Here is a 55,414-nt window from a genome sequence, read left to right as displayed (position 1 = left end):
GTGCAGAAACCACTGATTTGTACAAAACAAGATTGGTGCAGAAACCACTGATCTGTATAAAACGAGATCGGTGTAGAAACCACTGATTTGTACAAAACAAGATCGGTGCAGAAACCACTGATCTGTACAAAACAAGATCAGTGCAGAAACCACTGATCTGTTCAAAACAAGATCGGTGCAGAAACCACTGATCTGTACAAAACAAGATCGGTGCAGAAACCACTGATCTGTACCAAACAGACCGGTGCAGAAACCACTGATCTGTACAAAACAAGATCGGAGTAGAAACCACTGATCTGTACAAAACAGATCGGTGCAGAAACCACTGATCTGTACAAAACAAGATCAGTGCAGAAACCACTGATCTGTACAAAACAAGATCGGTGCAGAAACCACTGATCTCTACAAAACGGATTGGTGCAGAAACCACTGATTTGTAAAAAAAACAGATCGGTGCAGAAACCACTGATCTGTACAAAACAAGATCGGTGCAGAAACCATTCATCTGTACAAAACAAGATCGGTGCAGAAACCACTGATTTGTACAAAACAGACCGGTGCAGAAACAACTGATCTGTACAAAACACATCTGTGCAGAAACCACTGATTTGTACAAAACGGATCGGTGCAGAAACCACTGATCTGTACAAAACAAGATCAGTGGAGAAACCACTGATTTGTACAAAACAGACCGATGCAGAAACCACTGATCTGTTCAAAACAAGATCGGTGCAGAAACCACTGATCTGTACAAAACAAGATCAGTGCAGAAACCACTGATCTATTTAAAACAAGATCAGTGCAGAAACCACTGATCTGTACAAAACAAGACCGATGCAGAAACCACCGATCTGTACAAAACAAGATCGGAGCAGAAACCACTGATCTGTACAAAACAAGATTGGTGCAGAAACCACTGATCTGTACAAAACAGGATCGGTGCAGAAACTACTGATCTGTACAAACAAGATCGGTGCAGAAACCACTGATTTGTACAAAACAAGATTGGTGCAGAAACCACTGATCTGTACAAAACAAGATCGGAGTAGAAACCACTGATCTGTACAAAACAGATCGGTGCAGAAACCACTGATCTGTGCAAAACAAGATCAGTGCAGAAACCACTGATCTGTACAAAACAAGATCAGTGCAGAAACCACTGATCTGTACAAAACAAGATCGGAGCAGAAACCACTGATCTGTACAAAACAAGATCGGTGCAGAAACCACTGATCTCTACAAAACGGATTGGTGCAGAAACCACTGATTTGTAAAAAAAACAGATCGGTGCAGAAACCACTGATCTGTACAAAACAAGATCGGTGCAGAAACCATTCATCTGTACAAAACAAGATCGGTGCAGAAACCACTGATTTGTACAAAACAGACCGGTGCAGAAACAACTGATCTGTACAAAACACATCTATGCAGAAACCACTGATTTGTACAAAACGGATAGGTGCAGAAACCACTGATCTGTACAAAACAAGATCAGTGGAGAAACCACTGATTTGTACAAAACAGACCGATGCAGAAACCACTGATCTGTTCAAAACAAGATCGGTGCAGAAACCACTGATCTGTACAAAACAAGATCAGTGCAGAAACCACTGATCTATTTAAAACAAGATCAGTGCAGAAACCACTGATCTGTACAAAACAAGACCGATGCAGAAACCACCGATCTGTACAAAACAAGATCGGAGCAGAAACCACTGATCTGTACAAAACAAGATTGGTGCAGAAACCACTGATCTGTACAAAACAGGATCGGTGCAGAAACTACTGATCTGTACAAACAAGATCGGTGCAGAAACCACTGATTTGTACAAAACAAGATTGGTGCAGAAACCACTGATCTGTACAAAACAGGATCGGTGCAGAAACTACTGATCTGTACAAACAAGATCGGTGTAGAAACCACTGATTTGTACAGAACAAGATCGGTGCAGAAACCACTGATCTGTATAAAATGAGATCGGTGTAGAAACCACTGATTTGTACAAAACAAGATCGGTGCAGAAACCACTGATCTGTACAAAACAAGATCAGTGCAGAAACCACTGATCTGTTCAAAACAAGATCGGTGCAGAAACCACTGATCTGTACAAAACAAGATCGGTGCAGAAACCACTGATCTGTACAAAACAGACCGTGCAGAAACCACTGATCTGTACAAAACAAGATCGGAGTAGAAACCACTGATCTGTACAAAACAGATCGGTGCAGAAACCACTGATCTGTACAAAACAAGATCAGTGCAGAAACCACTGATCTGTACAAAACAAGATTGGAGCAGAAACCACTGATCTGTACAAAACAACATCGGTGCAGAAACCACTGATCTCTACAAAACGGATTGGTGCAGAAACCACTGATTTGTAAAAAAAAACAGATCGGTGCAGAAACCACTGATCTGTACAAAACAAGATCGGTGCAGAAACCATTCATCTGTACAAAACAAGATCGGTGCAGAAACCACTGATTTGTACAAAACAGACCGGTGCAGAAACCACTGATCTGTACAAAACACATCTGTGCAGAAACCAATGATTTGTACAAAACGGATCGGTGCAGTAACCACTGATCTGTACAAAACAAGATCAGTGGAGAAACCACTGATTTGTACAAAACAGACCGATGCAGAAACCACTGATCTGTTCAAAACAAAATCGGTGCAGAAACCACTGATCTGTACAAAACAAGATCAGTGCAGAAACCACTGATCTATTTAAAACAAGATCAGTGCAGAAACCACTGATCTGTACAAAACAAGACCGATGCAGAACCACTGATCTGTACAAAACAAGATCGGAGCAGAAACCACTGATCTGTACAAAACAAGATTGGTGCAGAAACCAGATTTGTACAAAACAGATCGGGAAAACCTGGTCTTGTTAGGAGAGACGGCATCCATCCCACTTTGGATGGAGCAGCTCTCATTTCTAGAAATCTGGCCAATTTTCTTAAATCCTCCAAACCGTGACTATCCAGGGTTGGGACCAGGAAGCAGAGTTGTAGTCTTACACACCTCTCTGCAGCTTCTCTCCCCCTGCCATCCCCTCATTACCCCATCCCCGTAGAGACGGTGCCTGCTCCCAGACCACCAATAATCAGCAAAAATCTATTTAAGCATAAAAATTCAAAAAGAAAAAATAATATAGCACCTTCAACTGCACCACAGACTAAAACAGTTAAATGTGGTCTATTAAACATTAGGTCTCTCTCTTCTAAGTCCCTGTTAGTAAATGATATAATAATTGATCAACATATTGATTTATTCTGCCTTACAGAAACCTGGTTACAGCAGGATGAATATGTTAGTTTAAATGAGTCAACACCCCCGAGTCACACTAACTGCCAGAATGCTCGTAGCATGGGCCAAGGTGGAGGATTAGCAGCAATCTTCCATTCCAGCTTATTAATTAATCAAAAACCCAGACAGAGCTTTAATTCATTTGAAAGCTTGACTTTTAGTCTTGTCCATCCAAATTGGAAGTCCCAAAAACCAGTTTTATTTGTTATTATCTATCGTCCACCTGGTCGTTACTGTGAGTTTCTCTGTGAATTTTCGGACCTTTTGTCTGACTTAGTGCTTAGCTCAGATAAGATAATTATAGTGGGCGATTTTAACATCCACACAGATGCTGAGAATGACAGCCTCAACACTGCATTTAATCTATTATTAGACTCAATTGGCTTTACTCAAAATGTAAATGAGTCCACCCACCACTTTAATCATATCTTAGATCTTGTTTTGACGTATGGTATGGAAATTGAAGACTTAACAGTATTCCCTGAAAACTCCCTTCTGTCTGATCATTTCTTAATAACATTTACATTTACTCTGATGGACTACCCAGCAGTGGGGAATAAGTTTCATTACACTAGAAGTCTTTCAGAAAACGCTGTAACTAGGTTTAAGGATATGATTCCTTCTTTATGTTCTCTAATGCCATATACCAACACAGTGCAGAGTAGCTACCTAAACTCTGTAAGTGAGATCTCGTCAATAGTTTTACATCCTCATTGAAGACAACTTTGGATGCTGTAGCTCCTCTGAAAAAGAGAGCTTTAAATCAGAAGTGCCTGACTCTGTGGAATAACTCACAAACTCGCAGCTTAAAGCAGATAACCCGTAAGTTGGAGAGGAAATGGCGTCTCACTAATTTAGAAGATCTTCACTTAGCCTGGAAAAAGAGTCTGTTGCTCTATAAAAAAGCCCTCTGTAAAGCTAGGACATCTTACTACTCATCACTAATTGAAGAAAATAAGAACAACCCCAGGTTTCTTTTCAGCACTGTAGCCAGGCTGACAAAGAGTCAGAGCTCTATTGAGCCGAGTATTCCTTTAACTTTAACTAGTAATGACTTCATGACTTTCTTTGCTAATAAAATTTTAACTATTAGAGAAAAAATTACTCATAACCATCCCAAAGACGTATCGTTATCTTTGGCTGCTTTCAGTGATGCCGGTATTTGGTTAGACTCTTTCTCTCCGATTGTTCTGTCTGAGTTATTTTCATTAGTTACTTCCTCCAAACCATCAACATGTCTATTAGACCCTATTCCTACCAGGCTGCTCAAGGAAGCCCTACCATTATTTAATGCTTCGATCTTAAATATGATCAATCTATCTTTATTAGTTGGCTATGTACCACAGGCTTTTAAGGTGGCAGTAATTAAACCATTAGTAAAAAGCCACCACTTGACCCAGCTATCTTAGCTAATTATAGGCCAATCTCCAACCTTCCTTTTCTCTCAAAAATTCTTGAAAGGGTAGTTGTAAAACAGCTAACTGATCATCTGCAGATTAATTATAAGGTTAATTATGGAGTTCTACAAGGTTCTGTGCTAGGACCGAATTTATTCACTTTATACATGCTTCCCTTAGGCAGTATTATTAGACAGCATTGCTTAAATTTTCATTGTTACGCAGATGATACCCAGCTTTATCTATCCATGAAGCCAGAGGACACTCACCAATTAGTTAAACTGGAGGAATGTCTTACAGACGTAAAGACATGGATGACCTCTAATTTCCTGCTTTTAAACTCAGATAAAACTGAAGTTATTGTACTTGGCCCCACAAATCTTAGAAACATGGTGTCTAACCAGATCGTTACTCTGGATGGCATTACCCTGACCTCTAGTAATACTGTGAGAAATCTTGGAGTCATTTTTGATCAGGATATGTCATTCAAAGCGCATATTAAACAAATATGTAGGACTGCTTTTTTGCATTTACGCAATATCTCTAAAATTAGAAAGGTCTTATCTCAGAGTGATGCTGAAAAACTAATTCATGCATTTATTTCCTCTAGGCTGGACTATTGTAATTCATTATTATCAGGTTGTCCTAAAAGTTCCCTGAAAAGCCTTCAGTTAATTCAAAATGCTGCAGCTAGAGTACTAACGGGGACTAGAAGGAGAGAGCATATCTCACCCATATTGGCCTCTCTTCATTGGCTTCCTGTTAATTCTAGAACAGAATTTAAAATTCTTCTTCTTACTTATAAGGTTTTGAATAATCAGGTCCCATCTTATCTTAGGGACCTCATAGTACCATATCACCCCAATAGAGCGCTTCGCTCTCAGACTGCAGGCTTACTTGTAGTTCCTAGGGTTTGTAAGAGTAGAATGGGAGGCAGAGCCTTCAGCTTTCAGGCGCCTCTCCTGTGGAACCAGCTCCCAACTCAGATCAGGGAGACAGACACCCTCTCTACTTTTAAGATTAGGCTTAAAACTTTCCTTTTTGCTAAAGCTTATAGTTAGGGCTGGATCAGGTGACCCTGAACCATCCCTTAGTTATGCTGCTATAGACTTAGACTGCTGGGGGGTTCCCATGATGCACTGTGTGTTTCTTTCTCTTTTTGCTCTGTATGCACCACTCTGCATTTAATCATTAGTGATTGAGCTCTGCTCCCCTCCACAGCATGTCTTTTTCCTGGTTCTCTCCCTCAGCCCCAACCAGTCCCAGCAGAAGACTGCCCCTCCCTGAGCCTGGTTCTGCTGGAGGTTTCTTCCTGTTAAAAGGGAGTTTTTCCTTCCCACTGTCGCCAAGTGCTTGCTCACAGGGGGTCGTTTTGACCGTTGGGGCTTTTACATAATTATTGTATGGCCTTGCCTTACAATATAAAGCGCCTTGGGGCAACTGTTTGTTGTGATTTGGTGCTATATAAGTAAAATTGATTGATTGATTGATTGATCTCTACAAAACGGATTGGTGCAGAAACCACTGATCTGTACAAAACAAGATCGGTGCAGAAACCACTCATCTGTACAAAACAAGATCCGTGCAGAAACCACTGATCTGTACAAAACAGATCGGTGCAGAAACCACTGATCTGTACAAAACGGATCGGTGCAGAAACCACTGATCTGTACAAAACAAGATTGGTGCAGAAACCACTTATCAGTAAAAAACAGATCGGTGCAGAAACCACTGATCTGTACAAAACAGACCAGTGCAGAAACCACTGATCTGTACAAAACTAGATCGGAGCAGAAACCACTGATCTGTACAAAACAGACCGGTGCAGAAACCACTGATTTGTACAAAACGGAAACGTGTCACAGGACTGCTCATTTATAGAGCAGTTTTCTGAAGAAAAATCCTTGGAAATGTTTTTTTGTTGTTGTTGTTTGTTACCTCAAAATTTCTGATACTGTTAAAAAAAACTTTAGAACACTTGTAATTAAAATAGCTAAATAAGTCAATAAATGGTTCTTTAGAAACCTTTCATCTGTAAATTAAAACCACCTGTTATTTCAGATTAGATAATTTCTTGTTTAACATAAGGAACCTCTGACATTTATTTTTAGACAAAATAACATGGAAACTTGTACATTTTTTTAAGTCTGGTAGATTATTCATATCTCATTTCAACCAGAAAAACAGACACTGTAAATAAATACAAATGTTTATTATAAATGCAACAGGAAATAATTTAACAATGACTGCAGTGTGATTGTAAAGTAGGATTTCTGTGACATAAACCTCATGATGATTTTTTTATAGTCATTTTAACATGTAATTACGTCAAACTATGTAATTGCCTTTAATGTTGTTATCAGGACAGGGTCATTTCTAAAATATAATATATTAATAATATATTATTATAATAAGTGGAGAGCTTCTACTTGTGCAAATTTCTTTTGACTTTGATTTGTGGACATTTTTAATCATCCATTCATTTATTGTTAAAATATAAAATGAAACAGCTTTTTTAAAAATAATAAAATAGTAAAATAATATAAGTAAATATAGTATAATAAGTAAAATAATAAAATAGTTGCTGTTGAAAGAGCCTTTTATTTAGATGCAGGTGATGTTCTGCTGGATTCTCTGGACCAGATGAAGGTCTCTTCTGCAGCTTTGACCTCTGGTAGTGTTGCTGAAGAGCAGTGATGTTTTCTTTCAACTGGACTTCGTGGTGTTCAGCTCATCATTGGAAGTTTGGTTGTCTGTACAGAAAATGTTCCTGAGTGGGACAAATAAAAATATTTCTTTAAATATAAAGAAACACTAAACACATTATATATAAAAAAGGAAAAAAAAAAAAAAAAAAACGCCTGAAAAAAAAAAGTTATTTAAAGTTGAGCTTTTGTGGTGTCTGAAAAAAAGCTGTAGGTTTATTTGGTAAAAATAAAAAAGACTGAACCATTTAGAAATTAAAGCATTCACCCAGATCAACTGTGCTAGAAGAAGCTGAGCAGAGAAGAAGGCAGATCCCTGAAAAACAACAAAAAAACAAAACAAAACAAAACAAAAAACAACAACTCATGTTAACAGGGACAACCATGGATATATAGACTGGAATGGACGTGCGCGCCTCAATCTATTAGTGTCGCTCAGGACAGGAACGCCCCATTACTAAGGGTGATGTGCAGATCATCAATAATAAACTGCTTTTTTTGCACTAGCGTCGCTATTCCTTAATGGATTTTAATAAATGTAGGCGTGTTTTAAAGCCCCTTGAAAGCTCTTTCCAATGAACATATGCATGCGTGGGTTAAAAAAAAAAAACTTTTATGTAAAATGTAGAAATTTGGGGAAATTATGACAAACTGTGCTGCTTTTCTCTCTCTATTGTCGCTATTGGTTAACAGATTTGAATAAAAGTAGGCTTGTTTTAAAGCCCTTTAATTGCTCTTTCTAATGAACCCATACATGTGTGGGTAGAAAAAAAAATGTTTTATGTAAAGTGAGGAAATTTGGGGAAAATATGCCATTCTGTTCATTTACTGTGATGTTTTTTTTCCTATCATAATTCTCAAAGGATTTTTATAAATGAGGCCTTGTAAGTTGTATTCAAGCTGATTAAAAGCTCTAACAGACCCATACATGCCTGGATAAACAATCCTTATGTATTAAAATATAAATCTGAAGTATGCCTTGCCATTGTGCTCATTTACCTTGCTTCTTTTTCCACTGTGATATTATTGCTAGTCTTTTAATGACAACAACATATATATGATTTTTGCTAACATTTTATTCCACAAACAGCAGGAGAAGAAGAAAACTAGAAGGGTGGAAATGAGAGTAGGGACTTTGAATGTTGGTAGTATGACTGGTAAAGGGAGAGAGCTGGCTGATATGATGGAGAGGAGAAAGGTAGACATATTGTGTGTGCAAGAGACCAAGTGGAAGGGAAGTAAGAGCAGGAGCATCGGCGGTGGGTACAAGTTGTTGTACCATGGTGAGGACAGGAAGAGAAATGGTGTTGGGGTCATTTTAAAGGAAGAGTATGTTAAAAGTGTGTTATAGGTTAAGCGAGTGTCTGACAGGGTGATGAGTGTGAAGTTGGAAATTGAAGGGGTGATGATGAATATCATCAGTGCATATGCCCCACAAGTAGGTTGTGAGATGAAGGAGAAAGAATATTTCTGGAGTGTGTTAGATGAGGTGGTGGAGAGTGTGCCCAAGCATGAAAGAGTGGTGATAGGAGCAGATTTCAATGGGCATGTTGGTGAAGGGAACAGAGGTGATGAGAAAGTAATGGGTAGATATGGTATCAAGGATAGGAATGGGGAAGGACAGATGGTAGTTGATTTTACAAAAAGGATGGAAATGGCTGTGGTGAATACCTACTTTAAGAAAAGGGAGGAGCACAGGGTAACATATAAGAGTGGAGGAAGGTGCACACAGGTGGACTACATTCTTTATAGGAGATGCAAGCTAAAAGAAATCACAGACTGTAAGGTGGTAGCAGGAGAGAGTGTCACTAGACAGCACAGGATGGTTGTCTGTAGGATGACTTTAGAGGTAAAGAAGAAGAAGAGAGTGAGAGCTCAACAAAGGATCAGATGGTGGAAGCTGAAGGAGGAAGACTGTTGTGTGAAATTTAGCGAGCAGGTGAGAGAAGCACTGTTTGGAGGGGAAGCAATTTTTGACAACTGGAAAAGTACTGCAGATGTGGTGAGGGAGACAGCTAGGGCAGTACTGGGTATGACATCTGGACAGTGGAAGGAAGACAAGGAGACTTGGTGGTGGAATGAAGAGGTCCAGGAAAGCATAAGGAGAAAGAGGTTGGCGAAAAAGTTTTGGGATAGTCGGAGAGATGAAGAAAGTAGACAAGGAGATGTGGCATAAGGCGAAAAGAGAAGTGGCAAAAGTGAAGGAAAAGGCATATTGTGAGCTGTACAAGAAGTTGAATAGTAAGGAAGGAGAAAAGGACTTGTACTGATTGGCTAGACAAAGGGACAGAGCTGGAAAGGATGTGCAGCAGGTTAGGGTCGTAAAAGATGCACATGGTCATGTGCTGACAAGTGAGGAGTGTGTGCTGAGAAGGTGGAGGGAATATTTTGAAGAGCTGATGAATAAAGAAAATGAGCAAGAGAAAAGGCTGGATGATGTGGTGAGAGTAAATCAGGAAGTACAAGAGATTAGTAAGGAAGAAGTGAGGGCAGCGATGAAAAGGATGAAGAGTGGAAAGGCAGTTGGTCCAGATGACATTCCAGTGGAGGCATGGAAATGTCTAGGAGAGATGGCAGTAGAGTTTCTAACCAGATTGTTTAATAAAATCTTGGAAAGTGAGAGAATGCCTGAGAAGTGGAGACGAAGTGTGCTGGTTCCTATTTTCAAGAACAAGGGTGATGTGCAGAGCTGCAGTAACTACAGAGGCATAAAGCTGATCAGCCGCAGCATGAAGTTATGGGAAAGAGTAGTAGAAGCTAGGCTTAGAAAACAGGTGAAGATCTGTGAGCAGCAATATGGTTTCATGCTGAGGAGGAGCACTACAGATGCAATGTTTGCTCTGAGAATACTGTTGGAGAAGTACAGAGAAGGACAGAAAGAGTTACATTGTGTGTTTGTGGACTTAGAAAAAGCTTATGACAGGGTGTCAAGAGAAGAGTTGTGGCATTGTATGAGGAAGTCTGGAGTGGCAGAGAAGTATGTTAGGGTAGTGCAGGACATGTACAAGAATAGTCTGACAGCAGTGAGATGCACAGTCGGAATGACAGACTCATTCAAGATGGAGGTGGGATTACACCAAGGATCAGCTCTGAGTCCTTTCTTGTTTGCAGTGGTGATGGACAGGTTGATAGATGAGATCAGACAGGAGTCCCCATGGACTATGATGTTTGCAAATGACATTGTGATCTGTAGTGAGAGTAGAGAGCAAGTTGAGTCTAGTCTGGAGAAGTGGAGATATGCTTTGGAGAGAAGGGGAATGAAAGTCAGTAGAAGCAAGACTGAGTACATGTGTGTGAATGAGAGGGAGCCCAGTGGAATAGTGCAGTTACAAGGAGTAGAAGTGGTGAAAGTAGATGAGTTTAAATATTTGGGGTCAACTGTTCAAAGTAATGGAGAGTGTGGTAGAGAGGTGAAGAAGAGAGTGCAGGCAGGGTGGAGTGGGTGGAGAAAGGTGGCAGGAGTGATTTGTGACCGAAGAATATCAGCAAGAGTGAAGGAGAAAGTTTACAAAACAGTAGTGAGACCAGCTATGTTGGACGGCTTAGAGACGGTGGCACTAACAAAAAGACAGGAGGCAGAACTGAAGATGTTGAGATTCTCTTTGGGAGTAACAAGAATGGACAAGATTAGGAATGAACATATCAGAAGGACAGCTCAGGTGGGACGGTTTGGAGACAAAGTCAGAGAGGCGAGATTGAGATAGTTTGGACATGTGCAGAGGAGGGACCCAGGGTATATAGGGAGAAGGATGCTGAGGATGGAGCCACCAGGCAGGAGGAGAAGAGGGAGGACAAAGAGGAGGTTTATGGATGTGCTGAGGGAGGACATGCAGGTGGTTGGTGAGACAGAGGAAGATACAGAGGACAGGGTGAGATGGAAACGATTGATCTGCTGTGGCGACCACTAACGGGAACAGCCAAAAGACAAAGAAGAGATATAAAGCCATTCAGAATTTATGACTGTTGACCCTCAGTCAGGGTAAAAAGTACCTCCTCCCTCCCCTCCAATCACACTGTTAAAATTTAAATGCTGCCTGTGACCACATGTACATATCATATTAAACAACTGCAAGTATATAGACATAAATATATTTAAACATTTTTGTTTCCATATCTGTATGCATGTGAACGCAGCTTAATGAAAAGAACTTATGGCATTGAGTTACAGTCTCAGTATATCGATATTAAATTATGACTTTAAAATAGACATTTGTTTTCCATAATTACATTAAGACTCTTGTACAGTTCATTTTAGTATTGGAGAATTTGTTTATGTATTTGTTGCAGTTGATGCTGAAGCACTGGCTGCCTTTTTTCTCCTCATTTCTCTTCTGTTTAACTGGCTCAAGGTCTCTCTCCACCCTTAGTAACGGCTGCCCTGCGGCACGCTGCTAGTCACGTGACGCCCATTCAGTCTCTATTTCCATGGGGACAACCACAAAGAATTAGCATTAGCATCAGTTAGCATGCCTGCATAAGCTAAAACATGGACACAGATATCTTTAATACAATCCATTAGTCGTTAAACGCACCACGTCATTCTGTACACAGAAACATAGTTCCACATTTGGATGTATAAAGTTACACTTTAAATGTTCTTCTGAGCATCATTATGATGAGTATCTTAAAAAAAAACCTATTCACCTGTTAAACACATATCTAGAGGAAGATCATTAACCTTCACTAAGTCACTCAGGCATGAGGCTTCTCTGCAGATCTGACAGCAACACTTTTTGTTTTAGTCATTCAGTTCAAACATGTTCTGTCATCAGCAAAGTTGACCACATTTACAATATTTACATCTTCACATTGCCATGTTTGACAAGGAGTTGGCAGAAAGAAGCATAAAAAAAAAAAAATATATATAAAAAAAAATTGATTGATTGATTGATTGATTGATAAACTATTTCTACAATACATTAAAACACGTTTTCTATAACACAGTTCTATCTTCTTCATAATGGAAAATTTACTCCCCCCCACACACACAATAAAATAAAAACACAAGTTAAAAAAGAAAGTCACAAAAAAGTTGAAACACTATTTTTGAACCACAATATTTCTGGCTTTTTACTCTCCATCACATCATTTCCACCCTGGATTCACCTGTTGTTCTTTAAACTTATATTCATTTAACATTTGCATTTTTTGTACCTTTTTTTTTAACTAGTTGATGTTTTTGCTCTCCTTTAAGTGATCTCTTAAGCTGTTCCATAATTTTACCCCGATATTGAAACAGATACTTTTTAAAATTGTTCTGACATTCTGCATTTTTAAGTTGAGTTTCCCTCGTGAATCATACCGTTCTGAAAACAAATCCATTCATACTATTTGGAAATACATTTTTTTTTCTTGCTCTGAATATTATTTGTGCTGCTTTAAACTGGATCAAATCAGGAAATTTTAGAGTTTGTGTTTTTAAGAAGAGTTCATTTGTGTGATCCTTTTCTGCATTGTATGTATAACTTGTATATGACTTTTGTATGTATTTCCCCACACCTCTACACAGTAACACAAGTATGGTAAAATTAATGCACAACACAAAGAGCTTTCACATTTAGTTTGTGCCTTGTTTTCCCCAGGACAGCAACCCCCCATTCCAACGTGCCCTGCACATACTTAATGCGTGGTTTCCAATAGTTTTTCTTGTCCAAGACCACACAGAGGAATTTAATTTAATTTACTCTTTCTATATTTACATTATCAATAATTAATTTTACTTCCACATTACTCCTATGACTCCCAAGCAACATAAAACTAGTTCTGTTCAAACTGAAAGACAATTTATTTATATCAAACCACTTTTTCAATTAATTTATTTACTCTGTGATCACCTCCAAAGGTGCTGCAATTCCACACCTGAGCAGAAAATACTTATCATCTGTAAATTACACAAACTGCAATGTATTTGATACATTGCAAATGTCATTGATATACATTATAAACATTTTATGATCTAAAACCGATCCCTGAGGTTCTCCACATGTAACATTCTTCAGTCTAGACATATGCTGAGTTATTTGTACAAATTGTTGCCTGTTAAGTAAAGAGCTCTTTAACCAGTTCAGAACAATACCTTGAAAGCCAGAGTTTCCTTTTTTTTTATCAATATATCATGATTGACTGTGTCAAATGCTTTCTTCAGATCAAAAAATATTCCAACTGCAGTTTTTTTTGTTGTTGTTTTTTTTTGTATCAGTACTGTCAGTTATTTTTTCTACCAGATCAATCCACACCAAGGATGACAAGCTGTTGTTTCTAAATCCAAACTGATTTTTGGTCAGCAACTGATATTTCTTGATAAAATTGTCAAATTGATTTTACAGAACTGTCCAAAATTTTAGAGAATGGGGAAAGTACTGAAATGGGCCTGTCATAGTGTAATAGTGGAGCAGATATGCGCAGTGTTTGAGGTGAATCATGACTTTGACGTTGGAAGCATGAAATTTGGCACACAGTTAGAGCATACCAAACAGAAATGTTTGGCTATAGGGCATCGCAGAGGTGACCATTTTCTAAGGTGGCTGACACGGGTTGTTGTTTGATCTGTTTCTCAGGCTGTAGACCATCAAACCCCCCCACCAGTTGTTATATACACATATATGTACACTCATAACAACAAATACCAAAAAAGACAGGAAAGACAAGCAGAGACAATATAGATTAATCAGTAAACTAAAATATCTGAACACAACAGAACAAACAGCAGTATAACACACTGATAAAACAGAAGAACAGAAACAAAGTCAGTTAACCTAATTTATTGTACTATAGTGAGTAATTATTTTGTTTTTATGAAGTCTTTTCAAGACTGCCAAAGTACCAGATAATTTAATACTATCAGAACAGTTATTCCAAATTTTAACACCTTTTATGGAGATGCAGTGACTTTTTACAGTAGTTTGAATCTTTAAGCTGTCAAATACTAATGTTCCTCTCAGGTGATAACAAATATGGAGCTAAATCCAGGCCAAAAGTTTTGTAATCTAAAAAAAAAAAAAAGACTGAAAAAATAAATGAAAAGTTTTGGGGTTTTTTCAGATTACAAAACTTTTGGCCTGGATTTAGCTCCATGATAACAGGACTCCCTCATTTTAAACAGTTCCTGGACATGTTGAGGCAAGAGTTTATTGTTAACGTTATACATGGTCTGTATTGTAATATAATCAACCAAGTCTCAAAATTTCAAAATGTGTAAATCAATCAATCAATCAATTTTTTTATATAGCGCCAAATCACAACAAACAGTTGCCCCAAGGCGCTTTATATTGTAAGACAAGGCCATACAATAATTATGTAAAACCCCAACGGTCAAAACGACCCCCTGTGAGCAAGCACTTGGCTACAATGGGAAGGAAAAGCTCCCTTTTAACAGGAAGAAACCTCCAGCAGAACCAGGCTCAGGGAGGGGCAGTCTTCTGCTGGGACTGGTTGGGGCTGAGGGAGAGAACCAGGAAAAAGACATGCTGTGGAGGGGAGCAGAGATCAATCACTAATGATTAAATGCAGAGTGGTGCATACAGAGCAAAAAGAGAAAGAAACAGTGCATCATGGGAACCCCCCAGCAGTCTAAGTCTATAGCAGCATAACTAAGGGATGGTTCAGGGTCACCTGATCCAGCCCTAACTATAAGCTTTAGCAAAAAGGAAAGTTTTAAGCCTAATCTTAAAAGTAGAGAGGGTGTCTGTCTCCCTGATCTGAATTGGGAGCTGGTTCCACAGGAGAGGAGCCTGAAAGCTGAAGGCTCTGCCTCCCATTCTACTCTTACAAACCCTAGGAACTACAAGTAAGCCTGCAGTCTGAGAGCGAAGCGCTCTATTGGGGTGATATGGTACTACGAGGTCCCTAAGATAAGATGGGACCTGATTATTCAAAACCTTATAAGTAAGAAGAAGAATTTTAAATTCTATTCTAGAATTAACAGGAAGCCAGTGAAGAGAGGCCAATATGGGTGAGATATGCTCTCTCCTTCTAGTCCCCGTCAGTACTCTAGCTGCAGCATTTTGAATTAACTGAAGGCTTTTTAGGGAACTTTTAGGACAACCTGATAATAATGAATTACAATAGTCCAGCCTAGAGGAAATAAATGCATGAATTAGTTTTTCAGCATCACTCTGAGACAAGACCTTTCTAATTTTAGAGATATTGCGTAAATGCAAAAAAGCAGTCCTACATATTTGTTTAATATGCGCTTTGAATGACATATCCTGATCAAAAATGACTCCAAGATTTCTCACAGTATTACTAGATGTCAGGGTAATGCCATCCACAGTAAGGATCTGGTTAGACACCATGTTTCTAAGATTTGTGGGGCCAAGTACAATAACTTCAGTTTTATCTGAGTTTAAAAGCAGGAAATTAGAGGTCATCCATGTCTTTATGTCTGTAAGACAATCCTGCAGTTTAGCTAATTGGTGTGTGTCCTCTGGCTTCATGGATAGATAAAGCTGGGTATCATCTGCGTAACAATGAAAATTTAAGCAATACCGTCTAATAATACTGCCTAAGGGAAGCATGTATAAAGTGAATAAAATTGGTCCTAGCACAGAACCTTGTGGAACTCCATAATTAACTTTAGTCTGTGAAGAAGATTCCCCATTTACATGAACAAATTGTAATCTATTAGACAAATATGATTCAAACCACCGCAGCGCAGTGCCTTTAATACCTATGGCATGCTCTAATCTCTGTAATAAAATTTTATGGTCAACAGTATCAAAAGCAGCACTGAGGTCTAACAGAACAAGCACAGAGACGAGTCCACTGTCCGAGGCCATAAGAAGATCATTTGTAACCTTCACTAATGCTGTTTCTGTACTATGATGAATTCTAAAACCTGACTGAAACTCTTCAAATAGACCATTCCTCTGCAGATGATCAGTTAGCTGTTTTACAACTACCCTTTCAAGAATTTTTGAGAGAAAAGGAAGGTTGGAGATTGGCCTATAATTGGCTAAGATAGCTGGGTCAAGTGATGGCTTTTTAAGTAATGGTTTAATTACTGCCACCTTAAAAGCCTGTGGTACATAGCCAACTAACAAAGATAGATTGATCATATTTAAGATCGAAGCATTAAATAATGGTAGGGCTTCCTTGAGCAGCCTGGTAGGAATGGGGTCTAATAAACATGTTGATGGTTTGGATGAAGTAACTAATGAAAATAACTCAGACAGAACAATCGGAGAGAAAGAGTCTAACCAAATACCGGCATCACTGAAAGCAGCCAAAGATAATGATACGTCTTTGGGATGGTTATGAGTAATTTTTTCTCTAATAGTTAAAATTTTGTTAGCAAAGAAAGTCATGAAGTCATTACTAGTTAAAGTTAATGGAATACTCAGCTCAATAGAGCTCTGACTCTTTGTCAGCCTGGCTACAGTGCTGAAAAGAAACCTGGGGTTGTTCTTATTTTCTTCAATTAGTGATGAGTAGAAAGATGTCCTAGCTTTATGGAGGGCTTTTTTATAGAGCAACAGACTCTTTTTCCAGGCTAAGTGAAGATCTTCTAAATTAGTGAGATGCCATTTCCTCTCCAACTTACGGGTTATCTGCTTTAAGCTGCGAGTTTGTGAGTTATACCACGGAGTCAGGCACTTCTGATTTAAAGCTCTCTTTTTCAGAGGAGCTACAGCATCCAAAGTTGTCTTCAATGAGGATGTAAAACTATTGACGAGATACTCTATCTCCCTTACAGAGTTTAGGTAGCTACTCTGCACTGTGTTGGTATATGGCATTAGAGAACATAAAGAAGGAATCATATCCTTAAACCTAGTTACAGCGCTTTCTGAAAGACTTCTAGTGTAATGAAACTTATTCCCCACTGCTGGGTAGTCCATCAGAGTAAATGTAAATGTTATTAAGAAATGATCAGACAGAAGGGAGTTTTCAGGGAATACTGTTAAGTCTTCTATTTCCATACCATAAGTCAGAACAAGATCTAAGATATGATTAAAGTGGTGGGTGGACTCATTTACTTTTTGAGCAAAGCCAATAGAGTCTAATAATAGATTAAATGCAGTGTTGAGGCTGTCATTCTCAGCATCTGTGTGGATGTTAAAATCGCCCACTATAATTATCTTATCTGAGCTAAGCACTAAGTCAGACAAAAGGTCTGAAAATTCACAGAGAAACTCACAGTAACGACCAGGTGGACGATAGATAATAACAAATAAAACTGGTTTTTGGGACTTCCAATTTGGATGGACAAGACTAAGAGACAAGCTTTCAAATGAATTAAAGCTCTGTCTGGGTTTTTGATTAATTAATAAGCTGGAATGGAAGATTGCTGCTAATCCTCCTCCTCGGCCCGTGCTACGAGCATTGTGACAGTTAGTGTGACTCGGGGGTGTTGACTCATTTAAACTAACATATTCATCCTGCTGTAACCAGGTTTCTGTTAGGCAGAATAAATCAATATGTTGATCAATTATTATATCATTTACCAACAGGGACTTAGAAGAGAGAGACCTAATGTTTAATAGACCACATTTAACTGTTTTAGTCTGTGGTGCAGTTGAAGGTGCTATATTATTTTTTCTTTTTGAATTTTTATGCTTAAATAGATTTTTGCTGGTTGTTGGTGGTCTGGGAGCAGGCACCGTCTCTACGGGGATGGGGTAATGAGGGGATGGCAGGGGGAGAGAAGCTGCAGAGAGGTGTGTAAGACTACAACTCTGCTTCCTGGTCCCAACCCTGGATAGTCACGGTTTGGAGGATTTAAGAAAATTGGCCAGATTTCTAGAAATGAGAGCTGCTCCATCCAAAGTGGGATGGATGCCGTCTCTCCTAACAAGACCAGGTTTTCCCCAGAAGCTTTGCCAATTATCTATGAAGCCCACCTCATTTTTTGGACACCACTCAGACAGCCAGCAATTCAAGGAGAACAGGCGGCTAAACATGTCACTCCCGGTCCGATTGGGGAGGGGCCCAGAGAAAAATACAGAGTCCGACATTGTTTTTGCAAAGTTACACACCGATTTAATGTTAATTTTAGTGACCTCCGATTGGCGTAACCGGGTGTCATTACTGCCGACGTGAATTACAATCTTACCAAATTTACGCTTAGCCTTAGCCAGCAGTTTCAAATTTCCTTCAATGTCGCCTGCTCTGGCACCCGGAAGACAATTGACTATGGTTGCTGGTGTCGCTAACTTCACATTTCTCAAAATAGAGTCGCCAATAACCAGAGTTTGATCCTCGGCGGGTGTGTCGTCGAGTGGGGAAAAACGGTTAGAAATGTGAACGGGTTGGCGGTGTACACGGGGCTTCTGTTTAGAACTACGCTTCCTCCTCACAGTCACCCAGTCAGCCTGCTTGGGATCTGCCAGAGGGGAACTAACGGCGGCTAAGCTACCTTGGTCCGCACCGACTACAGGGGCCTGGCTAGCTGTAGAATTTTCCACGGTGCGGAGCCGAGTCTCCAATTCGCCCAGCCTGGCCTCCAAAGCTACGAATAAGCTACACTTATTACAAGTACCATTACTGCTAAAGGAGGCCGAGGAATAACTAAACATTTCACACCCAGAGCAGAAAAGTGCGGGAGAGACAGGAGAAGCCGCCATGCTAAATCGGCTAAGAGCTAGTAGCTACGCTAACCTAGCGGATTCCTAAAAACACGCAAAGTGAATAATTTAGAGGTGATTCAGCAGGAGTGCTTTAGTTAAGGCACGTAAAGATTACACTGGGAAACAAATCGTAATCTAGATAACTAGCTCAATCTAACTGCGCAGATTAAACAGCTAACAGATACAGAAAAACACCGCTGTGCTCCGGAACAGGAAGTGATACAATACCGCAGTGTGAGCCAACCACCAGTAGAGGCAAACAAGCAAACAGTGGGTTTGTTGGCTCATGATATGTTTTTTTTTTACTTATAACTCTTAGACCTTTCTTTTGTAAGAGAAATATTGGGTTTGTATTTGTATTTGATTTATATGTGTTTCCCCAAACCTCAATCCAGTAGGTCATGTATGGGACAAGCAATGAATGATACAGCGTAACCAATGAATGCTGGGAGAGGAAGTATTGTGCTTTGTACAGAATTGTGATAACTTTTGAGATTTTGGATTTAGCATAATTTATATGAGTTTTCCAACTTAATTTATCATTAATAAAAACTCTAAGAAACTTAGTTTCTGTTACTATTTCAATTTCAGTATCATTCAATAAGATAATACTTAAATTCCTGGGCTTACAGTAGTGTTCAGAATAATAGTAGTGCTATGTGACTAAAAAGATTAATCCAGGTTTTGAGTATATTTCTTATTGTTACATGGGAAACAAGGTACCAGTAGATTCAGTAGATTCTCACAAATCCAACAAGACCAAGCATTCATGATATGCACACTCTTAAGGCTATGAAATTGGGCTATTAGTAAAAAAAAAAGTAGAAAAGGGGTGTTCACAATAATAGTAGCATCTGCTGTTGACGCTACAAACTCAAAACTATTATGTTCAAACTGCTTTTTTATCAATCCTGTGAATCACTAAACTAGGATTTAGTTGTATAACCACAGTTTTTCATGATTTCTTCACATCTGCGAGGCATGGAGTCAACCAACTTGTGGCACCTTTCAGCTGTTATTCCACTCCAAGATTCTTTAACAACATTCCACAATTCATTCACATTTCTTGGTTGTGCTTCAGAAACAGCTTTTTTGATGTCACCTCACAAGTTCTCAATTGGATTTACACTCAACAAAAATATAAACGCAACACTTTTGGTTTTGCTCCCATTTTGTATGAGATGAACTCAAAGATCTAAAACTTTTTCCACATACACAATATCACCATTTCCCTCAAATATTGTTCACAAACCAGTCTAAATCTGTGATAGTGAGCACTTCTCCTTTGCTGAGATAATCCATCCCACCTCACAGGTGTGCCATATCAAGATGCTGATTAGACACCATGATTAGTGCACAGGTGTGCCTTAGACTGCCCACAATAAAAGGCCACTCTGAAAGGTGCAGTTTGTTTTATTGGGGGGGGATACCAGTCAGTATCTGGTGTGACCACCATTTGCCTCATGCAGTGCAACACATCTCCTTCGCATAGAGTTGATCAGGTTGTCAATTGTGGCCTGTGGAATGTTGGTCCACTCCTCTTCAATGGCTGTGCGAAGTTGCTGGATATTTGCAGGAACTGGTACACGCTGTCGTATACGCCGGTCCAGAGCATCCCAAACATGCTCAATGGGTGACATGTCCAGTGAGTATGAAGGCCATGCAAGAACTGGGACATTTTCAGCTTCCAAGAATTGTGTACAGATCCTTGCAACATGGGGCCGTGCATTATCCTGCTGCAACATGAGGTGATGTTCTTGGATGTATGGCACAACAATGGGCCTCAGGATCTCGTCACGGTATCTCTGTGCATTCAAAATGCCATCAATAAAATGCACCTGTGTTCTTCGTCCATAACAGACGCCTGCCCATACCATAACCCCACCGCCACCATGGGCCACTCGATGTTCATCATCTCACTCCATAAAACCCGGACGTCATCTCCACCTCATCGCCGAGATATCGTCAAACTGTTCAGGTAGTATTCTTAGCTTTGAAAGTGAACTGTGTATCAGTCTGAACTCTTTTTTGCAGCCGTTTTCCTGTGCTGTTCCATGTCTGTGAGACCGGCGTTCGGTGTGTCCAGCAACGGCTCCGCTGCACACCTCTAACAGATAAGTGGGTAGACAGGAGCTGCACGAGTGCGTGTTAGAGGTGGAGGTGGCATTCCCACTGTTGTTGCTACTGGGTGTGCACACACCCATATCTTATTGTCTCTGCTCCCTGCCAGCAGTACCAGATCCGACCTTCGAAGACGGTGGCCACCTGGGTACTCTGGACTTGGCGGCTCCAGTATTCTCCGGGTTCGGTGGCGGAGGAAATCGTGTGGTTCCGGTTCATCTCAGGACAGATGTCTTCTATCCTCGAGCCTGCCCACACGTCACCCTTGTGATTGACTGTCTGTTAAATTTCACATTCCTCTGTGTTATGCTCATTCACAACAGTAAAGTGTTCATATTTGACTCTTTCATTGTCCGTTCATTTGCACCCCCTGTTGTGGGTCCGTGTCACTACACTTTCCCCAACAGGATATCTCGGCCATCGTCATGGATCCCGAGGGGCGTCACCCATCTGTTGGACAGCCAATGGAAGAGCAGGGTGCACAGGCAACTGCAGGAGGCGTGCTCGGTGAGTTGCAGCAAATCCTCACTGCCTTTACCGCTCAGCTGGATTTGATGACCTAGCAAAACGTGATCCTTAATCGCAGGATGGAGGCTCTCACCGCACAGGTGGAAGCGCACGATCAGAGCGCTGCTGCTGCTCCTCCTTCTGCCGACCCTGTGCCCGATATTAACGTTCCACTGGTCGTTCAACAAACCCCCCCACCATCCCCTGAAGCATACATAAGTCCCCCAGAGCCGTACGGGGGTTGTGTGGAGATGTGCGCGGACTTTCTGATGCAGTGTTCGCTCGTCTTTGTACAACGACCCGTGATGTACGCGTCTGACGCCAGCAAGGTGGCTTATGTTATTAACTTGCTTCGTGGTGAGGCACGCGCTTGGGCTACAGCGCTTTGGGAGCACAACTCACGGCTCCTTACCTCTTATACTGGGTTTGTGAGGGAGTTCAGAACAGTGTTTGATCACCCTAACAGAGGAGAGACCGCTTCAACAGTGCTGCTGTCAATGCGACAGGGGCGCCGGCGCGCAGCCGAATATGCAGTCGACTTCCGCATCGCGGCTGCGAGGTCCAGCTGGAATAACGTTGCGCTCCACGCCGCCTTCATAAACGGACTGTCGTCGGTCCTGAAGGAGCACCTGGTAGCTAAGGAAGAACCGCGGGATTTAGATGGGCTTATTGATCTCGTTATACGGTTAGACAATTGGTTGGAGGAACGCCGTCGGGAGCGAGACGAAGGACGTGGCCGGGCACGCGCCGTCCCTCTCCCTTCTGGGTTCGAAAAGGTTCCGCCCTCCCCACGCTCCACAGCCACAGCGCTCCGTGGGGCAACAGCTCCCCCTGCTGACGTTGCTAGGGAAACGCACAGGGCCAAAATGAGAACAGCTGACAGAATGAGGAGGCTGGGCCGCGGGGAGTGTTTGCTCTGCAGCTCAAAAGAGCACATACAGAAAAACTGCCCCAAACGGCCAAAACGACAACACCCGCCCTTAGAGACTGGGCTAAGGGGGGCTCATAACATTCACGTGGGACACACACATATTGCCACACGACTCCCAGTTACAATCCTGAGCAGGGATTTAACCCTTCAAGCCCCAGCACTGGTGGACACGGGGTCAGAAGGGAATCTGCTAGACAGCAGATGGGCAAGGGAGGTAGGGCTCCCTCTGGTGGCGCTTCCTTCGCCATTGCAGGTGCGGGCACTAGATGGCACCCTTCTCCCTTTAATCACGCACAAGACACAACCTGTAACTCTGGTGGTGTCTGGGAATCATCGGGAGGAGATCGAGTTTTTTGTGACTCCTTCTACCTCCCGCGTGGTTTTGGGTTTCCCGTGGATGTTGAAACACAATCCCCGGATTGATTGGCCGTCTGGGGTGGTAGTTCAGTGGAGCGAAACCTGCCATCGGGTGTGTTTAGGATCCTCGGTTCCTCCCGGTTTACATGCTAAGGAGGAGGTCAAAGTCCATCCCAATCTGACGGCGGTGCCGGTTAAGTACCACGATCTTGCTGATGTCTTCAGCAAGGATCTGGCACTCGCCCTTCCCCCGCACCGTCCGTACGATTGTGCCATTGATCTGATTCCAGGCGTTGAGTTCCCGTCCAGCAGGCTGTACAACCTCTCACGACCTGAGCGCGAATCAATGGAGACCTACATCTGGGACTCATTAGCTGCCGGGCTGATCCGGAACTCCACCTCCCCGATGAGTGCAGGTTTCTTTTTTGTGGGCAAGAAGGATGGCGGACTCCGTCCATGCATTGATTACAGGGGGCTGAATGAGATTACGGTTCGCAACCGATACCCATTGCCGTTGTTGGATTCCGTGTTCACCCCCCTGCATGGAGCCAAAATCTTTACTAAGCTGGATCTTAGGAATGCGTATCACCTGGTTCGGATCCGGAAGGGAGACGAATGGAAGACGGCATTTAACACCCCATTAGGTCACTTTGAGTACCTGGTCATGCCGTTCGGCCTCACCAATGCCCCCGCGACGTTCCAAGCCTTGGTTAACGACGTCTTGCGGGACTTCCTGCACCGATTCGTCTTCGTATATCTGGACGATATTCTCATCTTTTCTACGGATCCTGAGACCCATGTCCAGCATGTACGTCAGGTCCTGCAGCAGTTGTTAGAGAACCGACTGTTTGTGAAGGGCGAGAAGTGCGAGTTTCACCGCACTTCTTTGTCCTTCCTGGGGTTTATCATCTCCTCTAACTCCGTCGCCCCTGATCTGGCCAAGGTTGCGGCGGTGAGAGATTGGCCCCAACCAACAAGCCGTAGGAAGCTGCAACAGTTCCTCGGCTTCGCTAATTTCTATAGGAGGTTCATTAAGGGCTACAGTCAGGTAGTTAGCCCCCTGACAGCCCTGACCTCTCAAAAAGTCCCCTTCACCTGGTCGGATCGGTGCGAAGCCGCGTTCAAGGAGTTGAAACGACGGTTCTCTACTGCGCCAGTTTTGGTGCAGCCCGGCCCTAGCCGCCAGTTTGTGGTTGAAGTGGACGCCTCTGACTCAGGGATAGGAGCCATGCTATCCCAGAGCGGAGAGACTGATAAGGTTCTTCACCCGTGTGCCTACTTTTCTTGCAGGTTGACCCCGGCTGAACGGAACTATGACGTTGGCAGTCGAGAACTCCTTGCGGTGAAAGAGGCTCTTGAGGAGTGGAGACACCTGTTGGAGGGAGCGTCTGTGCCATTCACGGTTTTCACTGACCATCGGAACCCGGAGTATATCAGGACCGCCAAGCGGCTGAACCCCAGGCAAGCCCGCTGGTCACTGTTCTTTGGGCGTTTTGACTTCCGGATCACCTATCGCCCCGGGACCAAGAACCACAGATCAGATGCTTTGTCCCGGGTACACGAAGAGGAGGTCAAAACTGCGCTGTCAGATCCACCGGAGCCCATCCTGCCTGAGTCCACTATCGTGGCCACCCTCACCTGGGACGTGGAGAAGATCGTCCGGGAGGCCCTGGCACGAAGCCCGGACCCGGGAACTGGACCAAAAGACAAACTATACATCCCACCAGAGGCCAGGGCTGTGGTCCTAGACTTCTGTCACGGTTCCAAGCTCTCCTGTCATCCGGGGGGTGCGAAGGACCGTGGCAGTTGTCCGGCAGCGCTTCTGGTGGGCGTCTATGGAGGCCGACGTCCGGGAGTACATCCAGGCCTGCACCACCTGCGCCAGGGGCAAGGCTGACCACAGGAAGTCCCAAGGACTGCTCCAACCGCTTCCTGTGCCTCATCGCCCCTGGTCCCACATCGGCCTGGATTTTGTCACGGGCCTCCCACCATCCCAGGGCAACACCACCATCCTCATGATAGTGGACCGATTCTCCAAGGCGGCCCACTTCATGGCCCTCCCGAAGCTCCCTACGGCCCAGGAGACAGTGGACCTCCTGGTCCACCACGTCGTCCGTCTGCATGGGATCCCTACTGACGTAGTCTCGGATCGTGGTCCCCAGTTTTCCTCTCACGTCTGGAGGAGTTTCTGCAGGGAACTGGGGGCCACCGTGAGCCTCTCGTCCGGGTACCATCCACAGATGAACGGACAGGCAGAACGGGCCAACCAGGAGTTGGAACAGACCCTCCGCTGTGTGACATCCGCGCACCCGACGGCCTGGAGCAACCACCTGGCCTGGATCGAGTATGCGCATAACAGCCAGGTGTCTTCTGCCAGCGGCCTCTCCCCGTTTGAGGTGTGTTTGGGGTACCAGCCCCCATTGTTTCCTGTGGTTGAGGGAGAGGTCGGTGTGCCCTCGGTCCGGGCCCACCTTCGGAGGTGCCGTCGGGTGTGGCGCACCGCCCGTTCTGCCTTGTTGAAGGCCCGGACGAGGGCCAAGACCCATGCAGACCGCCGGCGGTCCCCGGCCCCTGCATACCAGCCCGGGCAGGAGGTGTGGTTGTCGACAAAGGACATCCCGCTTCAGGTACAGTCACCGAAACTAATGGACAGGTTCATCGGACCCTTCTGCATCCTCAAGGTCCTTAGCCCTGCCGCAGTGAAGCTCCAGCTCACTGCAGATCCACCCGGTGTTCCACATCTCCAGGATCAAACTGCACGGGGAGCCGGCTTGGACAGTGTGCCGGCTCCTGGACGTCCGTCGAATGGGCCGGGGGTTCCAATATCTGGTGGACTGGGAGGGGTATGGACCCGAAGAACACTCCTGGGTGAAGAGGAGCTTCATCCTGGATCCGGCCCTCCTGGCCGATTTCTACCGTCGACACCCCGATAAGCCTGGGGGGGGGGGGTCCTGTTGTGTGGGCCGCCAGAAGAGGAGGTACTGCTGGCCCACCACCAGAGGGCGCTCTGCCTGAAGTGCGGGCTTCAGGCACGAGAGGGCGCTGCCGCCACGGACACAGCCGGGGGTGACAGCTGTCACTCATTATCTCCTGACAGCTGTCACTCATTCATGCTTCATCATCTTACTCCATAAAACCCGGACGTCATCTCCACCTCATCGCCGAGATATCGTCAAACCGTTCAGGTAGTATTCTCAGCTTTGAAAGTGAACTGTGTATCAGTCTGAACTCTTTTTTGCAGCCGTTTTCTTGTGGTGTTCCGTGTCTGTGAGACCGGCATTCGGTGTGTCCAGCAACGGCTCCGCTGCACACCTCTACCAGATAAGTGGGTAGACAGGAGCTGCACGAGTGTGTGTTAGAGGTGGAGGTGGCATTCCCACCGTTGCTGCTACTGGGTGTGCACACACCCATATCTTATTGTCTCTGCTCCCTGCCAGCAGTACCAGATCCGACCTTCGAAGACGGTGGCCACCTGGGGACTCGGGACTTGGCGGCTCCAGTATTCTCCGGGTTTGGTGGCGGAGGAAATCGTGTGGTTCTGGTTCATCTCAGGACAGACGTCTTCTATCCTCGAGCCTGCTCACACGTCACCCTTGTGATTGACTGTCTGTTAAATTTCACATTTCTCTGTGTTGTGCTCATTCACAACGGTAAAGTGTTCATATTTGACTCTTTCATTGTCCGTTCATTTGCGCCCCCTGTTGTGGGTCCGTGTCACTACACTTTCCCCAACACTCGATCCACAACATTGACATCAGAAAACCGCTCACCCACACGACGCCACACACGCTGTCTGCCATCTGCCCTGGACAGTGTGAACCGGGATTCATCCGTGAAGAGAACACCTCTCCAACGTGCCAAACGCCAGTGAATGTGAGTATTTGCCCACTCAAGTCGGTTACGACGACGAACTGGAGTCAGGTTTCTGACAGTTTGGGCAGAAATTCTTTGGTTATGCAAACCGATTGTTTCAGCAGCTGTCCGAGTGGCTGGTCTCAGATGATCTTGGAGGTGAACATGCTGGAAGTGGAGGTTCTGGACTGGTGTGGTTACACGTGGTCTGCGGTTGTAAGGCTGGTTGGATGTACTGCCAAATTCTCTGAAACGCCTTTGGAGACGGCTTATGGTAGAGAAATGAACATTCAATACACGAGCAACAGCTCTGGTTGACATTCCTGCTGTCAGCATGCCAATTGCACGCTCCCTCAAATCTTGCGACATCTGTGGCATTGTGCTGTGTGATAAAACTGCACCTTTCAGAGTGGCCTTTTCTGCACCTGTCTTTTATTTAACAGAGGGACTTTGCGGGGGATTCTTGCAAATAAATTAGCTTCACACAGGCGTCTTCTAACTTTCACAGCACTTACAGGTAACTCCAGATTGTCTTTGATCATCCTGGAGCTGATCAATGGGTGAGCCTTTGCCATTCTGGTTATTTTTCTATCCATTTTGATGGTTGTTTTCTGTTTTCTTCCACGCGTCTTTTTTTTTTTTTTGTCCATTTTAAAGTATTGGAGATCATTGTAGATGAACAGCCTGTAATTTTTTGCACCTGTGTATATGTTTTCCCCTCTTCAATCAACTTTTTAATCAAACTACGCTGTTCTTCTGAACAATGTCTTGAACGTCCCATTTTCCTCAGGCTTTCAAAGAGAAAAGCATGTTCAACAGGTGCTGGCTTCATCCTGAAATAGGGGACACCTGTTATGTGTTTGGACGTGGGTTAGAGGAACCGAACCAGTGTCTGACAAGACGCAGCGTTAAAAGAACAGAGAGAGGTTCCAGAAAACAGATTTATTATCCCCAGTGCAATAAAACAACATAATTTTAGCGGTCTGGCGAGGCGGAGGATGGCGCACTCTCAACAGCGCCAAACAGACCGGAGCCCCGGCAGTTCTGGACTCAGGAACCCCTCCGACACCCCCCAGGTGGTCGTGACAACGACCGAGCCTGTGAAGGACGAGAAGGTGAGGTAAGTCCACACTATTTTACACAAAATGCTACTCAAAGGTGCACACCATCAGCAAACACATTCAGGCTTAATTTCAGGCTTAAATTAAAGGGGCAGCTCCTCACAGCAGGTGAAGGACCAACAATTCACATGCCACGGCGGTGAGGAGCTAATCAAATAATTGTTACAACAGTTCAAATAGAGCTGCGTGGGAAAACGCCAAATTACTGTTGTTAATTACTAAAAGTCATTCAAAGCCACAGTTACCTCTGAAGTGTGCTGATGGATCATGACCCTCACCCATCCTCCTTAACAGACACGGTGTGTCAAACCTGGAGCGGTCCTCAGTGTCATAATGATAAACATACGGTCGTCACAAGGTCGAGTCTCGGGCAATTCTGCCCTGAGCATTCATGGCTTAAATGCAGAGTTTCATCAGAATATTCACTTCAGCTGAGAGTCCTGTGGATCTGCACATGAGCGTAATCATCAGGATATTCACTTCAGCTGGAAGTCATTTGCAGGAAGTTGGCTTGATGAGGGTGAGGGATGCTTCAGCTCAACACATTATACTCAGAGTAGAGCCACTAACCACCTGGGGAGCAAACAAAAAGAAAAGGCAGTACCAAAAATCCAGCCAAACCCCCAACACACAACACCTGATACACACCTGTTTGTTCCACAAAATTGGTGAACTCACTGACTGAATGCCACACTACTATTATTGTGAACACCCCCTTTTCTACTTTTTTTTTTTACTAATAACCCAATTTCATAGCCTTAAGAGTGTTCATGTCATGAATGCTTGGTCTTGTTGGATTTGTGAGAATCTGCTGAATCTACTGGTACCTTGTTTCCCATGTAACAATAAGAAATATACTCAAAACCTGGATTAATCTTTTTAGTCACATAGCACTACTATTATTCTGAACACTACTGTATATCCAAATATAATACATTTTGTTTTACCCAAATGAAGCGATAATTTATTTGAATCAAACCAGTATTTAATTTTTTGTAGTTGCCTCTCCATCATGTCTAGGAGCTGTCCCAAATGACCCCCACCACCAAACACAGTTGTATCATCGGCAAACAAAATATATCTCACAGACTTGGAAACCAAACCTATATCATTAATATACAACAGAACAATAACAGCCCAAGGACTGAACGTTGGGGCACCCCACATGTAATCCTCAAAAATTCAGAATTTATCCCCCCAAAATGGACACACTGATATCTGTTGTGTAAATAGTTAGCTATCCCATCAAGGGCCAGTCCTCTAATACTTCAGTAATTTGTCCAATAGTAAAGTGTGATCTATGGTATCAAATGCTTTCTGCAAATCAAAGAAAACTCCTACAGTGTATTTCTTCTTCTCTATTGCATTTGTAACTTGTTCAACAAAATCACTTAGTCAGTGAAGTAGTACAATTCTTTCTAAAACCATACTGCTGTTCACTGAGTATGTGATGTTTAGTTATGAAATTGTTCAACCTCCTCACAAATAACTTTTCCAGAATTTTTGAAAATTGTGGTAACAATGAGACTGGCATGTAGTTTGAAAAGACATGTTTGTCTCCAGATTTGAACAGTGGTATCACCTTAGCTATTTTCATTTTAGAAGGAAATTTCCCAGTAATCAATGACAAATTACAAATATAAGTCAAGGGTTTAACAGTACAATCAATAATATATATATTTTTTATCAAAAACATATCAAGGTTGTCACTGTCAGTTGATTATTCCTCCTTTTAGCTTATGAACTATGTTAATAATTTAATTTTCATCTGTTTCTTTAATATACAGTTGTGCTCAAAGGTTTACATACCCTGGCAGAAGTTTAGTTGTTTTTTTGGGGGTTTTTTTGGCCATTTTTCAGAGAATATGAATGATAGCCCAAAAACCTTTTTGTCACTCATGGTTAGTGGTTGGGTGAAGCTATTTTGTTGTGTGGGCCGCCCGAAGAAGAGGTACTGCTGGCCAATGCCAGAGGGCGCCCTGCCTGTTGTCGGGTTTCAGGCACCAGAGGGCGGAGTTGCCATCCAGGAGCCAGGACTGACAGCTGTCAGCAATTATCATCTGCAGCACCATAAAAGCCTGGAGGAGACACCACATCTCTGCCGAGATATCAGCCTACCTCTCAGCCATTTTTGTGCCGTTCGCACATTATTTACTACTGAGTTTGCAGTCGTAACCTTTGTATGCTCTCAGCTTGGAGCTGGGTTTTGTGGAGGTTGGAGGGAGTTGGCGTTTCCTGCTTCTCACTTTCCTGAACCTTAAGTGTACTATTGGTACTGCACGTTCTCAGCGTTCCTGTTTCTGGGAGTGGTGGATCTTTCCCTCAGGAAGAAACCGTGACTGTTTGCTGACTGTTTACTGGGTGTCCACACACCCACCATTAACCTGTTTTTGTTCCTGCCAGCAGTGCCGGATCTGACAGCTGGAAGCAGAGGCCACCTGGGGACTCAGGACTTGGCGGCTTCGGCATACTGCAGGTCTCCATTGGCGGTGGAACCTTGTGGGCCTCGGCTCTTTTCTGGATAAGCGTCTCCTACCCTCGGGCCTGCCCACACATCACCTGTTGTATCTTGTGATTGACTGTCTAAAAGCAGTATTCGACCTGTTGTGCACATTTGCCGCAATAAATTGTATTTATTGGTTTATCTATTGACCGTTCATTTACGCCCCCTGTTGTGGGTCCGTGCATTACACTTTCCTCAACATATTTATTGTCAAACAACAGTGTTTACTCTTTTCAAATCATAATGACAACACAAACTACCCAAATGACCCTGATCAAAAGTTTACATACCCCTGTTCTTTGTGTTGCCCCCTTTAACGTCAATGACAGCTTGGAGTCTTTTGTGGTGGTTGTGAACGAGGCTCTCTGATGGTAAAACTGCCACTGAATATGTTTCGGACTTTATTTACATTAATTACAAAGAAATACAAACAGTTTGGCACTCTATGGTAAATCTGCATGGAGTAGACAGTTCTCAAAAACTGACTGTGCAAGAAGGAGAAGAATGAGGAAAGCCACCAAGACACCCAGACAACCCAGAAGAAGTTACAGCCTTATGTGGCTGTGATTGGAGAAATTGTGCACAGTGCAAGCTTTGCATTTTGTATCACCAGTTATCCAGCTTCATGATTAAGTGGTATAGAGGAGGATTTTCTTAAAAAGAAGACCTGAAAGTTGAGCTACAAATTGCCAGAAGGTACATCTGAGATGTAAGCCTGGATTTGATCTGTTCTGGTGAAAGAAAATCCTTCTCTGCTTTACTCCACTATGAAGCTAAGAGTAGTGATACTAAATGCAAAGCTTGAGCTGTGCACAATTTCTCCAATCACAGCCACGTAAGCCCATAACTTCTTCTGGGTTGTCTGGGTGTCTTGGTGGCTTTCCTCACTCTTCTCTTTCTTGCACAGTCACTCAGTTTTTGAGAACTGTCTACTCCATGCAGATTTACCATAAAGTGTCATACTGTTTGTATTTCTTTGTAATTAATGTAAATAAAGTCCGAAACATATTCAGTGGCAGCTTTACCTTCAGAGAGCCTCGTCCACAACCACCACAAAGGAACAGTGAATTGTTAAAAGCCGCAGAGAACTGGGCAGCAGTGGTTGAATTAATTACATGAGAGTGGCGCGGTTTGACAGTGTTGCATAAATAAGGTACATCAAAAAGAATCGGTGCATGGTCAGAAAACACAGCATCACAGACTTCTGAATTACACACGGAAATGCCATAAGTTAAAACAAGGTCCAGTGTATGTCCGTGTACTTGTGTGGGTCCAGAAACACACTGCACAAAGTTAAAAGGGTCAATAAGCTCCAAAAAGTCTTTGATCATAGGTTTATCAGCACAACATACATGAACATTAAAATCACCCACAATCAATATACGGTTAAACTGAGGCATGATTTCGGCCAAGAAGTTAGTTGTATTTAGGTGGCCTGTAAACAACAGCGCACAACACGGTTAGGGTTAGCAGTCAAAACAAGTGTGTTTAGCTCAAAGCTTGATGCTGTAAATGTTGAAGCAAACTGTTTACACTTAAAACGCTCTCTGTAAACAGTTACGACACCCCCTCCGCAACCCAAAGCTCTTGGCGTAGAAAGATAAGTAAAGCCAACAGACCAAAGTTCAGAAAAAGCGCTTAACTTACCAACACCAACCCAGGTCTCGGTTACGCAGAGGAAATCCAGTCCATGAGACAGGATCAAGTCCTTAATAACAAAGGTTCTATTTGCCAGCGAGCTGGCGTTTACCAGTGCTATACTTGCTGGGGCCTCAGTGCTAGCCTTAACACTAGCATTACCAGTTTCCCATGCCAGTGGCCGCAGATTTTGAAAATTCACTCTGCACGTGCTCTGCACACAGGTGGAGCCAACACAAGACAGAGGTAATCTGGCACTCCTGAAAGGAAAAGTGGGCATGAATTGCCATATCCTCCATAATCAAAATTTGCCAAATATCGTGAAGAAGGTCGAAGATCCAGTAGCGCTTGGTGATCATAGACCAGTGTAGCGCCATGGCCTCAATTCGCCCTAATTTAATAAAATACATTAATCCTGTCTCAACAAAAAACTGAGTTTTCAACTAGAGACAGAGAGTGTGTTTCCACCCCCAGTTGAGAAATTTCTAAGTCATCTGGAGATCTTCAGATAAATCTGGAGACATCCCCCGATGGTCCAACACTGCTTCTCAGAGGAAAAACAAAGCTGTAATTCAAAGTTCTTCAAAGGGAAGCCCTTGCCTTTTATTGGTTAAATTTCGGTCATTATGAATTACATGACATTATAATAGCTTCACATCAGAATCTGAGCTTCTCCAGGCTTGAAGAACCCACTTTATGGTCTCAAGACTGCAAGATGATATCCCTTCCCTCACAATAACACGTGGTCATAAACTTTGTCCTGACAATCGGCTTTTATCTTGAGGTTTAAAGCAAAGGAAAAGACCTTTGGTTTGAAATAAAAATTTAGATCAGTATTTCTTTCATTTATATCTAAAGACTTATAATGTTTGTTTGCAATAATTATTCAAACAAAATGCTTTGCATATAGTCATTCGATTTATTGATATGTGTTCTTGCCACTGATATGTGTGTAAGTGTGACCTTTCTGCATTATCAAAATTGATGAAATATTCTGTTTTAACCCAGAGGATGTGTTTAAGTGATGCTGAATAATGTGCATCCATTCGAGTGTCTTACCACGCTAATTAATGTGTTTAAATAATTGAATCATATCTGTTTGCCCTCTGAAGACATGACGTTTTCTGTGAGATTACACACCCTAAATGGGCGGAGTTTGGTGATGTCAGTCCCCCTTTAAGAAGCTAGGACAGAGCCTCGCTCGACTCTTCTCGCTTCTCCACGCGCTCTCTGCTGCTTTTCTCTTTTTCTTCTTTGTAAATGCTTCATTTTTATTTTTGGGCCAAGGCCCCATTGCTAAGCTAAACTAAGCTACCACGTGGCATTCATTCATTCTTTACAATTCAAGGATTCAAGGATTCAAAAGAATTTTATTGTCCTATGCACAAAGGAACATGTTCCCTGCACAATGAAATGTGTTTACTGCATTTAACCCATCCTAATTGCCAGTTAGGAGCAGAAGTCGCCTTTAGGCGCCCAGGGACCATCTCCAGATGTATGTCCTGCCTTAGGTCAACAGCAGGGCTGAGCAAACCATGACCGGCCTCATGACGACAGACGACACACACAAACAACACACATAAGCCGACCCGGTACATGAACACATATAAAAAGCACACACAAGGTAAAACTTGGGAAAGAAAAACCTTCATTGCTCCTGCATTGAATCATGCAGCAGTAATGCAGGAAAAAACCCATCAGCACAATGAACAATGATCACACACAACAACACGAGAGACGACGACCGAGATTTGTAAGAGTCCAGTTATCAGACAGAACACATGGAGGCCGCCTTTAGGCGCCATCAACGGCCTTGTTCGTCCGTTCTGGAGGGAGGAAGGGCCCAGCCCTGAACTGTCCACTGTCCACAGTCAGTGTCAGAGCTGGAGAAGCTGAGGGCGGGGGAAGACCAGGGGGAGTGAGGCATGAGCGTTGTTCTTCTCCAGGAGGTTTTTATCACAGCGGCCTTGAAGTGCAGCTGTGTTTTGGGAAGCCGAATGAAAATCCAGATTAGCAGATGCCTGAAAGATTCCACAGTCTGAGACAGAGTGGCTTCCAATACATCTGAATTAGGAGAGGAGATATGGTCATTACTGACGATCAATGCAGTTTTCCAGTGCAGCCATCCTACCAGAGATGGTTTCCAACGTGCGGTTAACACCCGCCGACTGAGCTGACACTGCCCTTCCAATCGAATCAATCATGTGGGGCAGCCTGGATGGGCCAATTATTGCTGCTTCCACTTTCTTAATTTTCTGGTAAACCAGCGCTATGCCCGCTCCACACAGCAGGAACCCGGTCACCACCATGCCAAATATATACACATCTTCGACGTCCTCCACAGACAGCGTGTAAAGGCACATGACCTGCCATTTCCTCCAACTGTCCATCACATAACCCATCACATGTGTCCCGGCAGGACAGGTTGGGTCCTCCGCTTCCGAGTGTCTTGTAGAAAAAATAGTGTCAATTGCGTTCAGAGACCACTTTAACAGATCCATTTTTGCTGTTTCCAGAAGAGCAAAGCTGGCAGCCTCACAGACAACACGCCACAGAAGCAGGAAAGATAAGGAGGGAGGGAGAAGAAAAAAATGCGACCGTCTCGGCCGAGAGCAAGGAGGCAAAAAAACAAAACAAAACAAGTTTTGACAAACTTAAAGTTTTAACCTGACGCTTTAAGGTGCGTCAAGTCTTTTGAAATTTTAAGAGAACTTCCGAGCTGAGCTTTTCAAATTAAGAGTGAATTTACAGAAAAGCGACTTTTCCTTTTCATTAAAATTTTCAACGCTGTTAAAGTTTTACTTTTTTCTAAATTCACGAAGACTTTTAATTTTGCTCCAACAACTTTTTTAAAGCTACCAGACACCATTTTTAACAAAACACCTTCTACCTCTGGGTTCCTGCAAGCTGACAACGGAGCTGATTTCAAACCAGCAGCTAACCTGTCGGTAACACCAGCCGGCACAAGCCCTGGGATCACTCGGGGACACCTCTGAGTTAACCCCTCCGACCCAGGTAAGCTCACGCTGCCCAGAGCATGAATATCCACGACAGACGAAACAACTCTTCAACAGCAGCTAAGTGATCCAGGAAAAGGGTTTGTTGTCTATGGATACAAAGTGGCTAATTTTAATCCTTTGGCTCCTTTTTTAAACATATTCATACCTGTTTAATATTTTTCCTAATAATTGGCTTCAAAATTCATCACTAAATTCCAATCAGATTTATTTACTTAAAGTTTTAAGCTTTATCTTCCTTTCTTCCAACGGCTCATGAGTGAGTAAGAAAATTGTTTCCATGAATGAACTTATTTTTAATCACTGTCCATAAAATGCCAATAAAATGTTCATTTCTTGTATAAATTTTAAATAAATTGTAAATATTTTTGCTGTGGTCATTTTGTGTTCAGAAGGAAACTCTTGGTCAACCATATCGTGAGAATTCAGACTTCAGATCAGAGATTGATTAAATTAAATTGAGCTAGATTAATTCATTCGAGACTGATAAATTAATGTTTAAATTATAGTACCTATTCTATAAAAAAAATAATAGGTGGTGCCCCGAGTAATATTAAATAAGTATTAAACCCTAAATTAATTATTTTGGTGACCCTTTATATTGGGCCTAGCCCAATCTAATTCAATTTGGGAGTTTAATTACTTATTCACTATAGATTGCTACATATTAATGGTTTCCCATGTGGAGGCTTTATTATTAAAACTGTTACACATCTGTTGATGCTCCCGCATGGAGGCATAAAGATTTAAACAAAAACATTACATATATTGGTTCCCCGGTGTGAGCCAATCGCGTTAAATAAAGATTATTCCATAAATAAACATTACATATATTGGTTCCCCGTTGCGAAGCCTGAATATCTGTAAATTTATTAAATGTTACACCAGTAAAGGGCTGACTTTTACTGTAAAAACTGATATAATTGTCAAAAACAAAATGTTCGCAGACAGATGACAAGCCAAACACCCTGGCACCATCATGCCACTGTCATCACATACCTGACTGACAGGTAGGTGATTGTCAGTCAGGTGACTGTCTGGTGACTGTTTTATATAGCCCCAAATCACAACAGTGTTGCCTCAAGGTGCTTCACACAAGTAAGGTCTAACCTTACTAACCCCCAGAGCAAGAGTGGTAAGGTAACACTCCCTTTGAGGAAGAAACCTCAAGCAGACCAGACTCAAAGGGGTGACCCTCTGCTTGGGCCATGATACACACATAAATTATAGAACAATTCTCAAAATGAACATACAGGAAATGTTGCCAGTGCACAGGATGGTTTCCAGAATAGATACCACACCCATCTCTGGATGAAGCCGCACCTCAAACAGAGAGAGAGAGAGAAAAAAAACAGAATCAAGCATCAGAAAGACAACAAATACAGTGTAATTTGTCAGCTTTAAGCAACAAGATAAACAGAAGAAATACTTAGGGCTAGTGATCGTCGGCCACTAGCCCTAAGCTTCACTAAAAGAACCAGAATTTAGATAAAGTTGACGCCGCAGCACGCTCCGTTTACTAATAAAATTAATTTAAAAGAGTAAAAAGCATTGTAACATACTCAGTATGCTAGCCATATGAAAGGGAAAATAAGTCCGTCTTAAGTCTGGACTTGAAAATCTCCACAGAATCTGACTGTTTTATTGATGCAGGGAGATCATTCCACAGAACAGGGGCACGATAAGAGAAAGCTCTGTGACCTGCAGACTTCTTATTCACCCTAGGGACATAAAGTAGCCCTGCACCCTGAGAACGCAAAGCCCGGGCTGGTACGTAGGGTTTAATTAGGTCAGCTAGGTAGGGAGGTGCCAGTCCATGAACAATTTTATAGGTTAGTAGCAGAACCTTAAAATCTGATCTCACTGGGACAGGAAGCCATTGAAGAGACGCCAAAATGGGTGTAATGTGGTCGAACTTTCTGCTTCATGCCAAAAGTCTGGCAGCAGCATTTTGAACCAATTGGAGAGCCCTAATGCTGGACTGTGGTAAACCAGAAAATAGAACATTGCAGTAGTCCAATCTAGAAGAGACAAACACATGAATCAGGGTCTCAGCATCAGTCATAGACAGGATGGGCAGGACAGGACAGGCTAAGCGTTAACTGGTCAAATTGATGCCGATGTCTACTTGGCTGACTTTTATGCCACATTACCAAGTTCAGGTGAACACCCATTTGAGTACTGGCTAAGACTAAACAGGTCTATGGAGATGACTGAAGACTGTCTTAGGAGACAGAATAAGGCATTTGATTATCTGTCTGGAGACTTGACTGCCATGCCACTCCACTCACCACTCTGCATTTAATCATTAGTGATTGATCTCTGCTCCCCTCCACAGCATGTCTTTTTCCTGGTTCTCTCCCTCAGCCCCAACCAGTCCCAGCAGAAGACTGCCCCTCCCTGAGCCTGGTTCTGCTGGAGGTTTCTTCCTGTTAAAAGGGAGTTTTTCCTTCCCACTGTCGCCAAGTGCTTGCTCACAGGGGGTCGTTTTGACCGTTGGGGTTTTTCTGTAATTATTGTATGGCTTTTGCCTTACAATATAAAGCGCCTTGGGGCAACTGTTTGTTGTGATTAGGCACTATACATAAAATTGATTTGATTTTGATTTGATGTTTATTCGCCATTGTCCTGACCCTGTGTTAGCTCTCATTTTCAAGTGTAAGCTCATACAAAAGTGGACTGCAGCGGAAATTCATGAGAGACTGGTTGAACTTAGCAGATACAAGAAGCTTAGTTTGAAGTAAGCGACTATCAGTAACCAACAGGTAACGAACACCCACACTGCTTCAGCTCAGAAGCCTGTTACAGTACCATCTTGTGGACCGCAGACAGAGGATTCCCCCGGATCATCTTGATCGCCTTGTTGCCATGCTGGAACAGGTTCTTCAACAACAGCCACAACAGCCTAGGTACGAAGTTGGGGCCCAACAGAATTCCAAATTCATAGGCAGACCATCTTTGCCATGCGACATTTGTGGAGACCAGAACACACCACACACTACCACTGCAGAACCCATCAGCTATGCTATATCTGTTTCGCCTCCGACCACATATGCGCTAACTGTCCCAGGGTTGTAGCCAGGAAGAATCGTGCTGCAGACTCCACAGTCAGGCAGGAGGGAAACTACTTGGCCTACATAGGAAGGGGACAAGTGTTGGGCCTGAGAGTGATTCCCCAGTAACTGATGATGTTGAAGATTCAGAATCTCTATCAAAATGTAGATGAGGTGAGAGAAATGGGATGCAGACTGATTTTCCAAAACATGCAGAGACTAGGACCACATGATGAACTGTTTTATGAAAATGTTACCTTGGGTGGGAAGGTGACAGTAAGTAAGTAAGTAAATAAGTAAGCTTTATTTATAAAGCGGCTTTCACAGACCAGGGTCACAAAGCGCTGCACATGGCATACAAAAATAATCTAAAAATATACGAAAACAATAAAATGCAATATTAGGCTAAAAAGCTAACTTAAAGAAATGCGTCTTTAGTTGCCTTCAAAAAGTATCTATACAATCCAGAGAATGAAGGGCACAGGGAAGCTCATTCCAGAGGCTAGGCGCCACCGCTTTAAAAGATCTGTCCCCGCGAGTTTTAAAACGGGTCCGAGGAACCATCAACAGGTTCTGATTGGACGACCTGAGGCTCCTGGAGGAAGCATAAGACTGGATCAGGTCCCTGATGTACTCCGGTGCCTGTCCATGCAGAGCTCTAAAAGTCAATACCAGGATTTTGTAATGAATCCTGTAGGAGACAGGCAGCCAATGCAAAGTGTTAAGAATAGGAGTAATATGGTCCCTCCTGCGGGTGCGGGTAAGCAGGCGCGCAGCAGAATTTTGCACAACCTGCAGACGGGCCAACTCCTTCTTATTCAGATAGGTGAAGAGACTGTTACAATAATCCAAACACGATGAGATGAACGCATGAACAATCATCTCAAGCTCTTTTAAAGTCACCATCTTACGGAGCTTAGAGATGTTCCGAATTTGGAAAAAACAGTTCTTAACCAGGTAATTTGTGTGCTGCTCCAAAGACATTCCTCCATCCAAAATGACACCCAGGTTATGCAGGCTGCTTTTGACCGTGCAGCTTAGGCTACCGAGATGCTGCTTAATTCCAGGTACAGCACTATCTGGTGCTACAATCAGAGTCTCAGTCTTATTGGAATTTAACTGCAGACTGTTCTCAGTGAGCCATTCCTTAATTTTGGCCAAACAATTTGTGAGATAGCAGAGTTTCTGTGGCTCAGTTGTCTTAAAAGAGCAGTACAGCTGCAGATCATCGGCATACAAATGATAGGACACATCACTGAACTGCTGGATCAGCTTGCTGAGAGGAAGGAGATACAATGAGAACAAAACAGGTCCCAAGACCGATCCCTGTGGCACACCCCACAGAAGATCTGCAGATTCCGACACTGCATTGCCCACCGTCACACTAAAAGTTCTACCAGTCAGGTAAGAGGTAAACCATAGCTCAGTGAGAGCTATGCTCGACAGTGGTTCTATGGCTTGCAGTATAAGCTCTGCGCTGATACCTCAGCTATTACAGCAAGACGTACTGAAGGCCCCCACTCTTGAGCCCACTGATGTTGTTCTGATTGGATGTGGTGGCTCAAAAACATTTCCATCAGGTGTGTTGGACCTGGAGGTCGAGCTTTATGGCTGTAAAGTTCTCGTACCAACTTTAGTGGTTTCTGGGCAGCATGACAGCCTTATCATTGGTAGCAATCTACCTAGCTCATCACTTAAAGATGGAAACAAGCCATTTGGGTTCATGCGCCAACTCAGCTGGTTCTGATGGGCCTTCAGATAAACACCTGTCAGGGTTGATGGCTCAAGTGGAAAGACAGGAGACAGTTGGTGTGCCTGACAAGATTGTCATTGTTAAGTTGAAGAAGGCGGTTATGCTGGAGCCCATGACCAAACACAGGGACCAAGCGAGCTCCCTGCTGGTAGCACCGTTATCTTGGAGCAAATAACCTCGAGAGCGAGACCACGATCGGTGATCGTAGGGTGAACCGTAGCACTGCCTTGAGACGACAACTTAAGGTGATTAATCCTTCTGAAAAGCCTGTCACCTTAAGAAGTAATAATAAAATGGCTGACATGTACTCCTGTGTGGCAGTGTAGCATTTTGTCTGACCACACAAGTTTCCAGCTTGCCCAATCAGCCTCCACCAAGAAAACCAGGTTGTCAAACTTATCCTTGGCATTTGGTTTTGGACAGCCTGGGGTTGTCTGATCTGAACATTGACTCATGTGAGGTGTTGCCTACCTGCAAGGAAAGGCTAATCAATCTCACTGCAGAATATCAGTCCATTTTCTCCAGAGCCAAGTTGGACTGTGGTAAGGCTATGGGCTGTGTACATTGGATCAGAGGTGTCGATGAAAGCCTTTCCGACTTCCCTGCTGACGTGTACCACCTACGCAGTATGAGAAACTCAGGCAAGCACTGGATGAGCTGGAGGAGAGAGAGATAATTCGGAGATCCAGAAGTGAGTTTGCCTGACTGTTGGTACTTGTTTGGAAAACGTCAGGTGAGATTAGGATATGTAATGACTTTTGTTGGCTTAAGGCCCAAACAATCAAAGACACTCACCCTCTCCCTCACCCATCTGATGCCAGGCAGCCCTAGTGGGCAATGCATTCTTTTCCACAATGGACCTTACCTCAGGGTACAATGTGGGGGTCCATGAGGATGACAAAAAGTATACAGCCTGTACATCGCCATTTGGATTGTATGAATACAATCGAATGCCCCAGGGGCTATGTAATAGCCCCACGACCTTCATGAGAATGATGCTGAGAATTTTCGGAGACAAAAATTTTCTCACTGTGCTCTGCTACCTGGATGATGTGTTGGTGTTTTCCCCTACAGAGGAGCTGGCATTGGAGCATTTAGAGATGCTCTTTGGGCGCCTCAAGGCTCACAATCTCAAACTGGCTCCAAAGAAATGCCACTTCTTGCAGAGATCTGTAAGATTATGGGGGCATATCATCAGTGCTGATGCTATAGGATCCAACCCTGACAAAGTGGCTGCCATCATGTCACTGACTGAATCCGATCTCATGGAGCAGGGTATCAACATTCCATCTCAGAGAAAGAGTCGGTCCTTTCTTGTCATGGTAGTGTTCTACCAGCAGTTTATTGAAGGTTGCTTGTCCATTGTAAAGCCATTATTTGGACTCACAACGGGTGCTCAGAGCCCTCATGGAGCGGGGCGTAAGCGCAAGCAGTTGCAAAGAAAGCTTACTGAAGCTGACTGGACTCATGAGTGCAGCCAAGCTTTTGACAAACTGAAAAAGGCGTTGTTGGAGCAGGACCCTTTGGTTCACCCTGATTTCAGTAGACCATTCCTCCTTTCTGTGGATGCTTCTTGCAATGGTCTAGGCATTGTTTTATCACAGACTGCAGATGGAGGGTCAACCGTGAGGCCAATTGCCTTTGCAAGTAAGTAACTCACGCATGCACAGTCCAAGTATCCAGCCCATAGGTTGGAATTTTTTGCTTTGAAATGTGCTTTGTGTGACAAATTCCATCATTGGTTGAGGGGTCAGCAGTTCACAGTTTGGACAGATAATAACCCTCTGACTTACATACTCTCCAAAGCAAGGATGGATGCATGTGAACAGGCCCTAAGAACACAGTTGCAGATACCTTGAGCAGAGAGCCTTTTGTGACTGTGCACATCTTGTAAAGCTATTAGACTGCCATATAATGACTTGCTAGCTGAAGCAGAGGCTGTCTGTGCACATGGTGTGGAGGACGCTTTTTGCCAGTCCATGCAGCCATCTGACAGATTCACAGCCGGATGCCAACCACTTACTTCACAGTCAGTATTGGTTGCTCAGTCTGGGTCCTTGTCATCAGGAGAGGTGGCAGCTGTTTTTCAGGCTCACCACCAGCCCAAATCGAAAGTGTGTCCATATGCTTACCTGTTGCCTCAGTTCCCTCAGACTGTGCTGACTCCAGAGCATGTTGATTCTGAGGTGATCCCTCTCAATATTCTAGCAGAGAGACAGCGTGATGACAGTGTCCTGAGCAGAGTGTTGTTCTATTTGGAGAGGGGTCGTAGACTATCCAGGAGGGAGCGCAGCAAGGAAGCTACCAGAGTTGTCAGGTTTTTGAAGTGTTGGGACAGGCCTACCTTGAGGAACGGTATTTTGTATCATGTGGCAAGGAATACAATCATGAAACAAAGGACCTATATGTACGTCAACACATCTTCCTTGCATGCAAAGGTTTTGCAGGGTGTCCATGAAAATTCAGTAAGGTATATCTTATATATTATATTCCAATTCTAAGGTGGAACTATGCCAGTATACAAAGGTATATCTAAATATCTAAAAAGGAAGAGTAAAATAGGAGAGTAGAAAAGAGTAGAGTAGAGCCACTTAGGTGCCTGGTCTTGAGAACCAGGGATGGTAGGTTAAAAAGCTTTTTTATCCCATGGGAACTCTCCCTACCCACCCATGATGAGGCTGGCCACCAAGGGCAGCAGCGGACATTGTACCTTGCACGACAGAGGTTCTTTTGGCTTGGTCTGCATAAAGACGTGACTGAGTATGTCAGGAATTGCAGACGGTGTCTAGTAAGTAAATCACCAGAACCAGAAGCTCAGCACCCCTGAAGAACATTAGAGCATCAGAGCCCCTAGAACTGGTGTGCATTGATTTCTGGACAGCCGAGGATCATGCTAACAAGTCGTTGGATGTACTCATTGTCATGGATCATTTCACAAAAATGGCTCATGCCTTTCTGTGCCCGAATCAATCTGCAAAAGCAGTTCCACATCAGTAATGCATAACTATTTTTGTATCTATGGGTTCCCGCTTTGATCACTGAGTTGCTCAGTGTTGCTGGGGTCCAGAAGTCTCACACGACTCTGTACCATCCTATGGGCAATGGGTCCTGTGAGAGGATGAATCGAACTTTGGGCAACATGATTCGAGCACTTCCTCCAAGAGCCAAGCAGAGGTGGCCAGATTTACGTAAGTCTCTCACGTTTGCATACAACTACACAATCCATGAGACGACTGGCTTTGCACCCTTCTTGCTCATGTTTGGCAGAGTGCCAAGGCTTCCCGTTGACACTATCTTCAGTTCAGTTCTGGACAACAAAGAATTTGCCGACTATGACCCCTATGTGCACACCTTGCAGAAAGACCTAAAAGAGGCCATGGAAATAGCCCAAACCTCCGCTTCAAAGCAGTTGCGCCGTCATACTGAGCTTTACAATAAAAAAGTGCGAGGGGCCACTGTCGAGGTTGGGGACCGCGTGTTACTCTCCAACAAGGGGCAGCAAGGCAAAAAGAAACTTCCAGACCATTGGGAGAGTGCAGTTTATGTTGTCATAGGGAAAAATGCAGAAAGCCACACTTTCAAGACCCAACACCACATCACAGGCCAGGAGAAAATTGTCCATCGAAACCTGATAATGCCAGTTAATTGCCTCCATTTGGCTGAAGTTTCTGACCAAAGTGAGTTTGATGTGTCATCAGTGCCTAGTGCTGAAGACCTACCTGAAAGGCAAGAGGCAATTTCAGATGAGTCTGAGGAATCGGCAAAGTACAAAACAAAATTCTGGGTGTCTGAAGTCTTATCTTCTATATCTTCTGGTGGGTTGGATTTGGAAGAAGCTGATGTTGACCTTCACTCCGAACTCACATCCACTTTTTCGGTGTCCCTGACTGAACCAGAGACTCACGACGAACCAGAGACTAACGTGCCTCTCACATCTGTATAGATGTCCCCTGTTGAGGTGCCTGTAAGGCCAAGTGTTATTGTTGTTGGAAAAGACAACACTGATGACTGATGACCGACGTGATAACCGCTTGTGTAGAGTTCATGAGAGTTCCATTGTGCCTGTTGGAGACACGGGTGGTGATGGTCACGTTAGAACGAGAGCAGGGAGGCTATTGAGACCTGTTTCCAGGCTTATCGAAACAATGCATCAACAAACACAGTTAGTTTCATAAGGGGGTCATTTTATGTGTTGAGTAGTCGGTCTATTTTTTTTTTCTCTTTTTCTTTTTCTCTCCCCCATTTTGTGTTTTCTCTTTCTGGGGGTGATTTCGTTATTTCTTTCTTGGAGAGTTGTCAATAAAGCGGTGAGAAATCTTCAGATCTCTTCTGTTTCATACTCCGTTGGTTAAACAAATTCTGTTGTATTATTGTAAAGTATGTAACAGGCATATTTTCGATCCCCATGTGTGTTAGTGAGGTCTGGCCAACCTCATGTCATACTGGCTTTGATGGACGGATGTTATTCCTGGGTTTTGTGACTGTGATTTTCAGGTCGTTACCTCAACAGTAAAGAAAAGAAGGTGTGTTTTTGTCAGATGAATGCCTTTTTTTTCTCTTTCCTCTTTCTTATGTACGAGGTCTGTTAGAAAAGTAACGGACCTTTTTATTTTTTGCAAAAACTATATGGATTTGAATCGTGTGCGCTTGCATCAGCCAAGCTTGAACCTTCGTGCGCATTCGTGAGTTTTTTCACGCCTATCGGTTGCGTCATTTGCCTGTGGGCAGGCTTTGAGTGAGCACTGGTCCACCCACCTTGTCGGATTTTCATTGTCAGGAAAATGTCTGAAAGATTGGAGCAGCGCTGCATCAAATTTTTTCAGAAACTGTGAGAGACAGCCAGGTGGAAACCATTCAGAAAATTCAGATGGCTTTTAGTGAAGATTCTATGGGCATCACAAGGATTAAGGAGCATTGCACCTGGATTAAAGACGGCCCACAGCGGCTGAGGGCCCGCCGCGCTCCGAGCGGCCATCGACAGGCTGAAATGACCAGATCATTTCCAAAGTGAAGGCTGTGTTGATCCAGGACGTCGTGTGACCCAGAGAAATTGCGGAAGAGGTGGGCATAGCCATTTTTAGGCACATTCCACTGTTAAAGGAGAATTTCTAATGAAAGGCATGCGGCAGAATTCGCGCATCGGGACGAAGCTGCAATGGCGGAGAACAAAAGCAAGTCCGTGTTGGAAGTCTCACAGGACATGTTGACATGCCCAGCTCTCCACAATTTCTCGGATACTCACTCGACTAAAAAGCCACTGAAAGCCGTCTGAATCTTCTGAATAGTGGAAGACATGTCCCGTGAGACTTCCAACACGGACTTGCTTTTGTTCTCCGCCATTGCAGTTCGTCACGACGTGCGAATTCCGGCAAATCACAACAGAGTTGCCTCGAGGCGCTTCACACAAGTAAGGTCTAACCAGAGTAACAGTGGTAAGGAAAAACTCCCTCTGAGGAATTATATATATATATATATATATAGATAGATAGATAGATAGATAGATAGATAGATAGATAGATAGATAGATAGATAGATAGATAGATAGATAGATAGATAGATAGATAGATAGATAGATAGATAGATAGATAGATAGATAGATAGATAGATATTTTTTTAAATAAACAGGTTGTGCTTTTTGTTGATGTTGCAAGTTTCATCAGCATGCCTAGTGAGATACTATCAAATTCTTTAAATCAAGGTAATACCTCAGTAGCAGGGTGTAGTGGCTGGGTTAAGGCATGCTGGGATATGTTTAACCTAATGTCTTCTATTTTCTTCTCAAAGTAAGCCAGGAAATCTTGTACTGTAAAAGGAGAGTGCACTACAGGCAGCTGTCCATGAATAAGTGTTGCCACCGTGTTGAACAAGAACTTTGAGTTATGCTTGTTTTTGTTGCTCAAATCAGAGTAGTAAGTCCGCTTTGTAGCCAATAATGCATGCTTATAGTCTAAGATAGCATCACAGCACGCAAGGTGGAATACTTCTAATTTTGAACTACGCCATTTCCATTCTAGACCTCTTGCCTTATGCTTGAGGTCACGCAGGTAATCATTGAACCAAGGTGACTGTGATTTGGGTCAGCACGGTTTTAACACAGGTGGCACAATCATGCCTTCTGATGACGTAGGGGCGGTGCAGACAGATGATGAAGGTAAAGATGAGACGATCGTGGGGAACGCAGCGACGACGTCAGCTGACGCCGCCGGGGTGTCCACCACTGTGTGCGAGGAGGTGGGGCTGACTGTTGCCGTCGAGAAAATGGCTGGGCCGGCCGGCTGGTCAGCGGCGTGTGTGTCATGCCTGCGGGTGCCAATGCTGGAAGAGAAGAAGCTCTTTCAACAGCTGCTGCAGGTTGATCCGTGGCGGAGCTGGTCTCGAATGCAGGTGGCGAACAGGCAGGAGCTTCATGTGACATCATCAGTGAGGTGGCCGCAATGCATGTGGAAGCAGTGTCTGCACAGGCTGCTGACCCATGTGGCGCTGCACCGAATACCACCACCAAAGGTGAGGAGTGCACCGTGGCGATTACTGCTTCAAGAGGCAGGGTGCGCGCCGCATCCACAACTGGACCCACAGGAGACGTGGGTGGCTTGACATGGTCAGGGGACATGGTCGCCTCTGGGTTCCTGGGAGACGTGATCTCGGTAGCTGGAGCTCCTGATTCTCATGTAGCAGTCCTGATAATCAAAAAATAAGTCCTGTATCTTGAATAGGGATGTTGCCATGTCCTGTAGAGCTACCTGGTCGGACTCACAATCTTCATCTTCGTCCACATCCGTCCAGTCAGATTCGTCGTCCTCTGATGGCAGGTAGGCCTCCGGATGCTTCATCCAATCTGGATGCTTCTGTTCACAAAAAACATCGTCCAGGCTCAGAAGCTCTGGAAAATAGATTTGAATTCACAAGATCATGATAAGATCACAAGATCAAGATAATCAAATTTGTCTCCTGGAGTGTAACAGTCATGAAAACAGACAAAAAACAAACAAACAAACAAAAAAAATCCTCTTTATCACCTCAATTTCTGGGAGTACAGCAGCAGTGTCCATGCCAGGAATGGAGTCTGCGTAGTCCATATTCTGGCCAGATTGTACTGTCAGGACGAGTGGCTGCTCGGCTACCAAGGTGGCTGGACCCGCAATACAGACTCCCAGACTAGGCTTAGGTGTGGAGGTAATCATGGTCTTTATTCCAGCATCAGGTTTGGTACACATGTAATCAGTCCGCGTGGCAGAGGTACAAGCAGGGTCAGACTGAGACGCAGTCATAAACAAGCAGGGTTCAGAGGCACGAGCAAACACCGACATCTGGGATGAGGCAAGAAGCATGGACAAAGACAACAGAGCAGGATTCATAACACGGCAAGACAAAATCAGGACAATGAAGGGCGCTGGAAAGTGTACAAGAGAACAATCTGGCAGTGAGCTGTGAGACTGTGATGGTTTAAATAAGGAGCAAACAAATTAGGGTGATGTGAAGCAGGTGTGTGGAAGTCTCTGAAAGGGGGCGTGACCGGGGGAGACAAAGGTTGTGCCGAGAACAAGATAGTGAAGGAAGGGAAGCACAGAGTGGAGTGAAGTAACAGACAAAGACACGTGAGCTGGAGCAAGAGTGGGAGTGAACGAAAACACAAAGCAGACATAAACAAGGTGGGAGACAAAGACATGGGGCAGGTGCAGTGATGTGAAGTGAACATAAATAACTGGGCGTGAGACGAGGAACAAAGACATGATGGGAGGTGCGGAGTGGAAACAAATGGCAAAAACAGAACAGCACTAAAATGGACATCAGGGGCAGAATATAATACAATAGCAAACCAGACATGAACATGAGAACTGAAAGAAAACACCAAGACAAAACTGAACTGGACTGACTAAGAAAACAGAGTCGTAAAACAAACCAAAAATAAAACAGACTGTAATAAAACCTGACCCCAAAGCACAACGGGTAATGTAACAAATGAGAAGAACAAAATAAACAAATGGTAAACAATGGAAACATAAACTGGCTGAACAAAACAAGAACAGAACCGGACAATGGCTAAAGTATAAAAGTAGCAAAGAGACAAAGTAGCAAAGCAAAATAGAACACAATAAACCCATGATAAACAGCTACTAAAACAGCTGGGGCAGACGGTGGGTAAAAGAAGGAGGAAAAATTAGGATTGAAGCCCAGAGCCGGCCAAAATCATGACAGTTCTATATCCTCGGCCTGTTGGAGACCAGACTCCAGTTCTAGTTCAGGATCAAAAAATTCACCAGGTAAGCTCTTATAGATGTCCAGGTGTTCACTTAGATCATCTGTTTAGCTGAGAAACACATACTGATCATTTGTGTGCACACTTACAGCAAAGACTGCATTTTTTTTACATCAACTCAGGGTGTTTGGTTTTGGTGCTTTTATTTTATCGGGCGGTGTTGGAGAGCATCATTAGATATGGGATGGCAGCATGGTATGGAAACTTATTGGTTCAGTTAAAATCAAAGCTTTCTCATCTGGCGCAGACTGCTAAGAAGGTTATGGGGAGGACTGAAACCCTGCACCTTCAGCCCATCTATGAGCAGTCTGTCTATAAGCAAGCACAGAAAATACTCTGTGATCCAGCCAAGTAAATTTGAGTAAATTTGTGTTTGTGTGTTTGTTGTTATGACCCCGCCCCCTCCCACCACTCTGAGTGTTGTGGCCTGATGATGATGCAGGCTGACACTCGTAACAGCTACCAGCCACACAACACACACAGTCACGGGCTGTGACACCCTCAGGGACACAACAGGGTACAAAGGCATCCCAGCATGCATCGCTCCACACGCTCAGCTGGAAACAGAACAAGTACCACCTCACGCGCGCCTGTCTAAGTGTGTGTGTGTGTGTGTGTGTGTGTGTGTGTGTGTGTGTGTGTGTGTGTGTGTGTGTGTCCACTGGCCTGGAAGCTGAAGGGTTCTCTTCATTGTACCAAACAGCAGCAAACAGACAACAGCACTTATTAGATCTAATAACCTTGTGTCTACAGTAAAGACCAAAAATCCTTCCATTCTTCACGTCCACACGAATCTGGACAAAATGACATTTCTCCATAACCAGTGGTGCAACACAGGGAGGCAAAATACAACACAATTGCCTCCGGTCCTGGATGGCAACCATGCAAGTTGACAACCAGTCCATCCCCACATCTTCAAAGTAACCTAAAGTAACCCAGCCTGACCAGAAAATCAGTCAGGGCCCTTGGGCAAGGTCCTTAATCCCCAAGTTGCTTCCAGTGTGTAGTGAGCACCTTGTATGACAGAACCCTGCCTGTCTCGGCCACATACCCACGTATAAAACCACTGCCGCTTTTCAAATCAAATCAAATCAATTTTATTTATATAGCGCCAAATCACAACAAACAGTTGCCCCAAGGCCCTTTATATTGTAAGACAAGGCCATACAATAATTACGTAAAAACCCCAACGGTCAAAACGACGCCCTGTGAGCAAGCACTTGGCGACAGTGGGAAGGAAAAACTCCCTTTTAACAGGAAGAAACCTCCAGCAGAACCAGGCTCAGGGAGGGGCAGTCTTCTGCTGGGACTGGTTGGGGCTGAGGGAGAGAACCAGGAAAAAGACATGCTGTGGAGGGGAGCAGAGATCGATCACTAATGATTAAATGCAGAGTGGTGCATACAGAGCAAAAAGAGAAAGAAACAGTGCATCATGGGAACCCCCCAGCAGTCTAAGTCTATAGCAGCATAACTAAGGGATGGTTCAGGGTCACCTGATCCAGCCCTAACTATAAGCTTTAGCAAAAAGGAAAGTTTTAAGCCTAATCTTAAGTAGAGAGGGTGTCTGTCTCCCTGATCTGAATTGGGAGCTGGTTCCATAGGAGAGGAGCCTGAAAGCTGAAGGCTCTGCCTCCCATTCTACTCTTACAAACCCTAGGAACTACAAGTAAGCCTGCAGTCTGAGAACGAAGCGCTCTATTGGGGTGATATGGTACTACGAGGTCCCTAAGATAAGATGGGACCTGATTATTCAAAACCTTATAAGTAAGAAGAAGAATTTTAAATTCTATTCTAGAATTAACAGGAAGCCAATTAAGAGAGGCCAATATGGGTGAGATATGCTCTCTCCTTCTAGTCCCCGTCAGTACTCTAGCTGCAGCATTTTGAATTAACTGAAGGCTTTTCAGGGAACTTTTAGGACAACCTGATAATAATGAATTACAATAGTCCAGCCTAGAGGAAATAAATGCATGAATTAGTTTTTCAGCATCACTCTGAGACAAGACCTTTCTAATTTTAGAGATATTGCGCAAATGCAAAAAAGCAGTCCTACATATTTGTTTAATATGCGCATTGAATGACATATCCTGATCAAAAATGACTCCAAGATTTCTCACAGTATTACTAGAGGTCAGGGTAATGCCATCCAGAGTAAGGATCTGGTTAGACACCATGTTTCTAAGATTTGTGGGGCAAAGTACAATAACTTCAGTTTTATCTGAGTTTAAAAGCAGGAAATTAGAGGTCATCCATGTCTTTATGTCTGTAAGACAATCCTGCAGTTTAGCTAATTGATGTGTGTCCTCTGGCTTCATGGATAGATAAAGCTGGGTATCATCTGCGTAACAATGAAAATTTAAGCAATGCTGTCTAATAATACTGCCTAAGGGAAGCATGTATAAAGTGAATAAAATTGGTCCTAGCACAGAACCTTGTGGAACTCCATAATTAACCTTAGTCTGTGAAGAAGATTCCCCATTTACATGAACAAATTGTAATCTATTAGATAAATATGATTCAAACCACCGCAGCGCAGTGCCTTTAATACCTATGGCATGCTCTAATCTCTGTAATAAAATTTTATGGTCAACAGTATCAAAAGCAGCACTGAGGTCTAACAGAACAAGCACACAGATGAGTCCACTGTCTGAAGCCATAAGAAGCTCATTTGTAACCTTCACTAATGCTGTTTCTGTACTATGATGAATTCTAAAACCTGACTGAAACTCATCAAATAGACCATTCCTCTGCAGATGATCAGTTAGCTGTTTTACAACTACCCTTTCAAGAATTTTTGAGAGAAAAGGAAGGTTGGAGATTGGCCTATAATTAGCTAAGATAGCTGGGTCAAGTGATGGCTTTTTAAGTAATGGTTTAATTACTGCCACCTTAAAAGCCTGTGGTACATAGCCAACTAATAAAGATAGATTGGTCATATTTAAGATCGAAGCATTAAATAATGGTAGGGCTTCCTTGAGCAGCCTGGTAGGAATCGGATCTAATAGACATGTTGATGGTTTGGAGGAAGTAACTAATGAAAATAACTCAGAACAATCGGAGAGAAAGAGTCTAACCAAATACCAGCAACACTGAAAGCAGCCAAAGAGAACGATATGTCTTTGGGATGGTTATGAGTAATTTTTTCTCTAATAGTTAAAATTTTATTAGCAAAGAAAGTCATGAAGTCAGCCTGGCTACAGTGCTGAAAAGAAACCTGGGGTTGTTCTTATTTTCTTCAATTAGTGATGAGTAGTAAGATGTCCTAGCTTTACGGAGGGCTTTTTTTTATAGAGCAACAGACTCTTTTTCCAGGCTAAGTGAAGATCTTCTAAATTAGTGAGATGCCATTTCCTCTCCAACTTACGGGTTATCTGCTTTAAGCTGCGAGTTTGTGAGTTATGCCACGGAGTCAGGCACTTCTGATTTAAGGCTCTCTTTTTCAGAGGAGCTACAGCATCCAAAGTTGTCCTCAATGAGGATATAAAACTATTGACAAGATAATCTATCTCACTCACAGAGTTTAGGTAACTACTCTGCCCTGTGTTGGTATATGGCATTGGAGAACATAAAGAAGGAATCGTATCCTTAATGTTATCCTTTTTAATGTTAGCAGTAGATACCATGGTACTCAATCACTTGGTTCATGAACATACAGGCTCTTATATCACAATCAAGGCACCAAACAACATATCATTTAAAAATGTCCTAGCAGCAAAAGGGTCACTTACAGCACCTGTTCACACTAATCTTTTCCTTGACCCCGGAGCTCAACTCATCTGTTATGCAAATGACCAGCCTTTGTTCTCTGGTCCAATTACTGATACGGGCAAGGTTGCTGAGCCGTTCTGTAAGGTGATTCTGGGGCCCTGCACTTGCCTGCCAGATGGAAGCTTTAATCATACTCAAGCTCCCTATGGGGGTAAGTGTATAGATTACTTCCAAGCACCGGACCCGACGGGGCCTTACGCTCAGGTGAACATGTACTGGCTGTGTGGCCACGACTCCTTCATAGCCCTCCCTGCAGGATGGACCGGCAGACACGCCCCAATAACCACGGCTCAGCACTCCTACGTCGTAGCCGCTCACCCCTCAACTAGTCATTGCTTCAAGCGAGACTTGGCTCCCCATGACCCTATATGGAGAACGGATGTGCCTCAGGATGCAAAGCTGTGGTCTACAGACCAGAAGATCCTACTATTACTCTTTCCCTGGGTGGGCATGGGCAAGGTGATGCTGCATGTGGAGACACTAAATTACTGATTTAGTTATTTTGTGAACTCCACTGCTGAGGCTCTAAAAGACATAAGGGCGGAGTTGACAGCTCTGCGGACCATGGAAATGCAAGATAGGATGGTTTTAGATCAGTTAACTGCGGCTTCGGGCGGGGTATGTGCCATGGTGGGTGAGAGCTGTTGCACTTTTATTCCTGACAACGACAACAATGGGGGTCCATTGGCTTGGCTATTCAAAACTTGACGTTGTTAAGACGCACTGTAGTTGGAAACTTTGTTACAAACAGTAGCTGGACCTCGTGGCTCTTCTCAGGAACGTGGTACCACATCCTGTTGAGAATGCTCACCCCACTCGCTGTTTTTCGAGGCGTACTGAGTGTTGTGATTTGTTGCGTAATCCCTATTGTGCGGTCGTTGGTTCGACGGATTATTTCCACTACAGTTGATGGTTTGCTGCTGGACCGTGTCTATATTTTCCTGTTGCAATCGCATGATGCTCCAGGTTGCCCCGTCTAGACTGGGCGTCCTGTCAATTGTGTACGTTATTTCCTCTGGGTGTAAGGTTTTGATGTTTCTGCGAAAATGATCGGGCCGCTGAAAGTCCACAGTTGGAGGTGGTGGCTTTGTGATGTTGAGAATGTAGACATTGAAATTCGATAAACGAGGGGAAGAATGACAGGGTTTTCTACATATTATCAATATTGGTGTTCATTGTATATTATAAAATATTAATGTCTTCACTTTGATGTACTCTCTGTGATCATGTCTTCAATTCTGTTCTCTATTTTTTATATATACATATATGCATGTGTGAGAGTTCATGTACCATTATTCCTTTAAATAATTACTTATTGTCAAAGCAATCATATACGCTGAACTGCTCAAGTGATCATTAAAACTGTCAAAAGAGAAAGTGAGCAGATGATCTTTGGCTTAGTCAATGTGCAGACTGTTTTGCTAGAATGTGCAGAATGTTTTGCTAGAGTTATGTTTTTGCTAAGCGCAGATGTGCATCTTTATTTAATGGTTCAGCCTTGAGGAAAGAGCAGTGTGACCGCAACACTGGTTCAGGGCTGGACATTATTATGGGAAGCCTAGGAGACTGAGGGCTCAAAGCCATAACAGTTTTCATGTCAACATGAGACCTGATTTTGTGTCTTTCCATTGTTTTGTGATATTGTCACTCCTATATGCTTGTATGTAACTATATTCAATAAAAAGGAGAAGCAAATGGGTGGGGCCTTCAGAGCGGACGACAGTTCTTGACAAAGGAACTTACTCGTTTGTTCTTTCCTGATCAGGAAAAGAAATTCAGTGTCTCCTGCATGATCATTTTCTGTGTGTGTAAACTGAGTTGTTCTTTCCAGGTCCAACTCTGTGGTACTCTGACAATCAAGTCAAACATGGGCATGTCCTTGATCAGGTAAAACGTGGATGAATCCTTGACCAGGTAAAATGTGGGCATGTCCTTGACCAGGTAAAATGTGGATGAGTCCTTGACCAGGTAAAATGTGGGCATGTCCTTGACCAGGTGAAATCTGGGTGTGTCCTTGACCACGTAAAACATGGATGAGTCCTTGACCAGGTGAAATGTGGGCATGTCCTTGACCAGGTGAAATGTGGGTGAATCCTTAACCACATCAAATGTGGGCATGTCTTTGACCTTGACCCTACCTCACCACATCAAAAGATAATTAGCCGAAATGTTGCCCTTGCCCACTCTTCTTTTTCAATTTGGACAGTAAGTGGACAGTCACAGTTGAAATCTTCAGTGGATTTTTGGGACATGTACCTTTGTATTACTGTCCCCGGTGTTCACAGACATCTTCAACACCTTGCTGGAGACATGCCAGGTGCCAGCATGCTTCAAAGTCTCCACCATCATCCTCATCCCCAAAAAACAAAGAACTTCAGGACTTAATGACTACAGACCTGTCGTCCTAACCTCTGTGGTGATGAAGACCTTCGAGCACCTTGTCCTCACATACCTCAAAGCCATCTCTGACCCCCACCTGGATCCCCTGCACAGTTTGCCTACAGAGCCAGCAATTTGGTAGATAACAGTGTCAACACGGCACTCCACCTCATCCTCCAGCATCTGGACTCGCCAGGAACCTACGCCAGGATTCTATTTGTGGACTTCAGCTCTGCTTTCAACACAATAATCCTAGCCCTGCTGCAAGACAAGCATTCTCAGCTTGGCGTGCCGGACTCCACCTGCAGGTGGATTACTGACTTCCTGTCAAACAGAAGGCAGCACGTGAAGCTGGGGGGGATCACATCTCCAACACACGGTCCATCAGTACTGGGTCCCCCCAAGGCTGTGTTCTTTCCCTTCTATGCTTCTCCCTGTACACCAACAGCTGCACCTCCAGTCACCAGTCTATGAAGCTCCTGACGTTCGTGGACGATACATCCTCATTGGACTCATCTTTGATGAGGACGAGTCTGTCTACAGATGGGAGATTGATCACCTGGTGTCCTGGTGCAAACAGAACAACTTGGAGCTCAATGCCCAAGATAGTGGAGATGGTTGTTGACTTCAGAAAGAACCCAGTCCTGACTGCCCCATCACCCTGTGTGCCTCCCCAGTCACCATTGTGGACTCCTTCCTTTACCTGGGGATCACCATCACCCAGGACCTCAAACGGGAGCTGAACGTCAGCTCTATCATCAAGAGAGCATAACAGAGGATATACTTTCTGTGGCAGCTGAGGAAATTCAACCAGCCAAAAACAATGATGCTGAACTTCTACACTGCCATCACTCAGTCCATCATCTCCCCCTCCATCACTGTCTGATATGCTGCTGTCACTGTGGAGGACAGGAGCAGACAGCAGCAGACTGTAGTGTATCATTCACGCAGCCGAGAAGGTGATCAACTGCAGTCTGCCATCCCTACAGGACCTGTAGACCTCCAGGGACCTGAGGCGTGCAGGGAAGATAGTGGCCGATCCCTCTCACTCAGGACACAAACTTTTTGTCACCCTCCCCTCTGGCAGACGGCTGAGGTCCATCAGGACTAAAACCTCAAGACACAAAAATAGCTTCCTTCCATCCACAGCTAGACTTATAAATAATGCCAGAGAC

At 43.6% G+C, this 55,414-nt stretch overlaps 1 long non-coding RNA gene across 1 annotated transcript; it reads left to right on the top strand.

Annotated features, from left to right (window-relative positions):
* The first annotated feature begins 19,362 nt into the window (after positions 1-19,362).
* Positions 19,363-43,352, top strand: LOC117511358. The gene is made up of 3 exons (XR_004560935.1): positions 19,363-19,548; positions 35,235-35,249; positions 43,339-43,352. It is a non-coding gene; the product is annotated as an uncharacterized LOC117511358 (long non-coding RNA).
* Positions 43,353-55,414: the final 12,062 nt, after the last annotated feature.

This window comes from Thalassophryne amazonica, chromosome 5 (genome assembly GCF_902500255.1).
Source record: "Thalassophryne amazonica chromosome 5, fThaAma1.1, whole genome shotgun sequence".
Taxonomy (NCBI): Eukaryota; Metazoa; Chordata; class Actinopteri; order Batrachoidiformes; family Batrachoididae; genus Thalassophryne; species Thalassophryne amazonica.
The sequence above is the reverse complement of the archived record's forward strand: the minus strand, read 5'-3'. Positions and strand labels throughout refer to the sequence as shown.